The following is a 72,089-nucleotide window of genomic DNA, read 5'->3' on the forward strand; positions in this document are numbered from 1 at the left end:
GAACTAGCAGAGGGAGGATGTAGTATATGATTGATCGATAAATATTAAACTGGAGCCTTCCTCATGTTTCTTTATCAGGGGCTGACTCTCCTCTGGGAACAGGCAACTTTGGGAGGGCTGAACCTGGAGGGACGAGGCAGGGAGGGGAGTGTGGTGTATGAGGCAACTCAGCTGGATGAGCCACGGATGGGGTGTCTGATGCCCCAGCTGGACCATCCTTCATACCCTGTGGACCAGAGCTACCCGCCCCCCCCACCAAGTCTACAGTGAAAGGGAACAGAATGGGCTAGTAGGAACAACTGTATATATACACACTTTTCAAAGTACAATATTTCTATCATTCTGTGAGCAAAGGAAATAAAACCTGAAGATGGAAAGCCAAATATAGTCCTCAAATACGACCAATCTCTAGATGACATCACACAGCCAGGACCTCAGCACCTTTCTTGAGCTTTGCCCTCTTCCCAGTACCCCTCCCCAAGCCTATGCACATCTGCCTCTTCACTCAAGGTCAACACTGTCATGATGTCCATGCCCCAAGCTGGGTGACTCAGCTCCTAACTTGTCCCTCCCACCGATCCCTCTCCCATCAAACATGACTTATCTTGTATTCTTTCCTCTCTGGGCAGTTTCCCTAGCAGCAGTGTCACTGATGAGTTAATTGATGGCTAAACTATTCTCCTTGACCTCTGCCAAATGTGAGGTTTAGATTTTCCTAACAAGAGTTCAAAACCCAGCTAAAATGCCTACCCCCTTAAGAATAAAGACACCCTGCCCTCCATGACTTGGGGTAAAACAGCAGGGAAGGGATTCTTTTGCTGTTGTCAAGTGATGGATTCACTCAGCCACTGATATTTATGGAGCACATTCATTGTTGAAGGAGCTGGGCACTGGAGTGTACAATGACGAGAAAGATTCATTCCCTGCTTGTTTTATCTTTCTGCATGTACCGTTGACCTTGACCGTGTTTATTCTTTTGTTTGAACAGGAAACTGGAGATAAAATCATGTGCATTTTTTTTACTCTCAATCTCCTTTCAGAATCATAGGTGCACACAGAGTCCATTTTCACTGTATGATTCTTTCATCTTTCTGGTGCCAAGGATCATCTGCAGAAATAGCGCAATGAACCTCAATATTTGATTTGTCAGTTGCCCTATAATACCAGACTTACTGGGCACAGCAGAGGAGCACAACTGATGCCTACCTAGCCTTGCACATGCAACAGAAGGAATTAAAGATCCTTGTATACTTTCTGTTTGTCATGGGCTGGCTTATTGTTTGCCCAGCTATAATCACTTTCCACATGGGTTTGGCTCCTTTCTTAGGGTTTTTTTTGTTTTTGTTTTTTGGTTATAGCAAAAGAACACCAAGCTGAGGAATATGACTATATGAACAGTTTTCTAGAAATTCTATATTTTGATTTCTACTGTATTGTATTCCTACGTATATAAGGAAGTAGGAATTTTTAAATCATATTAAGTGAATCAGAATTTAAAGAATATGCAAATCATGGAGGAAACGGTTGTAAAATACTTTATCAAAAATAAATATGACTCCCTGTTTTTCTCCATTGGTCCAGTAATTTAACTTTAGAATGAAATCTTTTCAAAAATGTATGAATCATTTTTTAGGCTTTTATCTATTATTTCATTTGATATTCATAATAATCCTGCATGGAAGGCAAGGCTGGGGTCATTTCGTCCCATTTCATGGTCAGTGGAGGGAGGTTTGAAGCTGCTGGGTGGCCTGAGAAGCCAGGTGGGTAGCAAGCAGTACAGTGAGAACCCAGGTAGCCTGACCACCCATGTGGTGTTCTTTCCAACACTGGATCAGGTTCCCACTGCTGCAAGCCCACAATCCCATACCTAAAACCCTCAGGGTCCAATGTAGTTCCAAATTCAGAATTTTTTAGTTTTTTAAAAGGCAATAAATATACCACATATTTCGTAACACCCTTGGCACCCTCGTATCAATTTACATCAATTTGCTAGAGCCACCCACCTCAGAGAGCATGTGGTCGTTTCAGATTGGCTTCTTTCACTTAGAAATAGGCATCTGAGTTTCCTCCATGTCCTTTCTTGGCATGACAGCTTATTTCTTTTTAGAGCTAAATAATATTCCTTTGTCTGGATGTATCACAGTTTATTTATCCATTTACCTACTGAAGGACATCTTGGTTGCTTCCAAATTTGGTCAATTATGAATAAAGCTGCTATAAAAGTGCAGGTTTTTGTGTGAACATAGATTTTCAACTCATTTGGGTAAATACCAAAGAGTTTGATTGCCACAGTGTATGGTAAGCTTATGTTTAGTTTTGTAAGAAACTGTGAAACTGTTCTCCAAAGCAGCTGTACCATTTTGCATGCCCACTAGCAATGAATGAGAGTTCCTGTTGCTCCACATCTTCGCCGGCATTTGGTGTTGTCGATGTTCTTGATTTTGCTTATTCTAATAGATGTGTAGTGACATACTTAGCATCTCATTGCATTAATTTGTGTTTTCGTAATGACATGTAATATTGAACAAGTTTTTATATGCTTATTTTCAATCTGTATATCTTCCCTGGTGAGTTGTCTGTTCAATTCTTTTGTCTATTTTTAAATTGGGTTCTTTGTTTTCTTATTGCCGAGTTTTAAGTGCTCTTTGTATATTTTGGGAAAAGTCCTTTATCAGATATGTGTTTTGTGAATATTTTCTCCCATTCCATGACTTGTCCTCTCATTCTCTCGACGTTGTCTTTCACAGAGCAGAAGTTTTTAATTTTAATGAAATCTAGCCTTTCAGTTATTTATCTCATGGATCATGTCTTTGGTGTTGCATCTAAAAAGTCATCCTCAAACTGTAGGTCATGTAGGTTTTCTCCTATGTTTATCTTCTAGAATTTTTACGTTTTACATTTTACCTTTAGGTCTGTCACCCATTTTGAGTTAATTTTGGTGAAGGGTGTAAGTTCTCTAAGTTTGTTTGTTTGTTTTTTGCATGTGAATTTCCAGGTGTTCTACCACCATTTATTGAAAAGAATATTTTTGCTTCATTGTGCTGCTTTTACTTCTTTGTCAAAGATCAGTTGACTGTAATTATATGAGTCTATTTCTGGGCTCAATTCTGTTCCATTAATCAATTTTTCTATTATTTCACCAATACTTCACTGTCTTAATTACTGTAGATTCATAATGTCTTGAAGTCAGGTTGTGTCAGTTCTCCAACTTTGTTCTTCTTCAGTATTATGTTGGGTCTTTTGCCTCTCTATTATAGAGTCAATTTGCTGGTATCCATAAAGTAACTTGCTGGAATTTTTATTGGGATTGTATGGAATCTGTAGATCAATTTGGGAAGAATTGATATCTTGACAATATTGAGTCTTCTTATTCATGAACATGGAATATCTCACCATTTATTTTTTTATTTGATTTCATTCATCAGTTTTATAGCTTTCCTCATATAGATCTTGTACATACTTTGTCAGATATACCTAAGTATTTCATGTGGGCATCGATTTAAAATTACATTTATATAGGATATCCTTAGAGCAAGCTTATCCTTGTAGCGTATCTGTGAACTAATCTTAGTAAAAACTTATTTAAGCTCTGTCAGATTCAATTTCTTCTTTGCAAGGCAAAAATCATCGTGCCATCTTTGCATCGTGCCATCTGTTATGTACAGAGTAGAAATGAATATAAAGACTCTCTAAGTGATCAATACATTGTACCATAATAGGTAGTAATATTTGGAGAAAATATATAGTTTCAAACATTCCTGTTTTTAACTTTTGATCTCCAACTTATATTTCACTAATCATTAATTATGATATTGTTATCTTAAACTTTATTAAAGCAACTTGAAACTTTTGAAAAAGCCCCTATTCACATTAAAAATAGCTCGGCTGATCGGTCAACTACAATCTTGCACTCCATGAACAGTACTGGTGGTGTGAAAAAAAGCCAGTTTTCTTATTTCACCTAGAGTTGTAGGAGGACACTTTTTTTTTTTCTTCAGGATCCTCAATGTTTCTTGCTTGACCACTAATCAATTTTGCTGAACTTATTAAAAATATTTTTTTCTTTAAAACACTGAACCTGGCAATTAGAAATAGCAGACTTTGTGTGCATAATATATTATTATCATCTGAAAAATATTTGTCTGCTACCTACCACATACATAATACAATATCTGAGTGGATAGAAATTAAGTAGATGACAGAAAATGTGTTTGCAGCTTTCCTGTCTCCCCAAAGAACTTAAGGTTGTTTACAATAAAAACGTTGTCTTATTAAGGTCAAAGACCGGGGAGTTCCCTGGTGATCCAAGTGGGAAAGAATCTGCCTTCCAGAGCAGGCGAGGATGTGATCCCTGGTCGGGAACTAAGATCCCAAATGCCAAGGGGCAACTCAGCCCGCACGCCACAACTATTGAGCCCGGTTGCCTCACCTAGAGAGCCCTCAGCCGCAAACTACAGCGCCCACGCTCTCTGGAGCCCATGCACCACAACTAGAGAAGGCAAAACCCACGGGCCACAACTAGAAAGGAGCCCGCGTGCCACAAGAAGAGCCTGTGCACCGCAACAAAAGAAAGATCCCACCACATGACACAACGAAGATCCTGGGCGCTGCAACTAAGACCCGACGCAACCAAAAAAAAAAAAAAAAAAAGATCGAAGACCATTAGCATAAGACAAAATTAAATGAACAACTCCATGGAAGTGGTAAAGGGAGCAGTTTGTCAACACATTTCAATTCAGAATGGCTGTTGCCTCTGAGCGCACACTCTGACCCAAAGGTCCCCGCAGCTGAGCAGAGAGCTAAGTGCAGTGATCGTCAACTCCCTGCTGTTGTCAGCAGACAGCCTGTGAGAAGGCAGGAGACACTTCATGCCCTGGGGAGTCAGACCCCAGCCTACTGCGTACACCGGACCCAGACGGGAGATAGAAATGGCCAAGGAGAGGGAGACCACAGAGACGGAGCCCAGGAAATGAACCGGGTTGGGAGAATTCATTAAGCAGCCCTTCTAGAATGACTTGTTTATTTAGGTGAGGGCCTGGGGACAGGAAACGTACTTCCTGGGATTCTAGGCAGGCCAGCTTGGCCTCAGTGGAGATTAGTGACGAAGTGAAATGAAGGGTTGAAAAGACAATTTGAGTGCAATTGTCAGTGACTTCTGAGTCCAGTCTAAACAGCTTGGACTATAGCTTCTGGGCCATTCTGTGTTGGCTTTTTTTCCTTTTAACCAGAAAAATGTTAAATGAAGAAAATATCTTAAAAAAAGATTAGTCTAGGAGTAGTTCCAGGATGGTGTTAGGAAAGGCACTGGGCCAGACAGCCTGGCTATGGTCGGACAGAGAGAAAGAGGTGAGCCGTGAGAGACATTTCAGAGGAAAGAAGCCATGGGGGGACAGTTACGGGGCAGAAGAAGCCAGAAAGGTGAGGGGCACGCAGCAGGCTGTACTTCTGCCAAACAAGTTTTTTGAGGAAGGGAAAGAGTTTTGTTTTAAAGAGGTTGACTTTGAAAGGATGGTGGTTACCCCTCCAGCAGACGGAGGCAGAACGCAGATGTTCAGGGCCATGAACAGCGATGGATGGTATAGTTTAGGAATTATCCACGTGGACATGATAGTTGGTCAATGACAGTTAAGCATTCTGAAGAAGTAACTCTGGAGTGAATAAAAGGGCAAACGCAAGGCTTTGGGGCACAAGTAGCCATCAAGACCACCAGGAGAAGATGCCCATAAGGGAAGGGGGAAGCCTCATTCCCACATCCCCCAGTAAAAGAAAGGCAATGGTCATAAAGTAGTCAATGAGTTATCACACCTCAAAATACTTAATCAGATCCGAATAAACTTTGGGCATTTTTCTTGTACAAAGTTGAAAGAAGGAGTGTCAGTGGACAGTCAGATGCTGGTTCCGGAGCAAGCCTGTGCTCTCTGCTAGTCTGTCAGAATTTAACATTTTCAAAACAGATAGGTCAAGAGGGAGTAATTCCTGTTCACCTCTCCTGAACCACCTGCCCTGCCAAGTGTGAGGCCAGAAAGTGTGGATGTAGAAATCCTCATCCTTGGGGCAGGCTGCTGGATGCGCCTTTGGTCCAGAGAGGAGTCTTCAGAGAGACATGGGAAGGCTGCCTGCCAAGCCTCTTACAGGTCCCGCCAGCAAATTCCATCATGTTGCACAGAGAGTGAATTTATTTATCATCTAGGGGGGGAAATCAAGTCTGTTTTCTGTGGGGAGGTATTTTTGTGTTTTCGGCTGACTTGGGGAATTCATTTCACAGGTTGCATCAGTAGTTCTTTCTGTGGAGCCCCCTGCTCCCCGCCTGCACCCCGTTACAGGCTTGATCCCAGCATGCATGCAACATTTCACCTGCTGATAGAGCCCTGTAGAAAACAAGTGGTTCAGCCTTGTCTTTTACAAATATTAAAAAGTAGACCCTAGGCATCATTGTTTATTTGTTAGGTTTGTCTACTAAGCACCCAACACACTTGCTGGGAGCCAGATGTGGTGTTGGGCCAGTCAGAAAACTCAAGAGTGCTTGCTGGTCTCTGAAGATGGAGTGATTGAATTCCTCCTGTAGTGTGAGTGTGAGGGGACTTTGGGAGAATCGCTAAGAGGAGAGCAGGCAAGTGGTCTGGGGTGGTGGGTGGGTGTTGCTAGGGAGATGCTCCTGCAGGGGGCTCGACAGCAGCTCAGAGCTCAGGGACGTGGGCTGTGAAGTCAGTAGGAAATGGAGAAGGTCAAAGGTGAGCGAAGGAAGAGCCTTGCTTCCTAAAGGAGGGCAGTTGAACTTGACCCTGAAAGCTACAGGGAATTACAAAAGGGGGCTAAGTGGAAGAGCAGAAGGTTGGGGGCGGGTTGGATGGGGTGGGGCTAGGGCACAGCAGAGGCACTTAGGGCCGCCCTGTAATCCCAGGGTTGCAGGGGATAAAGAGTCCCTGACATTTCAGATTGCCTCTTCCAGGAGGAACAAAGCTTCGCTTTCTCAGTGGAATGACGCATTTTAGAGCCTCCTGGTTCAGAGCATGTGATTCTCTGCTACATGAACTGTATACACTTACACTTTAGTTCCGTGGCAAATAGTACTTAGGGTGAAATAATTTGTTTCAAATTTGTAGTGTGCTAAAACTGAGGATGATTTGCTGACAGGAGTTATTTACCTCCTTAACTGTGCCCAATGTTGGCAAAATGTTTGATGTAGAATGCTCTAATTATATTTAATGTCCACATTGCCAGTATTATGTCAGGGAGTATTAGCAAGCAATGATGCCTTTTACTTCACATGAAAGAAAATCACAGCCTGTCCTTTTAATACACAGCCTCCATCATTTTAAATGGAGAAGAGTGCTTTCAACTCAACTGGATTTAAAGGATACTTTCCACATTGACACGTGCAAAGGCCATAGTATAAATCAATTGACATAGTGATGACTTCATGTTTTGATTGCCCTCGGCAAGTAAATATGAAAGGGATCTTTGCCAGGAAATTTGAGTACCTGTATTTATCTAGACTTGTACATAACAGCAAGAACAAGAAACAAGGTAAGCTATGAGAAGTAACAGAGATGAATGCTTCCTGAGAGTGAGCTAGAAAGGGACCCCAGAATGATTTGGCAACACAACTACAGAGCAAGAGGTGAAAAAGTAAACAAGCAAGAGATGAAAAAGTAATCAAGCAAGAGATGAAAAAGTAAACAAAGGCAGTGAAGGTGAGGCAATCGAAATTTGGCTGTGCACAGAAGGCTCCCTCTGCCTTCATTGAAGGGCTTCACAAATGGCTTTCAAAAATATGAATCCTTTTCTTTATGTTGTGACCTTCTTCCTCTCTTAGTCCTGAAGAAATTCTCAGTTCTCTACACACTGGCTCATTGGAGTTAGTGGCAGGAAAAAATGTGAATGTGGTTTTACAGACACATATGGAAACTGGCACCAGGCACACCTAACTCCAAAAACAGTCAAACTCAAGCCACACTGAAAATGTCACCATCATCGACTCCTACTGACCAGGGGGGAGACCTCCTGTGTGACGAACCATCCGCCAGCAGTGCAATAGCTTTTGTATCTTCAGCTTGAATCTGAATTTCTAAGAGGATTTTGGGAACTTGATGCATGATCTTTTCAAATTTCTAAAAGCTCTGAATAACTAGAAGTTGACATTGAACTTGCCTTTTCTTCTTTCCAACTGATGGTCAACGTTTCCATGACCATACCACTCGTTTGACCTCATGCCATCGGGGTCCCCGGTCTCTCTCAAGTCTTGGGCCCAGGTCTGCTCTGCAAACTTCCTTTTCTACTGTACGCCCGATCGATCTGCTGTTGTCACTGCCTTCCTGCCAAGAGAACAGATTGTAATCCAGGGCTGCTGTGCTGTGTGCGGGGCAGGAAGGCAGCTGATGGGAGTAAAATAAGGAGTGATGGACTTAACGCTAATTTTGTACAAATGGGGAGAGGCTCAGGGAGAGGCAAAAAGTGATTGCCTCTGTTTCCTAAGTGAAGATCCCAACAGATGAATCAACTTCCTGTACTGTCAACACACATCCTACGAGTATCAGAAAAGGGCAATATGCATGCGTGTCCCACACCTGTATATTTAACTTATAAATAATGCGGAATGTTTTTCTTTTTGAGAGAGAGGATCAAACACACACATTAATAGCCGACTGAAGGACTGTCTTTCCCATTCCTCATCTCAAGTTTTCTCTTACATTTGGACAGGCGTACGACTGAAACTGCAAGAGTATACGCTGGTCCTAAAGAACTCTTTGTGATGGAAAGACGGGAAACTTGCAAAGTATATTGGAAAATGGGCCTCACAGTGGTATATGGTAGACCATGCAGGGGTACTTATTAAGTGCAAAGAAATAATATTGTAAGGGGACAGTTTAAGCACTTCAGTTATAAGGATTTCTGTTGTTTTATAATCAACACGCCTTTTAAATTTACTAAATAAAACCCAATACGTAAAGCAGTTGATTCTGGTTCTGAAGGTGCATTTGCCGTCAGTGCATGAGGTCCTAGCAGGCTGAGGCTCCCAGTTTCTAAAGGAAGGCCCTGGGGACAGGGAGCCCCACTGAGGAGAATCCCCACCACGTAAACAGCGGAGTCTGGGTTGTGTCGGGAAGCACGTAGAAGAGTACATCTCAGGAAGGAGACAAGTTTGTAAATAGGAAATGAGCCGTAGAGTAATGAAGACCCCCAGTTCCAGGAAGACCTGGAGCAGGCTGGTTGGCAGAGTGTGAAACAGGTAAGGACGAGTGGGTACTGGGTGCTGAGACCCACATTCATGTGTTGCATGGGCGAGAAGGGCGGGGCCCTTGGGCACAGGTGCTCCACTAACATAAAGTGACACCCAGATCCTATGTAGGAATACCTCATCATTTCTGGTTTTGCCATAGTTATACACCCAAGACTAGAAAGTCATCTTATACAAAAAACCACAATATTTACTGCTCGCGACTCCAGTAGACTTATGGGTATGTCTGTGAGATCGTTTACAGAATTGCCTGTTTAAACTCTGGCGCTGGAATACACAGAGAGAAGGCAAGCCCAGAAAAAGATGTTCTTATTCATTTGATCCTTTTTTAAGAGGCCAAGCAGTTACACAATCATTTTGACAAGCCTTTAACTCTTTAACAGGGGATCATGAAAATGCTCAAGACATTAAATTTCAATCCAACAGTGGCTGAATCAAATGCAGTCTGCTTAATAAATAATTTGGGAGGAAAATCAGCCTCAATCAGAACACCTCAACCATGTTTCAGGAGAGAGGTTACTTACTGGGGTCAGTTTTTAGTCATTGAAAACTCTGTTTTATTTTGGAAGTAGGTGCCTCTGGAAATCTGATTTGCTTTTCATAAAAATATCCTCGATGCTATTTTTATTATTTATCTCTGACCCATTATTTTTTATGACCCTCTGTGTTGAGTGGCCTGGGTTTTGCCGGCTGTGGAACATTTCAAAAAGTAATCCCTGGGGGTGGCGAAGGATGGCCATCTGTAGATGATGTGCAAAATCTGCAATCTGGCAGAAATTGACTAATTAATTAGGCCCACACTGACGTTTATATTCTAAAACTAAAAATGTTTATTTTAGTAATATTTGCTGACCACTGAAGAGATTTGAAGACCTAAAAAATTCCTAAAATTTATTTTCAGGTCAAAAGAATGAACACAAATATGCTGCTCGAATTTCCAAGTTTACTAAACATGGTTCCCAAATCCAGTGGCACTGGATGAGAAGGGTCACTAGGCTGCTGGATTGACGTTGGACATGCTGACATCAGCACATGCTAATCTCCCAATATGTGCCTACAATGAAGGGTGGCCTCCGGGATTAAGGGTGGGCACAGAGCAACAGAAGGGCCTCCGTGTGGGCATCCAGAAAAGCAGGCCCCTGGGGAGATGAAGCATACCTCTCGTTATACATTGCTGTCCCCTTTCTGTCCCCGTGACCCTAGGAAGGGATCAGACAACCCCAGGAGACACCCTGACAGTGGAACGGGCAGACTGGCTTATCCTTTCACAGACCTTTGGATGTGTTAATGCAACGGCCCCATCAGATGAACAAAAACAACTGAAATGACTGAAGAGGGGTCAGGGCTTCCACGCTGGACAGACTAAAGCAGTCGGTGCTTTGCTCCGGAGAGAGGACAAGGGACGGGGGAATAGCAAGATTGTAAAGCAACCCAGGCTGTAAGAGGTGGATCGTGGGTTTTCTTTTTCATCACATCCCAGCATTCTGGAAGTAGGCTGACATCTCTTAAGTTGGAAACAGTTTCATTCATTTTTCCGATGGTAAATGTATGGGGCCAGTTGTTGCGTGGATTCCAGAAGAACTCAAGGAATGTGGATGTTTGAGATTTCCTGCTGTTTAAGGGACCTCTTTGTCAGGCTGTCATCCAGGACCCCACAGAATGCCTTGGGGTTGAAGAGAGCAGAGGAAGAGGTAACACTACTGATCATAATACGTATTACTGGGGATATGCTTTTCCACTTGACCCTTACAAGAAGCCTAAGCTATACAAGATTATTATTTTTCTTTGGATAAGGGACTAGGCTAAGAGAGATTAAATCATGGAGCATTCTGTTCAGAGCTCAGGAACTGGGGCCAGCGTTCTGACCCAGAGTGGTGACTATGGGCCCAACCTCTCCGCTGTCTGGTCCCTACAGAAAGCTGGGTCCCAGGTCCTTGTTTCCTGTGTGTTGCTTTGCAGACTCTCCCAAGTTTCAATCAATTCTTTAAACGTTTAATGATGATAAAGGTGGCACATTCCAAAAAGGACAAAATTAACTTTGCCAAGTAACACCTAACTTAATAGGAATAATATAAAGACATATTGGTCACTTGCCCTGAGAGGAGACAGCCAGAAGGTGAGGGCCCTGATGCGATTTCTGTTTCAGACCATCTAGGACCCCTTCTCTTCCCTCCTGTCACCTTAAAAAATAGCTAAATATACTTGTAAATAGAGTTAAAAGAGATTCAGGGCTGGGGAGGTGGTTAGTGTGAGGACTGGAGAGGAAGGGACTGGGTTTGGAAATGGGGAGCGAACCCTTAGGAAAGGGGGTGACCCAGGTACCCAAGGACAGGACCTACCCCTCTGATACCTTCCATGGGGTGGGGGAGTGCGTCTCTCAGCCCCCACTGGGGGCCTTCCGGCTTGCAAACATTCATTTACTTTCATTTGTCCTTTTGTCCCTGGCACCTTGACCCTCTCCTCCTCCTTCTGGCGCCCCGGGGAAGCAGAGGCCAGTCTGATAAATCTCCGGAGCGTGGGCGGAGGAGATGCCCGCGCGGAGGGTGGCTTGGGCTGAGTCTGGCCCCTGGGGCCCTGCACCAGGTGAAGGTGGCCCAGGCCATCACAGTCGCTGCGCCACGCGCTTCCCCTTGGAAATTTCTCCTCTGGGACAGATGGGTCCTCCTCGCCCTGGGACCTGGGCGCACTGGAGATGCTCTGCGGTTCGAAGCTCTCTCCCGCTTTAAAAGGCAAGATGGGTTTCCGCACCTGGCCCTCAGCTGTCTCTGCAGCTGGAGCCCCCAGCCCTTGGCTGCACGCCCTGCCCTCGTCCAGCACCCTCCGTGCAGGGCTGTTCCCCTAACGCCGCTGCACTGGGACTGCCCGGATCTCACCTGACAGCCCTCCTACGAGCGCCCCGCAGTGCTCAGGGCTCCCTCCTCCTTCACCCTCCTGCCCCTCACTTAGGCACTCCGCTGCACACCCGCAGCTGCACACCCCAAGTTCTCAGTAGCTTCTTGGCCATTCAGAGGAAATCGACCTTGGCCGCATGGCCAAGGACCCCATCTTCCCCGGCATGCTTCCTTGTGCTGGGCTCCGTCATTTGATTCCCCTTCTGCAGGGTGCATCAGCCCTCACCACCACCCAGCCTTTGATAAAACAACGTGAACATTCCTGTCTCCTTTGTCAGCATAGGGACCAAAAACCAAACCAAAACAAAATAACTGAAAGCAAATGAATGACTGAAAGTGGGACAATTATAATATCAGGATGGAATTTGCAGCACATTCCTGTAGCAGCTGTCAACATTTTAACGTGGATTTAGAAGAAAATATTACAGTGTGAGGACGTTTGAATATAGAATGAGTCATTATTTTGATAAAATATTTTCCATTTAATATTCCCTATCAATCTGCCCTATCAACTCTTCCTCCAAACACACCTATTTCCTGATTTTTTAGTATTTCATTTTTTAAACCAATGTTTTTACTCATAAAGTAAAATTCATTTGAAGAATACTTCAGTTGGTTAAACATAGGTTTGTTTTCTGTATTTCATTTTTTAAATTGAAGTACACTTGATTTACAATGTTGTGTTAATTTCAGGTGTACAGCAAAGTGACTCAATTATATATATATGTATATATATATGCATATATATGTATTCTTTTTCAAATTCTTTTCCCTTATAGGGTATCACAAAATATTGAGTATATTTCCCTGTGCTATACAGTAGGTCCTTGTTGGTTATGTATCTTATATATAGTGGTGTGTTTGTTAACCCTGAACTCCTAATTTATCCCTCCCCTCCCCCCGCCCCCCGCCTTTCCTCACTGGTAAACATAAGTTTGTTCCCCATTTCATTTCATTGATTTATTTATTTGGCTGTGTCGGGTCCTAGATGTGGCTTGTGGGATCCTCGTTGCAGCATGCGGGAACTTTCGTTACGGCGCGCGGGCTTCTCTCTAATTGTGGCACATGGGCTTAGTTGCCCCGCGGCATGTGGGATCCTAGTTCCCTGACCAGGAATGGAACACACGTCCCTTGCATTGGAAGGCAGATTCTTAACCACTGGACCGCCAGGGAAGTCCCTCCTATTTCATTTTTTTAAGTTCTTCTTCAAAATCGTCTACCATTGCATTCTTGGTGTCAAAAACAACGGTTCTTTCATTTAGAAAAGGAGAGAAAAGTAGAGACCACGGGTGTCACACGTGAGGCAGATGGGGTGTGCTTAGATGGCCCAGCTCATTCCTGGGCCGGTGTAGGGGGTGTAAGGGAGGGAAGTTCAAATTGCCTCCTCCTGCCTAGGCCGGGTAGGAATGGGAGTCCCCTCAGGGTAATAACTGCACCTGCATGCGTGGAGCGGTGTGTGGAGGCAGGGAGATGATAAACACCCTGTCCAAAGGCGTCTTATGGATGGAACGTGCAGCCCATGCAGCCCATGAAGACGTCCTGTGAACCTTTTATATACAATGTCCATTTTTAGTGATTCACCGCATGAACTCTCTCATAATTTTGCACATTATTTATTTATTCAAAGATTTATTAAATTCCTACTTTGTTCCAGCATAGGTTGTGCGCTGAGCATTTAAAGGTGAACAAGACTCATTTCTACCTTCATAAAGCTTCTTGTCTAGTACAGGGACATAGACATGAAAATAGTTTTAAAGATATTTTTAATTTTTTTCTTTCTCACAGCCACCCTCCTGTATTTAGTTGTGGATGTGATTAGTACTGGTTCCGTAGGGACACAGAGACGTGATGGTGAAGTTAGATATATGACTTTGGAGCTGGGCCAGAAATATATGTCTGAAGGCCCTTACACATAAGAAAAAGTTGAAATCATGGGAGGAGTTGAGATGACCCAGTGAGAATATGTGTAATGACAAGAGAACAGAGCAAGGGTGTAATTTCAGAGATGTTAAGTGCCTAAATGATGAATTTTGGGAGGATACCAGTTTATATTCAGAGATGACTCATCTGGTAGGATGGGCTGCACTATACAAAATATGCCCCTTGGTGCCATTAAATGTCGGTTTCAAAAGGTGGAATTATCAAGTTCCATCATTCCTCCCATCTATAACTCAAGCAAGTTGTAAGCATCTGTCATATCTTCAACGTTATGCCAGACACAGTGGTTATATCTCCACCATAAAATCAAGCCCTGCCCTCTGGAGATTTATAATTTATTTGCCAAAATAAATCTAACCTGAAACAACTGAAAAATGGGATGCTGTAATGAGGATCGCCATGAGCAGTTGGACGATACTCTGAGCAGAATGAACTGAAAACCGTGAAATCAGGAATGGCTTTATGGAGAAATTGGGATGAACGGGGTCAGGTCAAGTCGGTAGAACTTGGACAGGGAGAGGGGATTCCAGGTAGAACATGCTGGATCAAATCCCTTTTTAAATTTTGTTGAGGTAACATTGATTTATAACATTATATAAGTTCCATGTGTATGGCGTTATATTTCTACTTCTGTATACAACACAGCGTGCTCACCACCAGTTTCCACCATCACCATACAGTTAATCCCCTTTACCTGTTTCATGCTCCCCTCCACTTCTGCCCCTCCGGTAACCACTACTCTATTCTCTGTATCTGCGTGTCTATGTTGGTTTGTTCATTTATTTTGTTTCTGTATGTTTATTAGTTTTTTTTTTTTTTTTTTTTTTTTTTTTTTTTGCGATACGTGGGCCTCTCACTGTTGTGGCCTCTCCCGTTGCGGAGCACAGGCTCTGGATGTGCAGGCTCAGCGGTCATGGCTCACGGGCCCAGCTGCTCCGTGGCATGTGGAATCCTCCCAGACCGGGGCACGAACCCGTGTCCCCTGCATCGGCAGGTGGACTCTTAACCACTGCGCCATCAGGGAAGCCCCTGTTTATTAGTTTTTATATTCCACATACAAGTGTACGGTATTTGTCTTTTCTCCATCGGACTTAAATAACTTAGCATAATACCCTCATGGTCCATCCATGTTGTCACAAGTGGCAAGATTTCATCTTTTCTGAGTAGTATTCCACTGTGTGTATGTACCACATCTTCTTTATCCATTCATCTGTTGATGGGCACTTAGGTTGTTTGCCTATCTTGGCTGTTGTAAATAGAGCTGCAATGAACATGGGGGTGCATGTATCTTTTCAGATTAGTATTTTTGTATTCTTTGAATAAATACCCAAAAGTGGGGTATCTGGATCATATGGTAGTTCTATTCTTAAATTTTTGAGGAGTCTCCATAGTGTGGATTAAACTCTTGAGCCAAAGCACAAGGATGGTGGTGAAGGGTAAAGACACCTGCCTTGCAGTCTCACACATGTGAAACATACCTGAAAGCCAGTGTCTTTGAAGCTAAGCTTTAGGGCATAGGCCTCATCCACACAGGCCCCTTCTAAGGCTTGCTACCTAATTTTGGAGTCATAATTCTGTCATGTTTTTCTTAAGGACGATCCCCATGATTTTGTAAGCTCCAGGCCTGACCAACCTGGATAGATCCCTGGTCACACCTTTGGGGGAGCCCTTCCCAAGTTTCCCAATTCAGATTGTCCTTTATGTGTTTGCATGCCAGCCTCTCCTAGCAGGAAAGCTTTTCACTCCATCATCTGAGTATCGCTGTAGGGGCCTGGTAGAAAGTTCACTTAATAGGTATTTCAGTCCAGATGACCCTAGAGCCAGGTCCAAGTTGTGAAGTGTTGAAAGTGATGATGGCTATATTAGTACCTCCTCAGCTTGGGGATCAGAGCTGATGGAGTAGGCAGTGGGGAACCATTTCAAATTGCTGGGTGTGGAGTGGAAGTCGTGTGGGAAGAAAATGAACCCCACAGCAGGATGCAGATGGCAGGGCGATGAGAGAGTCAAGGCCAGGGGAGGAGAGGCTCAACCTGAGTGCTGGCAGTGATTGTCCAGTGGCATCTGTCGCTGTTTATAACTTTTGGACTCTGGTAGTACAGGTCTTTTTGTTCAACACAATTATCAGTGACCATGAGAATCACCTTCATCCATCCCTTCTCTGCATGCACTTTTCCACTGTTGGTACCGTAACCGCCCACTTTAGTGCCCACTGGGTCACCTGTGGGAGAGGCTGTCTTATTCAAGATCCTAAAAGACCATTGATAGAATGCCGAAACCAGAAATAACTGTCCTTTAGTCAGGCTTCCATTTTGATCTTTAATGGGGGAACATGAAAGGCTTAAAGCTTCAACCCTAGAAACATTTTTCCCATAGCTCTATGACAAAATATATATCAAGAATTAACTAGTAGAAACATAGTGTTGATTTGGCTTGAAAATGAGTTTAAACTTGTGACTGCTTGAATCTTTGAATCAGGACAATTAATATGTCCTAGTCATTTAGCAATTTCTTTATATCCAAACAAAATATCGCCTTAGAGTGTCTTAGCCAAGCCAAAGTGAAACGATGAACGTAAAAAGAGGGGAGGGGGATGCTGTTGAAATGCCATTCACTTTGAGGATGCTGATGTGCTCAGGCTCCACTCTAGCCCCCTGCACGAGGGAGGTCTCTGCAGAAAGAGACAGCGGGTTTAAGGATTCAAGAGAACAGTTCAGGAAGCAGTGATGATGCAGAGATCTAAGCTGACCAGCTGACTGCTGAAAACTCCTGCCTTTACAATGAGCCCCTGATCTGGTGTGATGACTGTAGTTCTAGACCAGGATCCAGGACAGGGAGACTCATCCCAGCTCCGTCACGAGAGCCATTTCACCTTTCAGTAGCCGGTTGACTCATCATTGCCGTAAGAGCAGTAGTGACTCCCCTCTCTGTGTCCTCTCAGCCTGCTGCTGCCGTACAAGTGGATTTAACTTGGTGCTGCAATCTACAGATGTGGAGGATCCGCGTTACTAACCACTACACCCATTGCTCTGGGGCTACCAGACGGGACATGCGTTTCAGCTGTACCTTGATCACTAATAGACAGTTTGACCAGGGACAAGTCCCTGCGCTTCCCTGAAGCACATCAAGCTACCACCAGGTACACAGACCATAACCCGCACCTAAGTGGCAGGGGGAGCTGCAGCACACAGGTCACTCCTCGCGGCCGGGATTCTGGCAGAGGCTCCGAGGCCCTGCTGGCCACGCTGTGTGGGGTTTCCTTTGTGGCCAGAGGGGCTTTCACTCCAGAACCCTGCGGGCAGTGCGGCTGCTGCCTGTAGGTGCCCCCAGATTTTTGGCCCCCGCCTGTCTGTGTCTACCTCCCATGGCAGGGTTTCCAACCCACAGGGTGCAATTCCCCAGTTTCCTTACACCTTTACCAGCAGACAGTCTACAGGCTCCTGTGACATAACGCAGTCCATTATGAGAAGATGGAGCCTGGCTTATGCAGCTCTCAGCCCCTGACAAGTCGCAGAGAAGACAATCTAAGCTTTCTTTTCTCCTGCTCTCGTTCACGACTCCCAGGATGATACCATCCTGCCTGGGGAATCGCGTGAGTAACTTGCTTTTAAAAATGTTCCTTAGCCTAGTTTTACAGAGCTATTAATCCTGGATTCTGAGTACATCTGCTCAGAAAGAAAGCCCCAGGGATCTCACTCTCACACAAGGAACGACTGAAATCTGCTCCTGGAAAAGCATAAATTCCAAGACCTCCCTCTGCCTTTGTCTTTAATACGTGCTCACAAGAACTAAGGCGAGTAGCCCGGCAGACGGCCCAGGGGAGCTGCAGGCCACACCACCAGCGAGGCAACCTGGTTACCAAAAGGACGCATGGGCTGCAGGCCAGGAACAAACGCCTGCGCTTCGGAGGGTCCACACTTGAGGGTTCAGTGCTGATGCTCCCAAGTTAGGACCTGTTTAGTAAGGAAAGTAATATCCGTGGAAGAGCGAGAGAGACATCAGGGTTAGGCCAGTGCTATCCTCATCTGACACAAGTCTAAAAAGAAAATCACCATCAATTTCTGAAGATCGTTAAAGATTAAGTGGAAAAATCTCCTAGTTAAGAAGACCGTAGGGGAGGGCTTACCTGGTGGCGCAGTGGTTGAGAGTCCGCCTGCCGATGCAGGGAACACGGGTTCGTGCCCCGGTCTGGGAAGATCCCACATGCCACGGAGCAGCTGGGCCCGTGAGCCATGGCCGCTGAGCCCGCGCGTCTGGAGCCTGTGCTCAGCAACGGGAGAGGCCACAACAGTGAGAGGCCCGCGTACCGAAAAAAAAAAAAAAAAGCCCATAGGGGAAAAGTAAAATCTGGTGTGAACTGTGCACACTGATGCTCAATGGACACTTACTGAATGGGTGAACTAATTAACAGAGGGGTGCAACACTGCTCTGTGGACTGAGATCCAAAAGAGAAAGCGTTTTACCAAAAGCAACTTCTAAGGAAGAACATAGCTGTTATCTGCCTTTTCAGTGAGAAGAGGAAAATGAGGTGAAGTAAGCCGTCAGCAAGAAGCAGGACAGAAGATTTGCCATTAAAAATATATTTTAAAAGTTTTAAAATAAAAGGGGGAGAGATAGTTAGGAGTTCGGGATTAACATATATACACTACTGTGTATAAAATAGGTAAATGACAAGGACAGGAAACTATGTTCAATATCTTGTAACAACCTATAATAGTAAGGAATCTGAAAAAGAATATATATATATAATATATATATTTATAAATATATAAAACCAAATCGGGGAATTCCCTGGAGGTCCAGTGGTTAGGATTGCTGTGCTTCCACTGCAGTGGGCATGGGTTCTATTCCCTGGTCAGGGAACAAAGATCCCATATGCCACACAGCAAGGCCAAAGGAAAACAAAAACTAAAACTAAAACAAAAAAACTGAATCACTTTGCTTTATACCTGAAACTAACAACATTGTAAATTAACTATACTTCAATTTTTTAAATGGTTAAAAAAAGTTTTGAAAAGGAACAGTTATCTCTGACCTCTGCTCTTCTGTGTAGGTTAGAAATCCTACCCAGGTAGTCATTAGTTTTGTAAGATTTTAAACCCACCCAAACATATAAACAAAAAGCCCTGGCAGCTGGTAGAAGGTAGGGTGACCGGTGGGAGCACAGATATACCCTCTTTCTCTGATTTTCTGTCCACGGCATCTTCTCTTTCACAGATTTTCATTCACTGCAGAAGCTAGATTAGAGCTCTAAATCTGAGACAGGCTTTGCAGGCTGCCAAGGGAATTCCAGTTTTGCGGTCTTTTTTTTTTTTTTTTTTTGCCAAAATTTAAATTGGACCGTTAATGTTCCCATGGAGCCTGTTGTCACTAATTTTTATCATTAATAATCATATCCTCACTGAAACTAATTCACCAACTCTTAAATGCTACTGGTTTAAATATAACTTTGATGATTAATGTCATTAAAATATTATATTTCCATGTGAATATTTTCAACTTTTCCCATGAATGATGAGGCAGCTTCACATGTAGTGGTGGATCCCAGGCTCTTCTTTCCCAGCCACAGGCCCGCTCTGAGCCACCAGTTAAAGAGATGACTGCTATTTGCAGACTTTGGACAGTGGTGTGGGTTCTGCAAACACATGAGTGGAATCTGTCTTCTTGTGAGGTCGGGGAGTGGCCAAAATGGCCAAGTTCTGACACACATGGGGCAGAATGCCTTAACTCTGGGACCCACTGCGTCAAACATCAAACATTCAAAAGTCTCTACTGACTTTGTACCTTGTTTCCCCATAATTTCTCTGTTATAGTTTTTATCCTGAGTTTTCTGTTACAAGGACCTGATTTCACAAAATCTACCTTATTCACTTTTCATTAGCAAATAGGCAGAACACAATCAGGAACTTTACTGTGTATTTACAATTGTTCATGAAGATTATATTTTTGAGAAATGTAATGTTAATAAAATCTGAAACTTTAAAGCTACCTAAGCACGGACATTTTAAAATTTTCCAGCTAAGCACGGACATTTTAAAATTATATGCTTTTGAGTATGTATGAAAGAGTAGCGGGATGTCTGCCCCACTGCAGGGCTTCAAGAGCTATTTCTTCAACTGGATGGATGCAAAAGACAAAAATACTAACTCTATAAGCATCTCACTTCAAGCTTTGCCCAATAATGGAATCCGACCTGAATTTACTGACACCCTCACCTACCTAGTCTGCTGTATTCTCAGAATAATTAGATTATGTAGTATCACATAAAGTAGAGAAAACAGAATACACAGAAAACCATAACAAATGAGCAAACTGCTCTGCTTGGCTCGAAACAAAAAGCATTTGGTGTGTAAATGTTACGTTTGTCTTTCAAGGTCAAAGATTAAGAATATCTTCCAAATATACATATTTGCATTTTAAAACTGACTGCAATGCTTTAGTCGTTTGCTAAATTTTCAGACTGTAATACTCCTGAACTTATGATCATATTAAAATTTGCTTACCATAAAAAAGAATAATTACTATGAATGATTGTAAAATATTGAGTAAATAAAACATCTTCAAACAATGGTAATACTTAAAAGAAAGAGAGAATATACACTGCTCCCCCGTTGGATGTGACTGTCACCCCCAAGTCATCACTCTGACCATTGTAAATTACAGGGAAAGGATTTACCCTGTCTTTATAGGAGGGACTGTAGTTTACCCTGGATAACGAGGAAAAGCTCTCTATTATGAAAAATGCAAGCTCTTATAAATGTAGGAAAAATGATAGATTTAGAAAATAACTATTTTGCAACCCCCAAGGAAATAATAAATCTAACAAGGATCAAAAATGGGTTCAAAACAATTAGATGAAAGCTGCTGAAGAACAAGATATTCTCTAGGTACACCATAAAATAATCACTCCACAAATTACTTATTAATTGCAAATAGCAAAACCAAACCCATACAATGGGGGATCCCATGATCACTACTTAACCAAGTCATGAGACAGAGAGCATCGTGACAGTGTGAAGTGGACAGTATCACCTAGGAGGTGTCCTTGCCTGAACAGTTCACTCGATCAAGCCTTCAGACCAAGGTCACCGCTCACCTATTTGCACCTATTTCCTATTTCCTGCCTGGTATCCAGGTACAATTATTAATAAGGGCCCTTTTTACTCTCATAGGTATTCCAGTTAGGATGATAAATTATATGGTTACCCTGTTTAAATCTAACTTCTAGTAAACAGGAAATACAAGTTAAAGAAGAAGCAGTTAAATGACACTATGAGGAAATAATCAGTAAAATCCAGAAAGTGGAACATTCTACAAAAGAATTGGCCTGGCTTCTTCACAGCTTCAACGTTGTGAAAGTGAGGGGAGTGTAGGGAACCAGGGCACGAGGCTTTATTGATTAAAGGCACTCAGGACTCCTAACAACTAAAATGCAGTGCATGAACCTTGATTGGATCTTGGTTTGGAATAACAAAAAATAAAAGTTGCTATAGAAGACATTAAGGAATAATTGGGGAGATTTGATTTTAGATATTAGAGAAGAAGAATAATTATTATTTTTTGGAAATTTATGTGAAAGGGAGATGCTATTGACTACTATGTTGGAAACTCACTAGTTGATTCTCACACATAACCATATGGTTGTATATATACCACTCAGGACTGCTGGACATACTACTACTTGGCTCTACCATTCTGGGGAAAACTCCATTGGCCCAGATGGGTAAGCAAATGGCTAACGAGACTGACAAAATCTCTTCTCCAATTTTTGGATGAGTTGAGAGGTGTTTAAATGCAATCTAGTTGTAGAAGCTTCCTGGTCAAGAGTTCTCTTTTGACTGTGTTGAATTCACCAACTTTTTATGAACAAAGGCTTCAGATGAACATTGAGAATATAAAAGCTAAGGAACACCAAAACCCAAAAAAACGAAATCCATAGTGTAGCTGCAGGGCTGATCCAAAGGACAATGTGAATGAGTGTAGGGCGTGGAGGACTACAAGACAGTATCCTTTTTGACCTCATTTGTGTACCCAGGTCATTATAAGTAAGGACATTTCCCACACAGGAGAGGAATGAATGTCAGAGACGCAGTCTGCTGAACTCAGCTGACTGCATTGGTCCATTTTCACCCCTGGAAGCCCCTCGCCCCCTGCGATGTTCCATGAAGACCCCTGAGTGGCCAGCACAGCCCATACTGGGCACTGCCGTATGGCAGCCGATGAGGATCATGAGCAGTAAAATCACTCCTGGAAATGCATTTCTTTAGACAGCTTAATGGCCAAGTGAATGTGCAAAGGACAGAAGTGTTAGAGAATTTCCAGAGGGAAGAACAAAAGAAAGGTGGAGAGGAGCAAACAGAGAGATGAGGGCGTCGGCAGCCACCCTCCAGAGGTGGTGCCTTGCGTCAGGCTCTTCAGAACCACCTCCAGGAAAGTCAGTTCAGGCACCTCGAGATGACAGGAACAATAGCTAGCAGAGTGGGGTACGTGAGATGCAGAAAAATTAACTCCCTTTTTGACATCGAAATGACAGTTCTGTTTTGACAGAGCTCTAAAATAAGCTCATGTCACATAAGGTTTTCTTTTACAATAGAGTATCTATATAATTTTAATTTTTTCTATTATAGGATTGTGTGCAGCTCAAAACAATAGGCAAATTCATGTTTATTCATTAATAATTTTGTAGACCATTTTCATTAGCACTGTAAGTTCCTTATTCCAGAAAGTTTCACTTACTCCCAATTATTTATGCAATTCAATGATAAAATCATTACTTCACTTTAGACCTGCCCTTTAAAGTACAATGACGTCTGGCAGAAATCAGTTCTCAGAGGATCTTACTGTTTCAGTATTAGGTTGCCTTTTGGCTAAATGAGAAATTCATTCTTGTGAGTGTTTGTGTGTGTGAGCAAATGTGAATGTGTGTGAGTGTGACTCTAAGTGTGGGTGCATGTGCGTGTGTGAAGGTGAGGGTGAGTTGTGGGTGTGAGTGTGCAGAGTGGAATTGCATTATCATAAACGAGACACTGGGTTGTGGAGGCAGCTCAGGTTTGGGATCCTGACTCTGGCACTTACTGGGTTTGAGTCATTGGGCAGGTTTTAATTTTTGTGAGGCTCTGTTTTTGGATCTGTAAGACAAAAATTATACCTATTTTACACACGACTTTTTGAAGGTAAAATGGGGTGATATGAGTAAGATGTCAATTCCAGTACCTGGCCCATAATAAACACTTAATAAATTCAAATTACTGTTATTTTGTGCATATTTCTTTTTCATTAGATGTATTTTGATGTAGAAATCTTTCAAACAGGTCTTTATTCTCTTTTAACATTGGAGAGCTATAAACAGAGGTTAAAATGCAAAATGCCAGCCTTTGGCCCACGTATCTAAATGCCTATCCTTAGCTCTGTTTGCAAGTTGGTGGAGCCATTGGCTAGCTCAGAAGTAGCTGCCCATTTTCCTTAAAATCACGAGTAATGGGGTGTGTATCCCTGATGGGGTGGGTAGACAGGGACACCCAAGGAGGAGATCCAGCAGCAGGCCTGATGAGAGCAGCTTTCACGTGGTACTAATGATTTGTAGTTGCTCAAACGGCTGTGAGTCTCAGTCTTCTCATTGGTAAAGCTCATCAGGTAGGATGGTGGGGATCCACTCAGCTGATGGAGAGCAGTGCCTGGTGCTGGATGAACTCCAGGGCACCATGGCGGATCTTACCCCCATGCTATAGTGTGCTGTAGCTGAGAGGAATAGCAAGGGGAAAAAACTGTCCTCTTGTCAAAAGACCTTGCATTACATTTTTGTTTCTGATGACAGGATTTTTGAGTCTGTAAAATGGAATTTTATCATCTTCATAGTGAATGATTCCTTTTCTTATAAGACCTGTGCCTTCTTACAATTAAGATACAGAGAAAAAGAGAATGAGAATGGGTAGAGATAAGTATTGTGATAGTTCTTAGTCATTAAATTATTGTAAAAAGATGACACTGATTTTTTGAACTATCAGCCATGTGGGCCCAGCCCTAAAATAGATTATTCCTGTTGGTGCCCCTACTTTTTATATAGATTTTATTTTTTAGGGTTGTTAATAGGTTTTCAGAAAAGTTGAGTGGAAAGAACAGAACATTCCTTATATCCGCTCTTCTTCTCTTCCACTCCTTCCCTGCAAAGGTTTCCCTTATTACTAACATCTTGCTTTAGTGGGGCATATGTGTTACAATTAATGAGCCAATATTGATACATTATTACTAATTGAAGTCTATAGTTTACGTTAGGGGGGTCACTCTTGATGTTGTACATTCTATGGGTTTTGCCAAATGCAAATGGTAGGTAATGCCATGTACCTACCATTACGATATAAAAGAGCATAGTTTTACTGCTCTAAAAATCCTCTGTGGCCCACCTACTCACCCCTCCTCCTCCCTGGCAACCATGATCTTTGCATTGTCTCCACAGTTTTGCCTTTTCCAGAATGTCTTGTAGTTGGAATCATACAGTATGTAGCCTTTATAGGTTGGCTTCTTTCACTCAGTAATACGCACTTAAAGTTTCTCCCTGTCGTTTTATAGTTTGATAGCTCATTTCTTTTTAGCGCTGAATAATATTCCATTGTCTGCATGTACTAGTTTACATCTTGGTTGGTTTGCGGTTTTGACAATTATTAATAAAGCTGCTATAAATATCCATATGCAGGTTTTTGTGTGAACCTAAGTTTTCAGCTCATTTGGGTAAATACCAAAGAGTATGATTGCTAGATCTTATAGTAAGATCATGTTTAATTTTGTAAGAAACTGTCAAACTGTCTACCAGAATAGCTGCACCATTTTGCATTCCCAATGTGATGAATGAGAGTTCCTGTTGCTCCACATCCTTGCCAGCATTTGGTATTGTCCGTGTTCTGGATTTTGGTTATTCTAATAGATGTGTAGTGACACAGTTATCATCTCATTGTTTTAATTTGCTTTTCCCTAATGACATATGATATTGAACATGTTTCACATGTTTATTTTCAATCTGTATATATTTTTTATTGAAGTATATTTGATTTACCATATTATATTAGTTTCAGGTGTATAACATAGTGATTCAAAAATTTTATAGATTATACTCCATTAACAGTTATTATAAAATATTGGCTGCATTTACTATGCTGTATAATATATCCTTGTAGCTTATTTATTTGATACATAGTAGTTTGTACCTCTTAATTCTCATACTAATCTTTCCCCTCCCCTTTTCCCTCTCCCCACTGATAACCACTAGTTTGTTCTCTATATCTGTGAGTTCTGTTTCCTTTTTGTTATATTCGGTAATTTGTTTTATTTTTTAGATTCCACATTAAGTGATAACATAAAGTATTTGTCTTTCTCTCTCTGACTTATTTCACTAGTCATAATAACCTCCAAGTCCATCCATGTTGTTACAAAGACCAAATTTTCATTCATTTTATGGCTGAGTAGTAGTCCATTGTATATCTATACCACATCTTCTTTATCCATTCATCTGTTAGAGGACACTTAGATTGCTTCCATATCTTGACTATTGTAAATAATGTTGCTATGAACATGAGGTACATGTGTCCTTTCAAACTGGTGTTCTCATTTTCTTTGAATATACACCCAGGAGTGGAATTGCTGGATCATATGGTAGTTCTATTTATAGTTTTTTTTAATAGTTTTTTGAGGAACCTCCATGCTGTTTTCCACAGTGGCTGTACCAATTTACATTCCCACCAACAGTGTATGAGGGTTCCCTTTTCTCTACATCCTCACCAACATTTATTATTTTTGATCTTTTTGACAATAGCCATTCTGACTGGTGTGAGCTGATATCTCATTGTAGTTTCGACTTGCAGTTCTCTGATGATTAGCAACGTTGAGCATCTTTTCCTGGACCTGTTGACCATCTGTATGTCTTCTTTGGAAAAATGTCTATTCAAGTTTTCTGCCCATTTTTCAATCAGCTTGTATGTTTTTTAGATATTGACTTGTATGAGCAATTTATATATTTTGGATATTAACCCCTTATCAGTCATGTCATTTCCAAATATTGTCTCCCATTCAGTAGGTTGTATTTTCATTTTGTTGATGGTTCCCTTTTCTGTGCAAAAGTTTTTGAGTTTAATTAGGTCCCATTTATTGATTGTTGCTTTTATTTCCTTTACTTTAGGATCAAAAAAGTATTGGTTCCATTTATGTCAAAGAGTGTTCTGCCTATGTTTCCCCCTAGGAGTTTTATAGTATATGGTCTTATATTTAGGTCTTTAGTCCATTTTGATTTTATTTTGGTATATGGTGTGAGAAAATGTTCTAATTTCATTCTTTTACATGTAGCTGTTCAGTTTTCCCAGCACCACTTATTGAAGAAACTGTCTTTTTTCCATTGTATATTCTTGCCTCCTTTGCTGTAGATTAATTGATCATTAGTGTGTGGGTTTATTTCTGGACTCTCTATCCTGTTCCATTGATCTATGTGTTTTTGTGCCAGTACCATACTGTTTTGATGACTGTAGCTTTGTAGTATAGTCTGAGGTCAGGGAGCCTGTTTCTTTCAGCTCCGTTTTTCTTTCTCAAGATTGTTTTGGCTATTCAGGGTCTTTGGTATTTCCATATAAATTTTAGAATTATTTGTTTTAGTTCTCTGAAGAATACCTTTGGTATTTTGATAAAGATTGTATTAAATCTGTCTTGGGTACTATGGTTTTTTTAACAATATTAATTTCTCTAATCCATGAACACAGTTTATCTTTCCATCTGTTTGTGTCATCTTCAATTTCTTTCATTAGTGTCTTATAGTTTCCTGAGTACAGTCTTTTATCTCCTTAGGTAGGTTTATTCCTAGCTATGTTATTCTTTTCAGTGTGATTGTAAATGGGATTGTTTCCTTAATTTGTCTTTCTGATAGTTCATTGTTAGGGTATAGAAGTGCAACAGATTTATGTATATGAATTTTGTATGCTGCAATGTTACCGAATTCATGGATGAGCTCTAGCAGTCTTTTGCTGGCATCTTTAGGATTTTCTATATGTAGTATCATGTCACCTGCAAACAGTGACAGTTTTATTTCTTTCTTTCCAATTTGAACTCCTTTTATTTCTTTTTCTTGCCTTGTTGCTCTGGCTAGGACTTAGAATATTATGATGAATAAAAGTGATGAGAGTGGACATTGTTATCTTGCTCCTGATCTTAGAGGAGAAGCTTTCAGCTTTTCACCATTGAATATGATATTTGTGGGCTTATCATACATGGTCTTTATTTTGCTGAGGTATCCCTCTATACCCACTTTCTGGAGAGTTTTTATCACAAATGGATGTTGAATTTTGTCAAAAGCTTTTTTAGCATCTTTGGAGATGGTCATATGTTTTACATTCTGCAGTTTGTTACTGTGGTGTATCACATTGGTTGATTTGCAGTTACTCAACTATCCTGGCATCCCTGGGATAAATCTCACTTGATCATGGTGTGTAATCCTTTTAATATATTGTTAGATTTGGTTTGCTGATATTTTGTTGAGGATTTTTTCATCTATGTTCATCAGTGATATTGGCCTGTAATTTTCTTTATTTGTGATATCTTCGTCTGGTTTTGCCTCATAGAATGAGTTCAGAAGCGTTCCTTCCTCTGCAACTTTTTGGAGTAGTTTGAAAAGGACAGGTGTTAACTCTTCTCTAAATGTTCAGTAGAATTCACCTGTGAAGCCATCTGGTCCTGGACTTTTGCTTGTTGGGAGTTCTTTTTTATTACTTATTCAATTTTATTACTGATAATATGTCTATTCATATTTTTTTGTTTCTCACTGGTTCAGTCTTGGGAGATTGTACATTTCTAGGGATTTGTCCATTTCTTCTAGGTTGTCCGTTTTACTGGTATAACGTTGTTCATAGTAATCTCTTATGATCCTTTGCATTTCTGTGGCATCTGTTGCACTTCTCTTTTTTTCATTTCTGACTTTATGGGTTTTGGCCCTCTCTCTTTTTTTCTTGATGAGTCTGGCTAAAGGTTTATCAAGTTTGTTTATCTTTCCAAAGAACCAGCTCTTAGTTTCATTGATATTTTCTATTTTTTTTTAGTCTTTATTTTATTTCTGCTCTGATCTTTATGATTTCTTTCCTTCAACTACCTTTGGGTTTTGTTTGTTCTTATTTTTATAGTTCCTTTAGGTATAAGTTTAGGTTGTTTATTTGAGGTTTGTCTTGTTTCCTGATGTAAGCTTGTATTGCTATAAATTTCCCTCTTAGAACTGCTTTTGCTGTGTCCCATAGATTTTAAATTATTATGTTTTTGTTTTCATTTGTCTCAAGGTATTTTCTGATTTCCTGGAGGGTGGGGCTGTGTTAGTTAGTTAGTTGCTAGTTAGTTGCTTGGCCTGAGGAATTTCAGTATGGTGCCTATAGGCTGTTGGGCCAGGGCGGGGCTGGGTCCTGAAGCTCATAAGCTGGAAGGAGGATTCCACAATGGTGCCCACCAGCACCAGTGTCCACGTGGTAGAAGGAGCTCCCCAAATGGCTGCCACTAGTGTCTGTATCCCCCGGGTGAGCTGCAGTTGTCTCTTGCTTCTCTGGGAAACTCTCCAAAGTCAGTAGATAGGTCTGACCAAAGAGTCTTTCCAATTACTGATTCTGCCCTGGGTTCCAGAGCATGTGAGATTTTGTGTGTGCCCTTTATAAGTGGAGTCCCTATTTCCTCCAGCCCTCTGGGACTCCCAAAAGTAAGCCTCACTGACCTTCAAATACAAATGTTCTGGAGGCTTGTCTTCCCAGGGCAGTACTTCCAGGCTGGGGAGCCTGATGTGGGGTTCAGACCTCTCACTCCTTGGGGAGAACCTCTGCAATTGTAATTATTCTCCCATTTGTGGGTCACCCATCTGGGATTATGGGTCTTGACTATACTGTGACTCCACCCCTCCTACCTGTCTTGTTGTGATTCCTTCTTTGTACCTTCTGTTGTGGAAGATATTTTCTGGGAGACTCTGTTTTTTTCATGGATAGTTTTCTGTAAATAGTTGTAATTTTGGTGTGCCCATGAGAGGAGGGGAGCTCAGAGTCTTCCTACTCTGCCATTTTGGGAGCGCCCACATCTCAGTCTGTACACCTTGTCTGGTGAGTTGTCTGTTCAGTCCTTCTGCCTATTTTTAAACTGTGTTGTCTGTTTTCTTATTGTTGAATTTTAAGTGTTCTCTGTATATTTTGGAAAAAGTCCTTTATCAGAAAGGTATGTTAATATTTTTTCTCAGTCTGTGACTTGTCTTCTCCTTGTCTTTACATTGTCTTTCACAGTGCAGAAGTTTTTAATTTTAATGAAGTTTAGCCTATTAGTTATTTCTTTCATGGATCATGTCTTTGGTATTGTATCTAAAAAATCATCCTCAAGCCAAGGGCCACCTAGATTTTCTCCAATGTTATCTTCTAGAAGTTTTCTAGTTTTGCATTTTTTATTTTTTCGCGGTACGCGGGCCTCTCACTGTTGTGGCCTCTCCCATTGCGGAGCACAGGCTCCAGACGCGCAGGCTCAGTGGCCATGGCTCACGGGCCCAGCCTCTCCGCGGCATGTGGGATCTTCCCAGACCAGGGCACGAACCCATGTCCCCTGCATCGGCAGGTGGACTCTCAACCACTGCGCCACCAGGGAAGCCCTCCAGTTTTGCATTTTAACTTTAGGTCTGTGATCCGTTTTGAGTTAATTTTTGTGAAGGGTATAAGGTCAACATCCAAATTCATATTTTTGCATGTGGAAATCCACTTATTCCAGCCCCATTTTTGAAAAGACTGTCCTTTTCCCATTGAACTGCCTTTATTCCTTTGTCAAAGATCAATCAACTCTATTTGTGTCGGTCTATTTCTGGGCTCTCTATTCTGCTCCATTGATCTATATTTGTCTGTTCTTTTGCCAATACAACACCATCTTGATTATTGGATCTTTATAGTGGGTCTTGAAGTTGGCTAGTCACTGTTCTTTGTTCTTCTTCATCAATATTGTATTGGTGCTTAGGCTCATCACTCTTACACAGCTCTTGTCTCCCTGGATTCTTAGTTAGTTCCACCTCTGTCTGTCTGGCTTAGCCTTAATCCAAGCCCTAATTAATAAGGGATACCCCACTTCCTGTCCAAAGACAATCCCTTCCCCTAAGTGCCTGAGTATTTCTCTTCCAGATCTGGAAGGATGTTGTTTTGACACCCGTGTCTTTTTCCAATCATATCAAGCCCCCGACTCTATGGATGCCTTTGCATATAGGAGGGTCTCCATTGTCTAAAAGGAAACACATTTTCATTGATTTTACTTCTCTGTCTGTGCCTGTGAACAAGCAAGGTCCCTGAGCTTAAGGAACCAACATTCTAGGTAGGGATTGGAGTCAGTAAACACAAAACTAACAACATGCATCTGGCAGTAGTAAGGATCAGGAAGCAAACTTACCAAGGAAGGGCTGTGCTGCTGTACAGAGAGTAGTCAGGGGAAGCAGCATGTGAAGAGACACTCAAGTCAACGAGGAAATAAGCCCAGTGGACATCTGGGGGCAAGTGCGCCAAGCAGAAGGAGCAGCAAGTACAAGAGCTCAGGGATGGGAACGTGCTGTGTGTACCCAGAGGTGAGCATGTGGCTGGAGGGCAGAGTGGCTGGAGTGGAGCGAGCAAGAGAAGTGTGGTGGGGGGGCAGCAGGGAGCCAGGCGGTGCAGGACCCTGTCGACCAGAACCAAGGCTTGGACTGTATTCTGGGTGTTGGAGAAAAGCCATTGCAGGGTTAGTGCAGAGGGGTGACATGATAAAACCTGTATTTTTAAAATATTGTTAAAGATATTGTTTAGCTAATAGCACACAGGAAGGCAAGGAAAAAGCAGGGAGACCTCTAAGGAGGTTATTATAAAGATTCCGGTGAGAGAGGATGCATTTTTAATCCCTTTTGCAGGCAGAGCCAATCAGATCTGTTGCTAGAGCAGAAGGGTGAATGAGGGGAGAAGAGTCAAGGCTGACTGGAAGGTTCTGGCCTGAGCCACCGGAAGGATGGAGTTTCCATCCACTGCAATGGAGCCGAGGAGGAGGTTGGCCTGGGATCGTCACGAGGTCATTTTGGATGGTGTTAATCTCATAGGAATGTTTCATCAAAGTGGAAAAAACGTGAGAGGTTGGATACTTGAGCCTGCAGTTCAAGGAGAAGTCTGGGCTGGAGATGTAAACTTGGGTGTGGTCAGCATGGAGACAGCATTTAAGGCCGAATGCCAGTGGGGTCCCTGAGATGGAGAATCAAGTAGAGAAGAGCAGTGGGCCCAGGACTGAACCCTGTGGAATTTGGGGCAATGAAAGGAATCCAACAGTGGAGACTGGGGGGAAAGGTGCCAGTTTCCGAGAAGAGCCAGGGAGAGTGGCATCCTGGAAGCAAACAGACATCTCAGGGAGAGTGTATGCCACTACCAGGGGCTCCTGAGTGGAGTAGGATGCGCACTGATGACTTGCTATTGGAAGGGGCTACAAGGGTGACCTGGACAAGGGTGTTTCACTGGGGTGGGGGCAGTGCCAATGCACATTTGCTCCTCTCTGCAGCCTTTTAGGAGATGCCCTCTCTCCTCTTGATCCAGCAAGAGGCAGAACACAGGGGCAACTTTAGTGACATCTTTCTGTCTGACTGAGGAATTCATATTAGAGGTTGGAACCCTGCTCTGAATGGTTGGTGATTCCTCAAAGTGGTCACATTTGTCTTCAGTGGATTAGGACAAGTGGGGAGGGGACAGCGTTCCAGGCCTGAGAAACACAGCATGCCAGGTCTGGGCACATGGAGGAAGGCGGCTCTTCTGTGGCACTGACGGAGGTGTTGGAGGGCAGGAGACGAGCCCACCTTCAGCAGACAGGCAGGGCTAGATGGTGAGGGCTATGGTGTCAGGCCATGGCGCTCATATTCCACCTGTAACAGCAGGAAATCATTGAGGGTTTGTACCCCATGATGGGAGGGTTAGACCTGTGCCCCACAGAGCTGGCTGCAGACCCCAGCACAGGTGGGAGAATGAGAGTTAGATGAGCTCCAAAGTACAAAGTCTCTGAAAACATATATTTCACTGGAGTGTGGTTGAAGAGATTCTGCTCACCATGTCCCTGCAAGGGAGAGAAGAAAGGATACCTTTCCTAAACTTTGAGTGTGGACTGGGAAGAAAACACTATCATGTCACAGTCAGAGACCCTCAGTATGGCAGCGAGAACTGGAGCAAAGCTGGGAGGGATGCAGGCCTGCAGAGCTGTAGAACTGCTCCTCCTCAGGTAGACGTTAGAGGTGTGGGAACTCATGACATCACAGCCCCAGTGGGTGCATTTAATGTAAACAGCCTCCCTCAGCTCTCACAAGGTAAGTATCATATGACCATTTAACAGATGGGGAGACCGGGGTTGTGACAACTGCACAAGGTGTTTAGCACCACATAACTTGTAAAAAGCGAAGCAGAGTCTCTTTGAAGCTTACAAGGAGGTTGAATTCTCCCACTAAGTTTTAAGTCTTGGATTTTAAGTGGATGGTAATCCATCCTCCTTCTTTTGGCATTAGGGCTTATTATAATAGAAGACCTGTGAGACTTTTGGAGGTTAAAGGGCAATGTTTGCTTCAGGTCTTCCCACAGGTACCAATCCACCAGGAATTCCCCCTGGTACTGAAAAGTCCCAGCCCCAACTCTACCAGACCTTGTTTGAACTTGTCCAATTGGGACTAAAGCAATTATATCCCAATCGTCACCTTTACTTGTGTTCATCCCATCTTGTCTGTACAGTTTCCACATAAATCCTGTTTACAGTCATCACCACTCAAACCCAGTCTACCTTGTCTATCCCAGTATCCATCATTTTCCCACCCTCTGACCAGCTAACTTGGTCTGTGTGAGAAAAAAACAAAAAAGAAAATTACTAGGGACATTGGAACTTCACTAGAAGGTTGCTATTTGGACGGTGAATTTCAAGTGCCCATTTAAATAAGAGATTTAGCATCACTTGCTATTTTTTACATTTAACTCCTATTAAAAATAGAAACAATACCTTTCGTTTCATCTTTTGTTCTATATTATTCCTTATTGGAAGATGAAACTTTGAATTATTTAATTTTATTCAATTTATATCCATTCTTAATTTCCTTACCTTTGTAGAAAGGGCTAAAAATTGAAAAGAAAAGAAAGGATTTAATTGTCAGATAGAAAGACCAGTGGAGTAAGCACACAAGCAGGAAGTTAATGTAGAAAAGTAGAACGGAGAGGGCAAACACCGACAAGGTGGACATGGGAGTGGGTTGTTTGATAAACAGTCCCGAGGGCCAATAAAGTTAGTTTTACACCACACTGAAGTACACGCATTACTAGTCAGATGAACTACAGACACACCTTTGAACTTGCATTGCCTTCTCTCACTTTCTCCTGACACCAGTTCATTCATTTCATATCATCAACCTGGGTTGCTCCTGGCTTTCAAGTTAACTAGCAGTTGGAACTTGACAAGTCACTTAACTCTTCTGTCCTAATTCCCTCTTCTCTAAAATGAATGGGGTGTAATTAGATGGACTTTCTTCTACCACTCCGGCTTCTCAAACAGTGTTTCTTCAGACTCTTTAAACTGACCTATCAACAGCCAGTTAAAGGTTTGTAGAGCACCGATTCTATGACACTTTCGTACTGAGTGTGAGATGTCTCTAAACCAATAGTCTTGCCGTGCTCTGATGCTTTTCTTCTGTGCTTCTGGGAAAGAAATCTTCCTTCTTGAAAAGAATCTTCTTCTCTTCTATGATCAATGTCCATCACTCCTCTAGAAACCAGGCTTAAAACAGAATTATCAAACTACTAAAAAGCCTCAGTCTGAAAAGGTGACCTCTTTTGTATTGTACACATAGCTGTGTCTTAACATTATTCGTTCATTCTGTACAAATGGTATGAATGTGTAAAACTGTGCCACATTACATGCTATGGTAGAGGATAAAAATCTAAACTATCTGTTTCTGACCTTTAAAAAGAATATACCCTAGTAGGACTGATAGGACACACATTAAAAAAATCATAGTAAAGTTATGACTGTGATGGTAACTTACATTATATTCTGTAACAGCCCCCTGGGTCTGTGCAGCTGGACGGTTATGACAAGATGCTCTCCTGTAGAATTTTCTTATCTCCAGTTAAGCAGATACTCACCAAGCCCTTGCTAACTGAATACATTATTTCAGATTGCCAGGTAGCCATAAAATGGTTACTGCCTTCAAGGACTACATAATTTTGTAGAGTATGTAAGTCATTTACTCATCAATTTATAAGGCAAGAAAGTGTGTGTGAAACATCAGAGAGTATTACAAAGTGGGTGTTAAAAACCTGCAGTAACATGAAAATAACAGACTAAAATCTATATTTATATAGATCGTTTTGTTCTTTTCTTTGTATTCAGCAGCATTTTAAAACTGTGCATAATTTACTTTGGACATTTGACTACATGATTTACTGTTCCACACAACGGGTATCAATTAGGTCATGAGGCATCTGTAGATGTCACTGGGCACACAGTAAGATGTGGTTCTTGATGTTCTTCTGAATAGGCGTCTTAGTTTCAGAATTAGTTTATGATGGATACTACGTTATATGTGGACCCAGGGGAAATATGATGGATTGAGTTAGCAGAGTTCCAAGTTCCACAGGAAATGACAGAGGAGGGTTGGGTAATTGAGTCCAGTGTTCATCTCTGAAAGGTCAAATGAAACACAGCGAAACCATATTGATCTTTAACTTTGAGTGTAACGCTTGTACACATCAGAGCTACCACTGGGCTCAATCTATTTTTTGGGCAGTTTGTAATACACTTAATCAGATTTCCCACACCTTGTCCCCACTCTGGACCCTCTGACTAGGTTATAGAGTGATTTTCAGTTAGGGTGACCAAATAAATTTCTGTGACTTGAGATGAGATAAGGTGGTGTGTCTATGGCAATGCCTGTGAGGCAGACTTAAATTAGTAATATGATTTCTCTGAAGCAATAAATTAAATTCATGGGGAGGATGACAGTAAAATCTCAGAGGACAATTAACTTGTCAGTGATTCACATGACTTAGTCCTTTTACTGAGCTATATGCTAACTTCGTGATTAAATTTTGAATTATTAAGAAACTTTTGATTTAAGGACTTCAAGGTGAACATACTTTAATTAGAACTTTCAGATTACACTTAGTTTAGACAGCAGATCAACTACCTTTATTCCCATATTCTTGCATATTTCTCCCTTCTGTGGACTTTTTTGCTCTTAATTTGGGACAATGTGTTATTTTCTATGGCTGATGTAACAAATAACCAACAATGTAGTGGACTAAGACGACGTGAGCTTATTATCTTACAGTTCTGTGAATTAACAAGTTCAACGCCGGTCCCACTGGGCTAAATCAAGGTGTTAGGAGGCCTCTTCCTCCATCTTCAAAGCCCGCAACATCTGGTCGAGTTTTTCTCATGGAATATCACCCTGACCTCCTCTTCCATAGTCAAGTCTCCCACTGTCTCTCCTTCTATCTTTGCCTTCCACTCTTAAGGTCCCCTGTGATTACATTGCGCCCACCTGATAAATCCAGGATGACGTCCCCATCTCAAGATCTGTAACTTAATTACATCTTCAGAGGCCCTTTTGCAACATAAGGTAACATTCACAGTTTCCGGAAATTAGGACATGGTCTTCATTTGGGAGGGGTCCTTATTCTGCTGGCCATAAGCTCTCACCTTAATGTGATGGTTAGCGTGTGTGTACTTCACCTTCTCTACTACATAAACTCCTGAAAGGATAATAATGTTATTGTCTTTGCATCTCTGTGAATTCTTTTTGGTTCCTTCTGCACTGATACCCAGTCTTGGGGCTGAATGCACCAAATAAGGAATAGCAAAGCATCACCCAGAGTTGAACCTGCCCATGGTGAGACACCAAACAAATACAGAAAGTTAAACAACAAGCAAATGCTAAGTAGAGCACAGTCAGTGTCAGACATTATATTAAATACAGCAGAAGAGTTGAGAGTCAGAGACCTCCAGCAAATTCAGACCAACAGACGACACCAATGCAGGAAGGTGAAGCTCGGTACTGTGCCTTGTGTGCGTAATCTCAGTAGTTATTTATTATGAGGATTTGGTGATTGTGAAGAGTGCAGAGATGGTCCGAATAAATTCTCATAGATGATGCTGTCCTCTGGCATGGACTTTGTGAAACACCAGGGATCTGCCTTCCTGGGCTTGTCAATTTACTCTCCATCCTCCCGAGAACCCAGTGTCGGATGGCATTTGTTGGGCATCTGCAGAACTGTGCTATTTTACTTTACCATTTTCCACTTATAACTTTCACAGGCTTTCTTTTTTCTTTCTGTAACACAGGCTCTAATGTATTATCTGGAAAATGCAGCATTTCAAAGTAATCACATTAGGGGGTTATTAACTGTTCTCTTATGATATACCCCTTTTGGTTTGGTATGAAGATAATTGTTACAAACTCATTTTTGTCACTTTACTAGATTCAGCATCTCTATTATTTTCCATATTGGGATTCATTAAGCATGAAACTTCAATTACGTTTTGAAAGAAAATGACTGGCCTTTCTGAATATTAAAGACTATTTGATTGCATTTTCACCCTGAATGTTGAGGCAAAAGAAATTTACTAGACATTATTATTTTCATTATTTGTCATTGTTTTGGCTTTTTGTACAAGGCTTTTTTTTCTTCTCCTTTGAGATTATAGTGAACATGGTCACACCACAAGTAAAGTGAGAAGTAGGACAGAGAACTCTCTGAAGGCTGGTTTGGTCATCTGAGAGCAGTAAAACTGGAATGCTCGGAATAAGGTTGTTTTTCTGTTTTTGTTTTTGTATTATTTGTCAAATTTCAGTTTCCTTAGACAAACCCAAGGCACTTTGCAGTTGAATTCAAACTTGTACCACTTAGAGATACAAATGTGAATAATCTGAGAAGGGAAAAATTGAATATAAGGAGAGGACGTAAAAGGCAATAAAACATTCAGACTTGAGGCAAGACAGGCATCTGTCCTGAGAAAGGGAACTTATTCCAAGTAGCCTGGACTCTCTTATACAAGATAAATTTAAAATTCCAAATCCTTTCTGTGTAACAGCTGCTTTGAGGTATTTGAATAGCAACATCTGTGTTATCTTTGCTTTGGCGTTGGTTGATTGATTGTCTTTCCCCATGCAAAAACTGAGATTTTCCTGGCTTTTGAGTGCCGAGTAATTTTGGATTGTATCCTGCATCATGCTCTGGGGCCAATGGGAGGGTAGAAAGAGAAAAGGGCAGTGGTAGTCTGCCCCAGTCTCGGATCACAGCTCCATGGTGGGTAGAGGTGGTGAACAGCTGTAGAGGACTTTCCCCTGAGCTGACGGCACGGTTGAGGGAGGATCATTTAGAAGAATGGAGACCTAGGAAGTCTTGTAGACTGAAAAGAATGAGCCAGAGGAAGAGAGGTATTGACATGAGAGGGAGAGGATTATAGAAGGAGCAGTTTCAGAAGAGGTGGTAGAGAGGTTCTGGAATAATTTGAAGTTCCACACATTCACCATGATATGTTTCTCTTATTTCCTTATTTCCTTTGCTCGTGTTTTACCTTCTCTGTAAAATAGACTCTTCCTCTTTGTTCTGCCAGATCCCACTCACCTCCAGGAAGTTGTCCCTGAACACCTCCTCCCCCAGCCCTGAAGAGGGTAGGTGTCCTTCCCAGGTGTGCCCTTTAATAGAATGCTTCTCTGTCTTTGAACTCACCAGAGCAGTTTATAGTTGTCTGTCTGTGTTCCTGTATGCCCCACTTACCTGTGAGCCCCCTGTGGGCAAGAATCATGTCTTATTCAGTTGTATGTCAACATCACTCTCTCTCTCTCTCCATATGTGTATATATATATATATATATACACACACACACACATATATATATATATATATATATATATATATATATATATATACATATGTGGAGCACACATTTAAATTTTTCCAAAGTATAAAAAGGCTAAAAATTAGGAAAATTTGAGAACAGCCACACGAAGTCTCTCTGCTTCTGTCTTCTCCTGGTGAATTACAGTGACGTCCAAATAGATCCAACAAGTTCAGAAGTTGGTACAGTCATTGGCCATTTTTGCTCATTTCTGTGAAGTCAAGCTACTGCAGTAAAATATACAAGGCAAATGAATGTTTATAAATATAATAGAATTGCTTTCACTCTAACTCCTTACAAAACAGGAATTTTTTTACGTACATATAATAATTATTAGCAGTAATTGACCTTAACAATGGCATTACTCACTTTAACTTTTGTGAACTCTCTCAAGTTCACATATATATATGTTTGTTGACTGAATACAAGAGCAGATCTTGTAGGTGTGAGACTATATGAAGTAGCAGGTGAGATGGCTGTGGTGAATTGAGAATGTGGTGAGTTCTGAATGCTGGGGTTGATGTTTCCTCAAGTGCTTATAAGGTCTTCCAAGGCAGTATATTGGAGGATCAAGATGAAGGTCACATGAGTTCTTAAAAATCATTTATTCAGAGTTAGAGCATTTGATGATTCATTAATGGGTAAGTGAAATGATGCTGAGGGCCAGAAAGATGTCAGCAAAAAGGGTGGAGTGGAAAAGTGCAAGGAGGGCCCTGACCTCATCCTGGAGGTCGGTGGGAACATGGCAGGACATTGTGGGGAGCGTCACAGATGATGAAGAGAATGGAAGAGGTGTGGTTAGAAGGAAAGATCAGAATGCTATACGAGAGGTTATGTGGAGTGAGCATGCTGTGGAACGGCCCTGTTAAGCTTTTCATCCTTTAAGAGACCAGCAGGGCATGATGTATGCTCTGTGACTGTGTGTGGACTGGTGCAGGGCATAGGCAGCAGTGAATTGGAAGGTGGCAAATGGTCCTTTCTCAGCAAATCAGAGAAGGAAGGGGAAGTGGGAGAAGCAGCTTGCTGTGGCCACTTGGGAAGGTAGGAGGTGAAAGACACCTGCAAGACAGGAACCCATACTGCATCATGACAGTTGAAAGTGAATTCAGATCTGCTAGGGGCCCAGGGATGTGCCCAGTGGCTTTAGAGGCAGCCCAAAAGTCCATCAACAGGAGGATGGAGGAATAAAAATTGTTTTATTTGCAAAGTGGAACGTTAGATAGAAGTGAAAATGGCTATGTCATCTACACTCTATAAAGTGGATGAATCTTAGAAACAGAATGCTAAGTGAAAACTGGCATATTGTGAATATGGTGACATTGTTGAAACCCCAAACCAAGCAAAGCTAAACAATGGATCATTCAAGAAGTACATACATATGTGATAAAAATGGTTTTTATTTTAAAAAGTATTTATTTATTTATTTTGGCTGTGCCAGGTCTTAGTTGTGGCATGTGGGATCTAGTTACCCGACTAGGGATCGAACCCAGGCCCCCTGCATTGGGAGTGTGGAGTCTTACCTACTGGACCACCAGGGGAGTCCCAAAATGCTTTCTTTAAAAGGAGGTAATGATTAACCCAAATTTCAGAAAATGAGGCCCTCTGGGGAGAAGTTGGGGATGGAGCAGGGAGAAGCAGGCTAGCGTGGCAATGAGAAACCTTGTTCCCATTCTGTGTTTGATGACTGACTCACAGTGGTCCATTTATTCTCATGCTTCATAACTTACCACTGTGCTTTATACAGATATTCTTTTGTGTGCATTAAATATTAAATAACAATAAATGCAAATGCCTCAGGGGAAGAGACCCTTGCCATCTTATCCATCTTCTGAGTGGTTTTGCACGTCTGGCACTTTCCCTAGACTAGGGATGATAACAGGAGAGCACCTACCTGTGTTGAACAGAAAGTTCACCAGATTTACGTTCTTGCTTAGAATGACTCAGAATCATAGTTTATCCTTCCTAGAGGTACACTGCCGTTGATTGCAAAGATGAGGCTCTGGCTCTATTCTCATGGGTTAAATCAGGGGTTCCCAACCCCTGTCAGGGACCGGGCCTCACATATGATTAATTTTGTTATATGCATCCTTAGGTGGAGGGAAAAATCTTACTGGAGAAGCAGCCAGGAGACGTAAGTCCTGCTGCTGAATTGAACAAACCTTAGGTAGTTGTTCACCCTCTCTGAACCTCAGTTTCCCTGTCTCTAAATGGAATGATACCTGCCCTGCTAACCCCCCTCCACTCTGCTGACTTGCCTGTGAGTTTCTCAGGGATCAGGGACATGGCCTCCTAAACGTTTTCAGAGCTGAATACAAGTCCCTCGTGGGATGGAAAGGAAGGAGGGAGGGAAGGAGAGGGAAGGGGAAGGAGGGAGGAGAGCAGTTCAACCACAGACCATGAAGCATAGTGCATGGAAAGGCTTTGAGAACTTGAGAGAGTTCACAAAAGTTAATTTAAAGTAAGTAATGCCATTGTTAAGGTCAATTACTGCTAATAATTATTATATGTATATAAAAAAATTCCCTCTTTTGTAAGGAGAGTGAAAGCAAGTCTTCTATATTTATAAACATTCATTTGCCTTGTATATTTTACTGCAGCAGTTTGAATTCATAGAAATGAGCAAAAATGACCAGTGACTGTACCAACTTCTGAACTTGTTGGATCTATTTGAACATCACTATAATCCACCAGGAGAAGAGGCAAGCAGAGAGACTTCGTATGGATGTTCTCAAATTTTCTTACTTTTTAGCCATTTTATACTTTAGAAAAATTTAAATGTGTGTTATACATATGCATAATTAGTAAGAAAAAGCTACTTGGTTTATAAAATTAACAGGAATTGTTCTAAAAATGAGTTTATTTTAATTAGTGTCGATTTCACAGCTACAAAACTTTGATGAGAAACAGTTTGAGTATTTTCCTCTCATCAAGTAGAATGTTTTGAAAATAGTTAATAAATAAAAGCACCTCAATACTCTTGGCAAATCTCTCTGATTTCTTCTCAAATATACCAATGTGGTAAAATTATTTGAAGACATTGGCAATGTGAAAGCTGATTAAATTTATTATTCAAGTGAATTTTATAAGAATATGAAACCATCCCTTTCTGGAAGTTAAACTAATATTGGCCATTCTTTTCTTGCTGAAAATTAAGTATAAGTCTTAAAATCTAATACTAGTTGAAAGTTGAATATGAATTAATTTTGTATTTTTGCTAACTATGAGCTTTACAGGCATACTTTAATAACTAACCTTAAAAGATAAACCAAAATGCTTAAAATTGCTTCAACAAAATGATTTGTTTTCAATCAGTTTCATTCTTTCTATTAATCAGTAGCAGAGTAATAAAATACGGGCAGTCAACATTAGGACTTTTTTCTAATATCCCCAACGTAAGATTTTATTTTCCCCTTAAAGGTGCAAACAGTATGTTACTTTTTCCTCAAGGAATTAGGTTTTACGTCTTCAGAGTAGTGGGTACGTTTCATGAACAGGGGAGGTGGTGAGTCACAGGAAGCAGGCTTGTTTGCAGGTGATGATCTTATAAAAGTTCATAAACAGCAAATAATCTTCCTGTTGCCAAAATAATGGATGATTTAAAAGTCAGGTGTTAAATGGTTGCTAAGGAAGTGGTGACGATGGATGGTGTTGTGCCGCCAAAGTGGTTGTTATGACCACTCTACATGTTAGGAAAACGTCAGCTGTTCTGCAGAGGTTGGAGTTCTACCTGGCATCCTCTCCACGGCAGTGATTACCATTCTTGTTGTAGCAACAAGCCAATTCTGAAATGGTTTTGAATGGTTTGCTTTGGTTTTCCCCATTGACGGTGTAGTTGATAATATTACTGAGATAGCTAAACTAGAAAAAACTTTCCACTTGGCCTGCTGGAAGTATCCACATTTGTATTCAGTAGAATGTGGATTGTTTCCAAAGACCACCAATAAGCAACATCAGCTTCCACGTCATTCAGCCTAACACCATTTCACAGGCTGCTTGTGGTTTGTCTTAATTTTTCTTTTCTAAATAATGATATGGAAAGGGGCCAAAAGTAAAGTTCCTAACCCCTGACTGTCCTCAAAATCATGGCCATTCTGTGTCATACCCAAAGAGGGTTCTTTCGTGCTTATTTTTTTTGTAGAAAAATTAAAGCAACAAAAAACTAAAAAAAGAAAATTAAAGAAAGTAATAAAACAGAGCTGTATTTCAGCCATCCAGAATTGTGAGTTATAATTTTGTCACATTAGTTCTTTTTTTTTAATATTTTTTTTATTAGTTTCTGCTTTATAACAAAGTGAATCAGTCATACATATACATCTGTTCCCACATCCCTTCCCTCATGAATCTCCCTCCCTCCCACCCTCCCCATCCCACCCCTCCAGGCGGTCACAAAACACCGAGCTGATCTCCCTGTGCTCTGCGGCTGCTTCCCACTATCTATCTACCTTACGTTTGGTAGTGTATATATGTCCATGCCTCTCTTTCGCTTTGTCACAGCTTACCCTTCCCCCTCCCCATATCCTCAAGTCCATTCTCAAGTAGGTCTGTGTCTTTATTCCCGTTTTACCCCTAGGTTCTTCATGACATTTTTTTTTTAAATTCCATATATATGTGTTAGCATACGGTATTTGTCTTTCTCTTTCTGACTTACTTCACTCTGTATGACAGACTCTAGGTCTATCCACCTCATTACAAATAGCTCAGTTTCATTTCTTTTTATGGCTGAGTAATATTCCATTGTATATATGTGCCACATCTTCTTTATCCATTCATCCGATGATGGACACTTACTTAGGTTGTTTCCAGCTCCGGGCTATTGTGAATAGAGCTGCAATGAACATTTTGGTACATGTCTCTTTTTGAATTATGGTTTTCTCAGGGTATATGCCTAGCAGTGGGATTGCTGGGTCATATGGTAGTTCTATTTTTAGTTTTTTAAGGAACCTCCATACTGTTCTCCATAGTGGCTGTACCAATTCACATTCCCACCAGCAGTGCAAGAGTGTTCCCTTTTCTCCACACCCTCTCCAGCATTTATTGTTTCTAGATTTCTTGATGATGGCCATTCTGACTGGTGTGAGATGATATCTCATTGTAGTTTTGATTTGCATTTCTCTAATGATTAATGATGTTGAGCATTCTTTCATGTGTTTGTTGGCAGTCTGTATATCTTCTTTGGAGAAATGCCTATTTAAGTCTTCTGCCCATTTTTGGATTGCCTTGTTTGTTTTTTTGCTATTGAGCTGCATGAGCTGTTTATAAATTTTGGAGATTAATCCTTTGTCAGTTGCTTCATTTGCAAATATTTTCTCCCATTCTGAGGGTTGTCTTTTGGTCTTGTTTATGGTTTCCTTTGCTGTGCAAAAGCTTTGAAGTTTCATTAGGTCCCATTTGTTTATCTTTGTTTTTATTTCCATTTCTCTAGGAGGTGGGTCCAAAAGGATCTTGCTGTGATTTATGTCATAGAGTGTTCTGCCTATGTTTTCCTCTAAGAGTTTGATAGTTTCTGGCCTTACATTTAGGTCTTTAATCCATTTTGAGCTTATTTTTGTGTATGGTGTTAGGGAATGATCTAATCTCATACTTTTACATGTCCCTGTCCAGTTTTCCCAGCACCACTTATTGAAGAGGCTGTCCTTTCTCCACTGTACATTCCTGCCTCCTTTATCAAAGATAAGTTGGCCATATGTGCGTGGGTTTATCTCTGGGCTTTCTATCCTGATCCACTGATCTATCTTTCTGTTTTTATGCCAGTACCACACTGTCTTAATTACTGTAGCTTTGTAGTATAGTCTGAAGTCAGGGAGCCTGATTCCTCCAGCTCCATTTTTCGTTCTCAAGATTGCTTTGGCTATTCGGGGTCTTTTGTTTTTCCAAACAAATTTTGAAATTTTTTGTTCTAGTTCTGTGAAAAATGTCACTTTAGTTCTAAGTAATGATCTTTTCCTTTCAAATAAAGAAAAAAAAGAAACACTCTTTTTCTTTCAAGTAAAGGAAAGATTATCAGTAACATTGCAATTTATTTCTGTTTTTAAAATTTATTTATTTTATTTTTGGCTGTGTTGGGTCTTCGTTGCTGCACGCGGGCTTGTCTCTCTTTGCAGTGAGAGGGGGCTACTCTTCATTGCGGTGCGTGGGCTTCTTATTGCGGTGGCTTCTCTTGTTGGGGAGCACGGGCTCTAGGTGCTCAGGCTTCAGTAGTTGTGGCACGCAGGCTCAGTAGTTGTGGCTCACGGGCTTAGTTGCTCCACGGCATGTGGGATCTTCCTGGATCACAGCTCGAACCCGTGTCCCCTGCATTGGCAGGTGGCTTCTCAACCACTGTGCCACCAGGGAAGCCCGGAATTTCTTTCTGATCCTGAGGCCCAGCTCTCTCCTGACTCTCCAGAGCAATGACTATTAGGAATTTGGTCTATTATTTTCCAGGCCATTCTATTAAACTGTTACATACATATTCAAGAACATATATTATGTAGTCGTTCTATGTGTTTTAAAAATACACCTAAAAATGCATATTTATTTCTATGTGTCCCTGTAATTTGCTTTCTCCCCTCAGCATTCTCTTAAAAGAGATATTTCTAATTTCTATTGTTGCAAATCTATTCCTAAGTATCTTGCTATTTAATAGTTATTTTTAGAGTGAAATTGAGATGAAAAGAAAGCACAAAATTAAAGATAATTGCGTCCATGTCACATCCATCTACCTTCATACTTGAAGTTCTTTCACTTTACATTGACTTTTTACTTTACTTTTTTCTTTCTATCTGGCTTTCAGAGGGAGAGAGTGTTTAAATTTAAAAGGTCTCCATTTATTGGGGGTTCTTGAAGAGATTGGTTACATGTAAGTGAATTTCTCAGACAATTGAAATGCCAGATCTTTTTTTGATGGTAGTCTTTCTGAAATAATGTCTTAAACAATCTCAGCCTTAAAAATAAAAACAAAAAACAAATGTAAAACCCCCAAAACATGTTGAACTTGCTTGCTGAATCATATGATTTAAGATTTTCCAGGGTTGAGGGCTGTTTTTCCCTGTTGCGCTAATGGCCCCATGTGATTTTTTTCTTATATCTAGATTTTATGGTGTTTCTGTCCGTTTACTTATTGTCACACTGACAAACTCACTTTTTGCTCTCATCCTTGGTTAAGATTCTGGAAACCCTCTCCTTCCTTCTCTTTCCTGCTTCTTAATAGGCCATTACTTGGAAATTTTGACCATAAACTATTAAACCGAAACTAGCCTTCTATCAGTGGGGAACTCATTTCATGCCTAAATTTGAGTCAGGGGCCTCTTTTCTTTCTTATTTTTGGTTTTTGGCTGTGTCCTGGTCAAAATTACAAAGTTGAAGATCTGAACTTTTCTCTGTAGGAAGAAAAAATAAATATTTGAAAATTAGAAGTGTTTTCTGTTTTTTAAGCTAATACTTCTACTTGAGAATATGAAAAAAGTAATGAAGCAATAGGGAACAAGTTGTCATTGCAAAATATAAGAACAGCTTTTCAAATATTGTCTCTCCTAGCAACGCGAGGCAAACTTTATGCTGAACATTATTTCGATGTGGAAACTTCTAAGAGGACTTGTAATGTCAACATGCATTTCTCAAATAAGTAAAAAAGAAATATTTTCAAGAAAAAAAAATGATTATTTCTTCTGCCAAGGATGGAAGAGACCAGTTATGCATGTGCATATTTTAAAAATAATAATTTGCATTATTTGAGTAGAAATAAGTAAAAGCTCATTAACTTGAACCTGAAGTAATAAAAAACGAAAATTCAGAGGGATGCGTGCTTTCACAGATCATTTTGCCTATTAAAAAGTGATTTGGCCCAGGGAACTGATAAAAATGAGTTTGTTGAAAGAATCACTTTTCTAGGGATGACGAACTCGCTTTACTGATTTCTGTGAAAATGATGGTTGGTTCACAGGCAAGTCCGGGAATGTGTGTGCTTTGCAGGGCTGGGGGCTGTGCGTCCAAGTCACAGTGCATGCTTCCGAATGTCCCAGCACTGCTGCCTCTGAAATAGTCTGTCCTTCACACTTTTCACTCTGGCCAGGCCTTTGCTCCTTGCACCCCTCTCCTCCCACCCCACCCCCCGTTTGTTTTCCCAACTAGACTCATTTGGAGAGTAAAGTACTAATTAATACTGCAATAAGAAGTGGTCATAATCACTAGATCATAGAGTTAGAAAGGGACCCTAGAGGTCACCCAGCCTCCCATGTTTATAGATGAGGTGATGAGACCCGGTGAAGGAAAGCGGCCCTGCGAGGTCCAGCTGCTCACCATGCAAAGCGGGTCCCCATCAGGCAAGGACCAGCGTTTCAGAAGGACTGAATGGAAACTGGCAGAGGAGGGTCCCGGATGCCGCAGTGAGAACTTCGGATGTGATGCGATGTGATGTTAAAATAGTTACTAGGAAGCCGCAGGGTTTTGAAAGAGGACTTAAAGGTTAAAGCGTTGGGTTTCTTCCTTCTCTTTCTTATGGCTTTACTATAGGAGAAAGATGGATATGAAAATGTTGAGGAACATTAAAGGAGCATTTAGTCTAATTATGCTGCATAATAACCAAAGTGCATCCTATTTGAACATGAAAAATAATCCCTATAAAATAGTTGGTAGTTTCCTTGTCAGACTTTTTCAAATCACACAATGCTTTATTCTTTGTCTTGCCAATGGGACTAAAAGCAGTTTGTATTTGTTTAAATAAGATATTATCAGAGTTAAACATCATTTCAGTTTCCCAGAAATATGAATATTTAAGGTGGATCTTTTAAAGAAGTATTTTCAAACACAACAGAGTATATATGGTGGCGTGAATGTTAAACTTCTGGTGGGAGAGCAAGGCGACTTCTGAAAATAAACCCAGCAGCCCTCCCCTGACGTCAGTCAGAACCCACCAGCTGCGTTCCCAGCGGGTGCTCCAGCCCCAGTCCCTCGGCCAGTCAGATGGACGCAGTCCACAGTTCAGTTCCACAACAATTGACCAAGTGTGGCTGTCGTTAGGTCCCTCGTGCTGTTCTAGTGCAGGCAAGGTTACACAGTCCACGGACTTCCCAGGACTGCCACCAGCTTACAACCTAGGGCCTAATGAGGTAGGAGAGAGAAGCAGGGCTTAAAAAATTTTCCTTTTGCTTTGTTTGCTTCTTTTCTTTCTTCCTTCCTTCCTTCCTTCCTTCCTTCCTTCCTTCCTTTCTTTTTGTTTAACTGGAGATTTGATAGAGGTGAGATCAGGATCTTGAAATTATATTTTTTGCCATTGTCACAAATGTATTATTTGTTTTATTTACAGAATTCTTGAGGAACATAAGCTTTGAGGGAATAAGTTTTATTTCCTGTTTATTTCATGGGAGTGAGCAGAAATCTCTTTCAGGTCACTTCACCCGTATCAGAATCTGGGGGTTGGATCTGTGAAATCGGGGTTATGCTGATAAGCCTGGAAGCATTAAAAGTGCGGGTTATACTGGAACCACTCACAAACCTGTGGGGCTAATAGGAAAATGGAGCTGTGCGAACACTAACGGCTGTGAGAGGCTTTGCAGTGTGGTTTAGCAGTCGGTGTCCTGTGTGATTAGGTGCAGCCCTGCCAGAACTGGTTCCTGGGCCCCCGGGGCTCTGCAGACACAACAGAATGAAGCTGGTTCAGCTCCCATGGATTTTTATACTCTCTTATTCCATAGCGGCCCCCTAGAGGCTCTCGGACTCTCCTCACCATTAAATAAATACAGAGGCTGCAAATATCTGGGGCCCTGTCATTCAGCCACAGATTGTACTGGGCACGACAGGTAAAAACGTTAGCACAACAGGAGCCCTGCCCTGGAAAACTCAATCTATCCATCCAATTCTACCCACTGCAGTGAGTCACGTTAGAAGCATGGTCTTTGGGAAAAGAATGAGGGTGTGTCTGGCAGGGACCGGGGACTGCAGGCCAGAGGGACCGACAGCAGGATGAAAGGGGAGGAAATTCTAGGCAGAGGCATGGACTGGGCCCGTTAGCAGCAGCGGTGGGGGCGCCCACCCGGAAAGGACCAGCCAGGGGTCCCCGCGCTCTGCTCCTGAGCTTTGCATTGTCTCCTGTGGGTGACGTCATGACATCACGTGGTTAGAGGATGCAGTGACACACCTGTGTGTTAGAGCCCTCACTGTGCGGGGACACGGATGATGGTGCGGAGTCCAGCTTGAAGGCTAATAGATAGTTTTAGAGCAGAGGTGATGAAACCCAAGCCCGAGATAACACCCCTCGTGCCCACTCTCGGGAGCGTGGGCTGTGTGTTGTATGAACAGGAGGGGAAGTAGGAGTCCAAAGTGACGCAATTGTTTCTAGGGTGGAAATTCAGAGCACATCTTCAAGCTTGCGAAACTTACCTAACTTCTTGAAATAAAAGACTGCCTATTATATATGACTATCTGCACAGAGAACATTCTGGAACGATAAAGGGGGGAATTTTTTTTTAAATAAGCAACTATTTTTAAAAAAATTATTTATTTTATTTTTATTTTTGGCTGTGTTGGGTCTTTGTTTCTGTGTGAGGGCTTTCTCTAGTTGTGGCGAGCGGGGGCCACGCTTCATCGCGGTGCGTGGGCCTCTCACTATCGCGGCCTCTCGTTGCGGAGCACAGGCTCCAGATGCGCAGGCTCAGTAGTTGTGGCTTACGGGCCTAGTAGCTCCGCAGCATGTGGGATCTTCCCAGACCAGGGCTCGAACCCGCGTCCCCTGCATTGGCAGGCAGATTCTCAACCACTGCGCCACCAGGGAAGCCTTAAAATATTGTTTTATCTAGGCAGTGGATATGGAGATTGGGGGTTGGCAGGGAGACTGGCATTTCCCATTTAACACCTTTCTGCATGTTTGCTTTCTACATTTCAGAGCATATTATTTGACAGTTCTTAAGTCCCTGAGCACTGCCTGTGGACCCTCACTGGACTCTGTTCTAGTCCTGAGAAGAAAGGACCTACCTTTTTTTTTTTTTTAATGCTTCTGCATTAGGTTGCCTTTGTTTGTTTGTTTTCATTTGGTAATATTTCTCTTGCAATGTTCACTCCTCTATGTGTTACTCAGGAATAGAAATGGAGACTAGGATCTTACCAGGACTCTTCTTTTAAAACATTGACATATAATTTACATATAATATATTAGTTTCAGGTGCACAACATAACATAATGGTTCAATAGCCAGGACTCCTTTTTGAGTAAAGAAATTGTTTTCTCTAGATGTTAATATATCTGTCAATATTTTCTGGAATTATATTATGAGAAAAAATCAAAATCACATAGTAGATTAAGGATGATGTCTTTATCTACAAGGAATTATGTCTGTAGAGTTCCTTCCAATTCTCAAGATAACATGTTGCATAAACAATTTATTATGCTTGCTTTATACACACAAACTCATGAAGACTGAAGTGTTAAGTCAGTGAGCAAGATAGTTCTTAGCACAGAGCACTGAAGCCCCTTTCTCTTCTCTGGCCCATGTTATAAAATGCTTTATACTCTTTGTCTAGGTATCAGACACTGTACTGTTTCTTTGCTCACAGATGAACTTGCTAATGTTCTACATTTCTATCTGAATGTGACTATGTGCTTTCCAAGATTTTCACAGGGTATAAAAAAAAACTATTAGCAATTAAACTTTTGCTTAATTTTAGTTACATGCTTGGCAGCGTATAGGATATATTCAGCCAGAAGTCTGCATATATATCTTCTTTTCTTTGGCAGAGAGAGAGGAAGTGAGTCTCGAGAGATGCATCACTATTTAGATTAACCAATACAGATTACCACAGGAGCTAGATCTCGACTTTTTCCCTTTTCTGAAATAGGTTACAATTTCAGTAGACAGTCTCATCTACTCTAAAATGTATTTGTTTTTTTAAGCAGATTATAGCTACCAGATGATAAACTTGTGGCATTGGCAGGGCAGCCACCAACTACCTGTGGTTATTTAAATTTAACTTAACTAAAATTAGATAACATTAAACATTTAATTCCTCAGCCAGCCTAGCCACACTTCAAGCACTGAACAGCCACAGACGGCCATTGTCTGGGACAGCACAGGTATAGAATATTCCAGCATCTCTGAAAGTTCTATTGGACAGCACTAATCTAGAGTAAACATATGTCATAAACAGAGTCAAAAATGGAAAAGTTTCTGTAATAATTTATGTAATGAAGGAAAAGACGTAGTTTCATGTATATTCTTTTTTTTAATTTTTAAAATTTTATTTTTGGCTGCGTTGGGTCTTTTGTTGCTGTGTGCGGGCTTTCTCTAGTTGCGGCAAGTAGGGGCTACTCTTCGTTGCGGTGCACGGGCTTCTCATTGTGGTGGCTTCTCCTGTTGTGGAGCATGGGCTCTAGGCGTGCAGGCTTCAGTAGTTGCAGCACATGGGCTCAATAGTTGTGGCTCGTGGGCTCTAGAGTGCAGGCTCAGTAATTGTGGCGCATGGGCTTAATTGCTCCACGGCACGTGGGATCTTCCAGGACCAGGGCTCAAACCCGTGTCCCCTGCATTGGCAGGCAGATTCTGAACCACTGCACCACCAGGAAGTCCTTCATATATATTCCTTACAGAATGGAATATAAAGTGCACATCAGTACTTCACAGTTTACTGTGTTCTGTTTTCACTTAGTGTGTAACATGTTTGAGTTTGTAGAGCTCCATGCTTGGTGCGTTTTATTTGCCTTTTTAGACAAAGGAAGGAAAGTATGAGAATAATAAGGTTAATGACAGTCACAGTGTTTCTCTGGTTTAATACAGCAAGATCTGATTCAAGTTCAGACACAGCGCTGCCTTGGGTGGAGTTAGGACATTAACTGACCTTAACTGACATTGAAGGAAAAATGATTTAAGAGGCCAATCTTGATTTCCTACTTTTTCTTCCTAGTATTCTTTGGATTTCTAAACCTAGGTTATCATAATTTTTATATGTATCAATATATGTATATATATATTTGACCCTTGAATGACACAAATTTGAACTGGGTGGTTCCGCTTACGTGTGGATTTTTTTCAGTAGTAAATACTACAGTACTATGTGATCTGCAGTTGGTTCAATCCACGGATGCAGAACTGTGGATACGGAGGAACCACAAATTGAGAGGGCCGATGATAAGCTATACTCAGATTTTCAACTATGTAGAGGGTCAGTACCCCTATCACCAGAGTTGTTCAAGGGTCAACTCTTTCTCTCTCTATATGATATGTTGAGCTTCCAAAGTGCTTAGAAACGTTACAGAATAGGATTCTTTCTATAGGTGTTCTAATGCTATTAATTATGTTGGATAATTTTCTGTTTCCCTGTAGATATGGAAAAGTTTAAGAGCAAAGTGAAGGACATTTAAAGTAAATTACTACCTTACACTATACACAAAAATCAACTCAAAAGAGATCAAAGGCCTATATGTAAAAGCTAAAACTGTAAAACTCTTAGAAGAAAACATAAATGTAAATCGTTATGATCTTAGATAGGCAATGGTTTCTTACATATGACACTTAAAGCACAAGCAACAAAAGAACAAAATAAATTGTACTTCATCAAAATGAAAAACTTTTGTGCTTCAAAGAGCACTATCAAGAAAGTGAACAGACCAACCCACAGGGTGGGTGAACATGTTTGCAAATCTTGTACCTGGTAAGGATCTAGTGTTCAGAGTATATAAAGAACTTTTGCAACTCAACAAATAACCCAATTTTAAAATGGGTAAAGGATTTGAATAGATATGTCTCTAAAGAAGATATACAAATGGTCAGATAGCACATGAAAATATGCTCAACATCATTAGTCACAGGGAAATGCAAATCAAAATCACAATGAGATACCCCTTCACAACCACTACGATGACTAAAATAAAAAACAAAAACATCAACTGTAGACAAGGACAGGGGGAATTAGAACCCTGTACATTGCTGGCAGGAATCTTAAAATGGTGCAGCCATTGTGGCAAAGAGTTTGGCAGCTCCTCGAAAAGTGAAACAGAGACATATTATGCAACCAGCAATTCTACTATTAAATATATACCCAAGATGATTGAAAGTGTATAGTCACACAAAAACTTGTATTTGAACGTTCACAGGAGCAATATAATAATAGCCCCAAAGTGGAAACAACCCAAATGTCCATCAACTGATGGATAGAAAAAGAAAATAAGGCGTATCTCTACCATGGAATATTATTCAGCTGTAAAAAGAAGGAAGTACCAATAGACAATCGCAGAGGACCACATATTGTATGATTCCATGTATATGAAATATCCAGAGTAAGCAAATCCACAGAGATGGAAAGAGGGCTAGTGGTTGCCAGGAGCTGGGGAACAGAAGGAATGGGGGTGACTTCTAATGGGGATGGAGTTTCCTTTGGGGGTTATGAAATGTTCTTTAATTAGATGGTGGTGATGGTTGTGGAGGCTTGTTAATACTCTACAAACCATTGAATTGTGCATTTATTCTTTTGCCACTCCACGTGGCTTGTGGGATCTTACTTCCCCGACCAGGGATCAAACCCGGGCCCCCAGCAGTGAAAGCGTGGTGTCCTAACCACTGGACCACCAGGGAATTCCCGAACTGTGCACTTTTAAAGGATAAATTTTATGGTATATGTATTATACCTCAACAAAATATTTTAAAATAAGTGTGTAATTCTTGGTTTCTCTTTTTAACACTTAGTCTAATAATATGTAAGTTTTTTCAGTGCCATCTGACCCAGTCTTTCAGGGAACATGAGTGGGGGGAAAAATTCGATGAGAGCAAGTGTCAGAGTGAATGATAATAGCAAAATCAAGTCCATGTTTTTATGTAGAAACATAAGAAAGCAGCTCTTTTCACTTTAGCTAAAAGTATAAATTATAAGTGGAGTGTGTTATTTGTAAGCCAGAAAATTTAATTATAAAACAATGAAGAGTTTGAAAGACTCAAGTAGTTAGCATCTTTTTTAGTCAAAATTGCATGTTATATAATCTTTCAACGGCTATATAAAAAGAGCTCTGAACCGCATAGGATTTTCACACGTCTCTAAAGTTTTAAATAAATGGAATGATTCTGAGTGCACTGGCAAACTATTAAACACATTTATTTCCACTTATTTGTCACTGTCTTTGCATTTATATTTAAATCTCTGAAGTGCCTGCTTTTCTCAGGAAGGGGGAGCAGAATCATTGCAGAGCTGCAGGTCTGGTGGCTCTATTTTCTGGGTTATATAAAATCCCAGCCTGGACAAACTGCCTGCAGGAAGTGTTTGCCATATGACAAATAAACAATAAAAGTAAGGGCATAAAAAATTTTTAAAATTCAGCTAGTTTGCAGCACAAAACGACTGCATGGAGAATTGACCTTAATCTGCAAAAGACTTCAGACTATCTGCTAAGGTTTCCAGTTCATTCTCTAAACTTTATACAGAGTTTTTCAACTGGGCACTGAACCGTGGTCTCCATGCCAAATTGTGAGGACAAGACGAATTGAACTTTACAATTCTTGCTAAGGCCTTATAAGCAATGTGTAACTAAATAATATAATCATATGTAAGTGTGAATCTTTCCAAATTAAAAAAAGCTAGCTCTTTGTAGGCTAAAGGTTTTATTTCAAGTAAGTATTGGTGACTGTCCTACCACACATGGGATGTGCAAAAGCAGCCAGAAATACACCCCTTTCTCCTGGGTCCTGTCATCATAACCTGTCAAGGACTGCTACTCACTGCTTTCATGAGGACACATCTCTTTACATTTCTCTCAGTATTATTGTGGAGACACTTGCCCAGAGGACAGTGGAAGTGGAGTGAGTTGAGTGGGGGAAAGGCAGCAGTATTTATGGTGACATAAGAAAAAAGAGTGTAGCAAAATTTTTGTGGAGGTATACTGATTTGATTTGTAATCATTATGTATTTGTGTTCTAATTCACTTAATTTGTAAAGATCCGCTGTATGAGTGTAAGATATAATTACAGAATAAGTCTACAAAATTAGAAATTACCCCCCTTTTCTCTTCCCCACTCTCACCATCATTTTTTCTTTAATGTTTCTGAAATCTAAAGATCTGGTGACCACTGACAGAGTAAGTTGTAATGAACCTTTAAAAAGGCATTATTTAAAAAGACCATTCAGTGGATTTCCATTAAAATAACTAGAGAGAGGATCATTTACTAGGCATACAGTTACTTCTTATTGGAGAAGGTAGTTCTAGCCACACAATAGGATGTACTTTAAACTATTTATTTTATAATTTACATCTCAGTTTCCCTTGAAAGGGATATTTCTTTAACTACTATAAATTATAGCAGATATAATAAATACTCATTTAAAAGATTATAATATATTTTAATTATTTGCGTCAAAACAGTAAGCGTTGGGCTTCCCCGGTGGCGCAGTGGTTGAGAGTCCGCCTGCCGATGCAGGAGACGTGGGTTCGTGCCCTGGTCTGGGAAGATCCCACATGTCGTGGAGCGGCTGGGCCCGTGAGCCATGGCCGCTGAGCCTGCGCGTCCGGAGCCTGTGCTCCGCGACGGGAGAGGCCACAGCAGTGAGAGGCCCGCGTACCGCAAAAAAAAAACACAAACAAACAGTAAGCGTTTTGTATTTCTAATAACTGAGACTGCTTTTTCTAATCTGCTGTTTTTAAGCATCTGTTGGTGACCTGATGTCTTAACCTCATGTAGATCATCTTAAATTTAAAGAAAAAGCCATGCTCATATATTAAGCAAAACTGAGGGGCAATTTAAAAGGTCTTTGCAAAATTGTGATGGATCCAGCAGAGAGATTGCAGATGACCAGGTGATAGAACTTTCAAGGAAAACTGAGACGTAAATTATAAAATAATTATATCTTGTGTGACTAAGAGAGAAAAGCAAAGCTCGTTCTCTCTTTCCTTGAGAGAAAAGCAAAGCTCCGCGTCCTAGGCGCCACCGAGTGATGATCTGGATCCTCAAACGGGCAGGTCCTGGCTTTACCGATCCTGTGTCTGGACAGGAGCTCGAATACTACGGGAATCAGCCTTATGTGCTCAGGTCCATAGAGTAAGTGGCAGAAGGACAATTGTTGGGGACGTGCTCCAGGCACCTCAGCGCCCACGTTTCTGCTGCTGCACTGGGCTTGTTCAGAACCGCTGAGTGAGCAGTCTCATTGTGAGTCGTGTGACCAGGTGAGGTGATCACTGGGCTCTCTGCCGTGACCCCAGGGAGCTGCGCCTGGCATGGGACAGAGGTCGCCGTCCCGCCTCTTCCAGATGCCGTGTGCTTTCCTCTTTCCTGTCTCTTCTCCCACAAACCTCCCTCACCCCAATTCTTTCCCTTTACTGTCTTTTGAAATATTAAACCCTATCGTTCCTTGGTTTAAATCACTGTTTATCAGCCATTCTTCCAAATTACTAGGTGAAGAACAGCTTTGAAGCTTATGTGATAATGAAGACTAGACACTCTGCTTTTTTTTTTTTTTTTTGCGGTTCGCGAGCCTCTCACTGTTGTGGCCTCTCCCGTTGCTGAGCACAGGCTCCAGACGCGCAGGCTCAGTGGCCATGGCTCACGGGTCCAGCCGCTGCGCGGCATGTGGGATCCTCCCGGACCGGAGCACGAACCCGTGCCCCCTGCATCGGCAGGCGGACTCTCAACCACTGCGCCACCAGGGAAGCCCGACACCCTGCTTTTTGTGCTATATTTTAAGGAAAAGAGTGATTCTAACAGCAATGTCTTTGAGTGATGGTAGAGTGACATTTATAGAGAGAAGTCTGATGAGAAAGACTTGTTTAAACACATAGAGCTTTTTCTTCAGATGCCCGGCTGTGTGATCATTTCCAAGGCCTTACTTCCCCAGGGCAACTGTTTATTTTGCAAGTCTTATAAGTAAGTTTAATTAAGCACTTTAAAGTTGATAACTTGTAATTATTATTTTACAACATGGTGAGAGTCAGGACCCTGTTATCATGAAATAGTAATTGCTACTAAGTGATTTCATTAAGAGTGCTGTTTTTCATGAGAATGCAGGCTGCTTTTAGGAAAGCACAGAAAGATTCAGGACTCTGGCTCCCCTGCCAATCACAGGTCCATAACACGTCAATGCCATTTGGATTACTGAGAATGGAGGACACAAGTACCTCTTCAGAGAAGTTCAATAGAAAAAGAAAAGTATTTTTAGGAATTTATTTCTGCTTTGCCCTGTCCTCAATGGAATCACATCCAGAGTGGAGGGTGGAGGGGTCAGGGGATGGCTGTGTCTTTTTGCTTGCTGTTTAATATCTAAGATAGACGCAGAACATTTCGAAGACATAGATTTGGACTTTTTCTTCTAACACTCCTAACTTACGGATTAACATTAAAACTGACAAAAACCACACAAGTATTTTCAGTGAGATGTTTTTTTGTGTGTGTGTGTATGGGTCTTTATTTTTTTAATTTTTAGCTTTATTGTAATACAGTTGACAAGCAAAATTTTAAAATATTTAAAGTGTACATCATGGTACACATATTAGAAAATGATTTGTAAGAAAAAATAAGGAGAATTTTTTTTTAACTAAGTGGCTATTGACACATACTCTTTTATTGAAACACATAGTACGGCTCCCACATCCCTCACTGACTTAGAAATAGAAATACCAACACTGATTGTCAGATGCCCACTGTTCTCAAAGACCAAAGACACTGACACTCATGGCTTTCTGCCATAGTGCAGCTTGGATGTATAATTTACGTCGCTTTCAAAACCTTTTTTTCTCTCCTGAAACTGGTTCTCATTAATAATGGCTCTAAGGAAACAAGCCTTCTAATATGGCTGTGGATTTCAATTGCCTATAATACTTGTCACAAACTGCCCAGTAGTTTTATTTGGACATGATTAGTCTTCATGGAACTTCAAATATTGTTTACATATTCAAAGAACTAAGCAGGTCTGTCTATATAAACTCTTTTACTACTTGGGGTTTTTGTTCAATTTTAAACATGAACATTCATTACTGAAACAAAAATTGACTTTTTGTAATATTTCTAGATAAAATTCAAGATACAGGCCATCTGAGAGAAGCTTGTTTGTTGTGCCCCAGAAATCCTAATTCTAGATTGATTAAATGATTTGATGTAAGATAGGAGTTCAGATGGGAGTGACATATTTCTATTTTTGACCCCAAAAGGGTGACTAGCTATGTGCTTTCCATGTTTTATCTAATTAATTCTTAAAACAACACAATGAAGAAGGTCTCATTGTTATTGCCATTCTGCAGATGAAGAAACTGAAGCTTTAGGAGGTTAAGTGACTTGTGCAAGTCCACATTGTAAGTGGTGTGGAGTTGCAGCTCTCTGAATCCAAAATCCATGTGCTTAGCCACCAAAAATAATAATAAAGAGACACACACAACATATGTATATAAAGTATGTTTTGGTTGTCCATACCTCTAAGAACTGTTATGTTAAAATTAAATTTTTTTTCCAAAAACTACTTCTAAATCAGTGTTTGTCTCCAATAGCACACTGATTAGTATCAGTAGTATTAGTATCGGAGTGTTAGGTCTTCATTCCTCCATACCAGGAAAATGATTTGTTCTAGTTTGTTCTCTGGGGAGATGTCTCCAATCTGTTTTTCAAAAACATTGGAGGTTCAGTTGCACAGTCACGTATCAAGCGCTATGTTCCTGGCACTGCGTTACAAGTGAGCAAGCTCTGGTGCCTTTGGCAGCCTGGCATGTACCTTAATTATGTATCTCACTAGTTGGACGTGTTTGAACTTTACTAAATTATGAAAATGAAGCAAATGATTGTAGAAGAATTATTGTCTGTGTTTTCTTATATCTAGTTAATTGTAACTATGCTTACTTATCTCAACATGGAAAAAACTGTGTAACCATTAACGTTTCTGCATTTCAAAGTACCGCAGCATTGTAAACGCTGAGGAATTCTTTACCACTGTGAATTAGATGAGATTCTGTCACTGAAAGGAAGTTATCCAAAACTTTAATAAGCTTATAATAAATTATTGAGATTCATTTAGTTTAAATTTAAGCAAATTTGCATGTGGTGGGGAAAAAAACTAAACACTAAGATTAAAATTATGACTATCCTTTAAGAAATAAAACCTGTGAGTTCTGACACTGTTACTTAAAATGAAAACAAAGTTGTACACTTGGACTAGGTAAAAGAAAGCTGTTCATGTGAGCCTTCTGTATGTGAAATAAAATTCCCCTTTTAGAATTTGTCTGATGAGACACCATCAGGTGCCCCTCCCATCAGGAGTTTGGCCCTCTCACCGTGTTAGTGGCTAAACTACCTGAATAGAGTCCAAAGGTGGACACTGCCCATCTACCTACCCTAGACTGTGGTGAAATGCGTTCCTTCAACTTAACCTACCAACTCCCAGGGAATTGATGCCTAAAGTACATTATTTGACTTGTTAAAGATGCAATATAAGATAGCACTGACTTACTGAATACAGTTCCGACAATTCTGATTTGTTTTGCTTACCTAAAATTCAGGTAATCTAGTTTCATGTATTGCTCACAAAAACATTTCATTGATAATCAATTTAAAGGCTATGAAAATTTCTCTCAAATGCTAACAATATAATGTAATAATGCTGAACTATTTTAGTAAAATATGAGTTACATGTTTAAAGTAGTTTAGTTATACATGGATACATACATTTAATGTGCATATGTATTATATAGGAAATGAACAGGCATTTCCTAATGTGATATAATTTTGGTATTGACTTTCCCACAAGAATGAAAGAAAAGGGCTTTCCTGGTGGCTCAGTGGTTGAGAATCTGCCGGCCAATGCAGGGGACATGTGTTTGAGCCCTGGTCTGGAAAGATCCCACATGCCGCGGAGCAACTGGGCCCGTGAGCCACAACTACTGAGCCTGCGCGTCTGGAGCCTGTGCTCCGCTACAAGAGAGGCCGCAACAGTGAGAGGCCCGCGCAGCACGATGAAGAGTGGCCCCTGCTTGCCGCAGCTAGAGAAAGCCCTTGCACAGAAACGAAGACCCAACACAGCCAAAAAAAAAAAAAAGTGGAAGAAAAGCATCAGAGGATACATGACTCTAGGTAATGTACTTCATATTTTAAGTAGCATCTCTTCAAAGGCCATTTCCTTACAGATATTGACATTAGAAATGATATGCTCACAGGCCCTTCAGTGTTCTAACCTGAAGGGATAAGTATTTGAGAATTTTAAGTGCTCCTGCTGGGTTGATGTGTTAATTATGACTCTTTTGGGTACAAACGACAGAGCCAGTTACACTGGTTATCTGTTTCTGTGTAACAAAAGGGCCCAAGTCCTGGTAGTTTAAGGGGCACACACTTTCTGTCTCTGCGCTCCAGCGGGGGAGGAGTTGGGGTGCAGCTCAGCGGGGCCCTCTGGCTCCGGGCCTCTTGCACCCCTCATCCCACCGTGCACTGCCAGGCTGGCCTCTCCCCAGGGCAGCGCCCAGTGCGGAAGCTCGTGCAGAGTCGCAAGGAGACGGGAGGACAGGCTGAACTCAGCCCCCAGCGGGCATCCATCCCTCTGCTGCGTTCCAGCCATCAGAAGCGAGTCACGGGTCCAGCCCACCCTCGAGGGGAGGGGCGACACAAGTGTGACCCCCCAGGAGGCGGGCACCACTGGAGCCACCGTGGGAATGTGTTAAGCAGCTGGAGGGCCCCTCATGGTATCTGGGCCTGAAAGCAGCACCACCTTCCCGGGCGGAGATCCCGGGAAGAGTGGCCTCCTGTGAGGAGCACCCAGTGCCCTGTGGACAGAGACGGCGCCCACCAGGCACCCCTGTGGGCGGCGGCCCCCCCCGGGGTGGGGGCGCCCCAGGCCATGTGACACCTGGAGGGGGGTCAGCTCAGAGCCCCAGTTTGGTTTCCAGCAGCAGCTGGACAGAGCAGGATGTCTGTGTGCTCCAGAGAGTTTGTGTACGGGGAGACATTTGCGAAATAAAGCGAACATCTGCACTTGAAACAGGAACCGAAAGACGGCGTCTGACACGGAACCGAAGGAAGCCGGAAGCCCTCACCTACGCCGGGCAGGTCCGACCGGAAACGGAAGGCGAGGTGCGCCCCCGTCCCTCTGCCCTGTCTGCCTGTCGGCCGAGCCCCAGGCGCTGGCGGTCACGGCTGGGCCGAGGGCTGAGTCAGCCACCTGGGCCCCTGTGTGCGGTGAGGGAACCGCCGGCGGCCACCTCGGGCCCAGGGGCGGACACGGAGCCTCGCGAGGCCGCCCGCAGCCCCTCCGAGCTCCTTGCACCCTGTCCTCCAGCCGGCCTCCTCCTCCCTCGACTGTGGCTCCTTAGAGTACAGGAAAGTTCCTCGGTACTCCAGTCCTTTCTTGCTTTCCACTTGACAGTGTTTGGCCAAACACTTTGATTTGGGGAATTGAATTCAGATAATTCCCGCTAATCGTTCCAGTGCGCTCACCGCTCCTCCGTGTCTCTGTGACCTGCGGCTCTCATCCTCCACCTCCTGACGTCAGCATCTTTGTCTCCAGTGAACAAGAGCCGGTTCCGTCCCCTTCCTCCTCTGCACGGTCCCCACGCAGCCCCCCGCCCACCCTGGGCCTTCGCCGTGGCAAGTCTTCTCTCCCTTCAGATGGCAGCTGGAGAAACCTGTCAGTGAGGACCAGGAGGCGGCACGCCAGCAGCCCCACGTCTCAGGTTCTGTCCCTAAACACGGTCCATGAGTTATCCCAGGAAACTTCAGGAAATGTGAGTGGCTAATAAACGCCAAGGAAAGAGTAAGTCAGGGTTTGAGTTGGAAGCGTGAGACATTTCGGACTCAGTAGGTGGCATTTCTCTCTGCCCACTTAGTAACAGAAAAGGTAAATGCTAAAAAGCAGAAATCTGAAGAGCAGATGTTTTTCATACACCGGTAAAAGTGTAAAGAAACTAAATCTGATAGGTGGCCAGAATTAGTTTGTAAGTGTACCAGTAGGGAAGTGGGTGAAAAGGTGCATCCAACTGGAAGGATTTGAGGTCTGACCTATATTTTAGGAGCTCTTAGTTGCCTATTTTGGATTTGTTGTTTCTTAATAACTTAATTATTTAATAATTTCTTTACTGGAAGAAACAGTCCATGGATGATGATGATGGTGATACGGTCGATAAAGATTATGGTGATGATGCTGATGAGGGTGGTGGTGATGGTGGAGATGATTACAACGGTGACGATGGTGATGAAGATAGTGATGATGTTGCTGATTATGAGGGTGGTTGTGATAGCGGTAATGGTGGAGATGGTAGTGATGGTGTTTGGTGATGGTGGTGGTGATGGTGATGGCTGTGTCTAAACTGAGCCCTTGGCATGTGCCAGATTCAGTTCTTATGTGCAGTAACTCTAATGTGCATTAACTCAGTTCTCATAACAGCTTTACAAGATTGGTACTAGTATTATCCTCACTTTACCTATGAGGAAACTGAGGAAGAGAGGGGCTAAGTAACTTGTCCAAAGCACACAGTGGTAATGGCGTATATTAGAAGTCCTAACCTGAAGTCCGTGAATTGAGCTACACTCTGCTGCCTTTCCTGCGGGCCCCGCAGGATAATGTAATTCTGTTTCCTAATCATAGTGCCTCTTCACAGGTGGATCAAGTCACACACACACACACACCCTTCCCAGAAGTGGAAGTGGGCACTCAGATTTCAACACTGGGCTTCTGCAACCTCTGTGCAGACTTCCGTGGTGGTCCAGTGGTTAAGACTGCACTTCCACTGGGAACTAAGATCCTGCCTGCTGCACTGCCCAAAAAAAGTCATCTCCACTTGAACCTCTGTGCACTGTGGCACTTCTGTATGTCTGTTTTCTGCTGTGAGGTTTGCCTCTTTCCAGATAACTGCCCCTCATCTTTGCCTTTGTAGAACTGTTGGTAGTTGTTACTGTGGACAGTTTGCCCCTACAACCCACATATTTAACTACTTCCTTTGGCACGGGCAAGAAAACATAAATATTTCTGTCATGTCCCTGACTTTGAAATAACAGCAGTGGTATTAGCGGAACCAGAGACTGAAATACACTGGAAGGAAAATATTTGAAAGGGGAAAAGATACAATCCTTACAGTTCCAGCTGGGAGAGCGTATGCGTTCATGCTACAAAGTTAGAAACCACATAATGAAGTAAGAGTACAGAACCCACACTACACTCTCCTTTTTCTCTAAAGCCTTAGGTAGCTTAGCACTTAATATCTTCTCATGGTTTGTGTAACCATTTTCAGGGCAAGAGCCATCGCGACACTTCTATGTTCCAAGTACCGAACCACTATAAACAGTAAAAGTGGAAGTGACAAGTGAATGCCAGTGGGCCTTTTTGGAGCCAAAAGATCCATATTTAAGAACGAGGCCCTAGAGTATTTTCCCTGGGTGTCTGGCATTTCTTTTGCTCATTTTCCATTGGGTTTTTGATGTCTTCCCTAACAGATTTCTGGTTCTTTAATATGCTGGATACTTGTCCTTTCCTATTTATATTTATAGTCATAACTATCTTCTTGCTGTTTATGTCTATTTTGTTTTAATTATTTATTGTTCCTTTTGATGAACAGTAGTTTTTAATTTTAAAGTTCTCACTTTTGTAACCATTCTTGTTATGATTTGTTCTTATAGAACCTAGAGGTACTCTCCCAAATTTTCTTCTAAGCGTTTTGAAGTTGTCTTTTTATATTAAGGGCTTTTTCCCATCTGAGCTGTTTTTTGTATGTGGTACAAGGTAGGAAGCTGATTTTATTCAATATGAAAAACCAGTTGTCCAAGCACTGTTTATTTTAAAATGTATTGTACATTTGTCATATTTTAATTTTCATTGATGTATGAGTCTGTTTCTAGGTTCTGTCTCTTATTCCTTGGTCTGTTCGTCATTTCTGCACAATTATCTTATTGTCTGATTCATCATAGATTAAAATAAATCTTGATGTCTGGTATGGCAGGTGCCCCAACTTTTCCTTCCTCAAAATGATCTTGGCTGTTTTTGACCATTTGTTCTTCCACAGTAATTTTAGAACATCTTATCAGAAAAGCCCATTTGAGAATCAGGTTGGAATTGCATGGAACTTTCAGATTAGTTTGGGAAGAACTGATGTCTTTATAATAATGAGTTTTCCCATTGCATGACTATGCTATCACTCCATATATTTAGGTCTTTCAAAAATGTTTTTGAATAATGTGATCATAGTTTTCAGCTTAGAGATAATTAACACCTTTTATTAGATTTAGTACAGTTACTCTGTAGCTGTAGTTGCTATCAAAACAGCCTATTATTTAAATTACATTTTCTAAATAGTTGTTACTAGCTATAGGGAAGCATTTGGTCTTTTATTCAACACACTTGAATTCATCCTAACAATTTGTCTTTATGTTTCCTTAGGCTCTATATAGTTAGCAATATGATCTGTAGATATGACACTTTTATGTCTCTCTTTCTAGTAATTCAAATGACTTCTTTTGCTTCTGTCCGTGACTGTATTGAGTATTGACAGTGCTAGTGGACGTCTGTGTGGTGTTTCTGAGATTAAATGAAATACCAGGAAAGGACATAGGAAAAAAATTGTAAACCAGTCCCTCCTGTGAATATATAAGCAATAATTCTTTTAAAAAATAGCATATTGAACCTGACTGAATTTTTAAAAAATTATGACCAAGTTGCATGGACAGTTTAACATTGTTAAGCTGACAAATGTTGATGGAATCTGTCACACCCATCGAGTGAAGGAGAAAAGCCCTGTGATCATCTTAATGGCTGCAAGAAAGTATTCAGTAAATTTTATTTACTGCTTATTAAAAAAAAAACCTTAGAAAATCTAATTTTTCACAACCACTTCAAGCAGTCATGATCATGCCTTGGTTCTTATGCATAGTTATTTTCAACATATTAACTATTCTAAATGTTGTCCTGAAATCAAGCTAAATGGTCAGAAAGTTGGCTTTCTGACCCCCATGTAACTTTGTTTCCTTTATGGATTGCACTGTTGAGTTGTATGATTGCTTTGCTTTGGGAGGATGCTTGTCATCCTGTGTGCTTTAGAGATGTTACTGAGTGTAAGTTTGAGTTTTGAACACAACTGTCCAGGCCTACCCATTTTCTTCTAGCAAATGGTCTTTTTTCAATCATGTGCACGCTGTGAGCTTGGTGTACATTTTCCTCATGACCGTATTTGCCTGGGAGCTCAAACATATGCTGGTCCTATAGCCACTTTCTTAGAAAGTAGAGCAAATAGTTTGACGTTGTGGGCCCTGGATTTTACTTAATGTTCTTAAATTTACTTCCTAAGGTCTCAGTTTCTTCTCTATTAATTTATCCTGACCTCTTTTACCGGGTATTTTTAAAAAGGCGTGTTTATAAAGCAACATTTAGAGAATAAATCTGAGGCAAGTCACCTAATTAGTACGTTCACCCTGTTCTTGTCCTTCTCTCAACCAGATGTTTAGTGTCTGGGTCACTCCTTTTGTGCTTATGACTTTCTGCCTTGACTTCCAATGTTTCCTGGCCTCCTAAACAAATTGCAAAATACTTGAGTGCAAGGATCAGTTCTAATATGTCTTTCCCACCCCTTGGAGCCAAGAGGCATGCACCAAGCACTGAATTAGCAGCATATGAGTGCATACCCCTGATCTTATGTTAGACTGTGTAGAAGAGATTGCAGAGAGGTTTACGTGTAATAAGACAATAACTTCAAAGTTGTAAAAGTGTTTATTAGGAATTAGAGAAAGGTAAGCTCAATGTTGGTTGTAATCAATAAGCCAAGCCTGAGTTTTAACATTATTTGACTAAATTTTATGTGATGCATTAAACACATTTATGGTGAAGTAGTGGTTTACTGGGAATGAGCTAAGGTTTCTAATCATATTTGGGTCAGGAGTTTATTTTTAAGTCAAGAAAATTGTAAAAATATTATTTTGATTAGTTTTAAAAGGATATGTGTTAACTCTTCAAAACTGTTAATTTTCTACTAATGGAAGGAAGCACTTTAAGGGATTACAAATTAAAAGCTCAAAGACCTGAATTTTGTACCATGAAAACCAATACAACTAAAGTACAACTAAAAGTGAAGAAAAAATCATGGAGAAACATCTGTAATAAATGTGATGGTCAAGGGTCAATATATACAGCACATTATACAAGTAGCTAAAAGTAAAGAATGTGTGTAAATGTGTAAAGAAAATTCAAAGACACTTTACGTAAAGAGACCGTGACATGAACTTTCCCACAACTCTAAGCGCCTGATGTCAAGAGATTATTTTCATTGAACTCACTGGGAAAAATGATTAAATTAGCTTGTATCTAAATAAAAGGGAATTAAAATACCAATGAGCTACAATTTTAATCCTGTAAAACTAGCAAAAGCTATTCTAAAAATGAAATTGAATGTGGGAGAGTCTGCAAGGAAATAGGTATTCTGAAAAATTACCAATAAAATTGTAAATCAGAATAATACTTTTAAGTAAAAACATTTGTACACTTTAGGCCAGGAATCTCACTACTAGAAACTTATCAAAAATAAATAACTGGAACTATTAAAAAGGCAATACTGGTCCACAATCCATTATCCAAACCCTGGGCCAGATGTGTTTCACAATTCAGGCTAATTTTTTTTTTTTTAAAGATGATATGATGTATCTACTGTCATGACACCACAAGGGTCTGAGGTGACACCTTACATTGAAACACACTGATATCTCTCCTGTGGAACATGTAAGCAAGATAATGACTCGCAATGAATTTTGAGTTTAAACTTAAGGGAAAATAATAAATTTTGCTTTCAAACTTGTTAAAAAATTTAGATCTTAGTGCTTTTTTATTTCATAAATATGTGTAAGACCTTGTCTCAAAAAGATATTAATACCAGTATTATTTCTGTCACGAATAATATAAACAAACTACGAAACAATTTAAAATGAATATTATGGAAAGTCTTAAGCAAATGTTGGTGGCGTAACAGTGAAATACTAGGAAGACTAAAGTTAAAATTAAGATAACTATGTACCAATATGCAAAACTGGTTTAAAAATGTTTAAAAATTGGCTCCGTCTTTACTATGAGATCTTTAATTATTGTAGACATGAAAATGCAAGCTTGCCTGCGTCATCTGTTCCAATGTGTTTGCTCCATAAGGATTGGATGAATTTGGAATTCTTTTTTCTGTAGGCATCACTACTTATAAACATGGATTATGTCAGAAATTTGTAAAGGATCTAGGGTCTTACATTATTTCTGCTATTTTCCTAGAGGGACTGTAAAACCACTTTTTAAAAATATGCGTTTCAAATAGATTAGCCTGAACCCTCCATTTTACCCTAAAGGCAATATTGGGAGGCGATAAATCACCATCCAAAAGTCACAATCAACTCTGGTTGTATATTCCCCGTCCATTCCATTTTCCTGTGCGTGGATAAACACAGGTGATACCGCCTATTCAATTTGTCCATGTCCTAGATGGAATGTTCATTAAAATAAAAATAAAGTTGGCCTGATCACATGGAACATCTATTTTCTCATCTATAAAATGAGGATAATATCACTTACTAAAGTTCTTGTTGAAGATTAAATAGGGAGCCAGAACATCTCCCTTAGAATCCTGGCTTTTCACTTGCTTAGCTCTGTGATTGATGCCGATTTAGTAAGTGGCCTATGTTGTGCTGTTTATTGTATTGAAACAATACAGTAAACTGGAGGGTCTGCAGTACGACAATGTCTACACTACCTGCAGGAGCACATTGATCCGGTTTATGAAGTAAGAAATCGAGACTCATGAACACCGACTGAAATAACTCAGATCTCTCCTAGAGCTCCTTCCTTGATGCTGCAGGCAGAGGGTAGAAGTAAGGACAGCCTTGTATGAAAATTAAAGACGAGCAGGAGAGGTGCTTTCAAAGTAGTCCTCAAAGTAGAACTTGAGAAATGTGGTCTAGTTAGTAGGATCGTGCCAATGCTAACTTCTTAATTTTGATAAAGGGCCGTGGTAACGTGAGGTGTTAACAGCAGAGGCTACAGGTGACAGCATAGGGTAACACGGGGCGCTATTTCTGCAGCTCTTCTATATGTCTAGAATTACTGCAGAATGAAAAAAGTTTTAAAAAGTGACATATCCGGGAACATTTATGAAATGGGTCCTCTAGAATATCATGGACTTTAGTCCCAGTGCCTAGGTAGTAATTAGCACATCATAGGTCCACAGTTACTATTAAAAGAATGAATGACTCACTCATTCCAGTAATAATGAATGACAGCTAAGATACAGGCTCGTCATTAGGCTCTGAAACAACTTATTGGCAACTTTTTTTTCCTCTATAAAAAGATAACGGAACATCAGGGCAGGCATTAATTGAACACCTCCTTGCAAGTGTTGGTTACAGGGTAAATTATCTAGTTCATTCTATTTTTTTTTTCTTTTTTTTCTGTACGTGGGCCTCTCACTGTTGCGGCCTTTCCCGTTGTGGAGCACAGGCTCCGGAAGCGCAGGCTCAGCGGCCATGGCTCACGGACCTAGCTGCTCTGCAGCATGTGGGATCTTCCCGGACCGGGGCATGAACCCATGTCCCCTGCATCGGCAGGTGGACTCTCAACCACTGCGCCACCAGGGAAGCCCCTCTAGTTCATTCTTGATTAACCCAAGCAGGCAGTGGCTGAGTTTCAGTTTTCTGTCTGTGAACTAGGAAGGTAAGCCTGTACTTCCATGGTGGGTCATGGTATGTGTGTCAGGAGGTGGGACAGCACAGAGAAGAGGGACAGACAGTGCTGCAAACAGGATATCTAGGAGCCAGCCATCCGCACGAGGGTTCCTGTCCAGGGCACTGTCTTGCTGACCTGATTGCAGGCCAGTGGCCAGAGATCTAAGTCTAGTGTGCTGGGATCATCATTGTTAGATACACATCAATCTCATTTTCTCATAAGTGTGTCTAAACATCATAGTCCGCGGCCAGAGGCAAGGTGCAGTGGTCTTGTTGCTGTGCGAGGGCCCCTTGATGTGCCCCTATGGATGTGGTTCTGGAAGGTGTGTTCTGGAGTCCGATGGGCTGGGCTTGGCTCCGGATGCCTCTCTCATGGGCCAATTGTTTAAGTTTGCACTTCGTTCTTCACCAGTGACAGCGGGTAAATGCTAGTGCTCCATCTGAGCGATTGCTGTTGTAATGACTAAACAAGTTTGGAGACGGAAGGGGCTGGAACGGAGAGGCACTTGATATCATCTGTCATTTGGGGGGCTGCCTGCAATTCTGTGGGGGAGACCGAGGGGAGGCGCAGTAGCAGGTAGAAGTCAGCACAGAGTTTGAAGGCATGCAGGCTGGTCTAAAGTTAGGTTTTGTCATTTCTCTGAGCCTTTGTTTTATCTTCTCTAACACTGAAGGAAATGATATTTACAAGGTCAGTGTGGTAATTAAATAAGATAATGCATAAAGGGTCCTTAGGCATCTGTAGATGGTCCTTGCTGTGATGATTGTCCTGACCTGTGCGAAACACACGTGGCTTAGTCTAAATCCCTCTGCTCTTCCACACCTCGCTGCCAACATTTAATTGCAGTATGCATTTTATGGTCTCAATATGTCATCTTTGCAAATGAAATACCAGAAAAATGGAAGTAAAATCTCTAGAGAAAACCCTTTTGCCTATAGTTTGTGGTCTTGTAAATTTAGAAATCGTGCTCTGCAGGTTTTCTTTTAAAAGTAAATCATGAAAGATATAAATAAACCTTCCCGTGTACCCGTAATCAATCCCATTTCCTTCCTACCCTCTCCGTTAGAATCCACTCACCTAAATTTAGCAGCTTTTGTTCACATGCACATTTTAAAACTTCTACTGCATGTAAGTAGATTCCTATATAATACACAGTATTGCTGTGGTTACTTTTAATGTTATAAAATGACATCCTTTTTAAAAAAATTTATTGTCCGTGGGGTCAAGTTGCTAGGTAGTACGATACGCCTATACTCAGCTTTACTACTTACTGTCAAATCCCTCTTGACATTAACTGTGTCAGTATTAAACTTCCTTCAGCAGTTTTGGATGATCTAGATCTCTGTCAACATTTGGACTTGCAGCATTCTTTAGTTGTTACCCATCTAGGAAATGTAGAAGGCTGCATAAGCGTAGAATGGTTTTGTTTTAACCGCTGCCAGAATGATAATACTGCCAACGACAATACCGAAGCGGGGTCACAGCGCTCTTGCTCAGACGTGCCTGTGTGGCTCCGTCCCCCTTGGACTTGCTCACACAGTTGCTGCTCTCACTCTGGCCACCACTTCCTTCTGAGTGCACTTTCCACCTCCTGAGAGACATGCTGAGCTCGAAGCTGCAAACTCCCTGAGTCCTTGTATTCCTGGAGCAGTCTTTATTTTGCCCATACTCTAATAGATTGAGTAAAAAATTCTCTGTTAATGTTTATTTTTCATCAGCAGTTTGAAGATACTGTTTAAATATTTTCTGATCTGTGAAGAAGTCCCTGTAGCCCCATTTCATTCCTTCACAGGTCAAATAACTTTCTTCTCTGGCTATTTTAATTTTTTTCCGTTGTCTTTCGGTGTTGTGTAATTTCACTAATAAGAAATACGTGATGGTTAATTTTATGTGTCAACTTGACTGGACCATGGGATGCCCAGATATTTGGTCAAAGATGATTCTGAGTGTTTCTGTCAGGGTATTTTTGGGTGGGATTAGCCTTTAAATTGGTAGACTGAGTAAATCAGATTGCCCTTCGTAATATGGCTGGGGCTCATCATCCAGTTGGCTGAAGCCCTGACTTGAACGAAAGACTGACCCTCCCTGAGTAAGAGAGAATTCTGCCAGGTGGCCTTGGAGCTGGAACGCCAGCTCCTCCCGCTTCTACAGCAGCTTCCAGCCCTCACACTCAAGCTGGGACAGACCATAATTACGTGAGCCAATTCCATATAATAAATCTCTTTATATATATTATTGGTTCTGTTTCTCTGGAGATCCATTGCTAATATAGAATTAAGTTAAACATCCAGCACGTGGATATTGATCCTGCCCAGAACTGTCGTACTTCTCCAGTCTGAGGGTTCCTGACTTTCAACAATCTTGAGAATTCTCTACCGTTATCTCTGAAAGCATCTTCTCTGTCATCTTCTTTATTTTCTCCTTCCGGTGCTCTGACTAGGAATGTGCGGGAAGTTTTCCTTCTGTGTGCCTGGCCTCTTACGGCTCCTTTCGTGTTTCCTAGCTCTTTAGTCCAGCTGTGTTCTAGGTAATCCTCAGTTCCACCTTCTGGTTCACCAGCTCTCTCTCATTAACTTCATCCAATATGCTGTTTATTTCTTTTTTTTGTTTTCAGTGACTATATTTTTATTTCCAGAAGCTATGATTTGGTTCTTTTTCAAATCTGCCAGCCTCTTTCTTCATAACACATTTTTCTTTGTAGTTCTCAATCCTTTTCTGTCTAAGAATTTCAAGTAGACCTATAATTTTTTTCTTGTTCTAGTTTCTGAAATTTGGGGAATGCTTGTCTTTGGGTTTGCTGTATGTGCAAAACTTCTCCTGTGTGTATTTTCCCTCCCGTTTCGACATCTTTTTCTGTGGGAACCATGTGTGGCTTAGGTGGTAACCATGTCCCTCCAGATGGATTTTATTGTGTTTTTGGCAGGTGGCCAAGGAGTATCACTCCCCTGTGAACCATCCTTAGGCTTTTTTTACCCCAGTGGGTGGGTTCCCACACACATGCAGACACAGAGTAAGTTTAGATTCGGACACCATGCAGCTATCACGTTTTAATTCCTCAGAGACCTTTCTTTTCACCAAGAGACCAGGGAGATATGTGCTCTTTGTAGCCTCTCCCTTCCAGTGAATAGATCTTTCTTGTTTCCTTTTTGCATGACGATGTAGCCTCTGAAGAGTCCCACTTCTAAGCTGATGTCTCAGCTTCATTTCCCCAACTTGCATGGACCCCAAGCCTCAGGCCGTATCCATGAGCAAGAAGTGAAAATTGCCTCTGCACTTGGGTGTTGCATTTTGGATCCTACATAATAACCCATGACTGTAGGTGCTGTGATTGACAAAAAGGCATCGTTTCGTTCCCCTCCTGACCAGATTGTCATTTTACGGTGCATCTGTACAACAATTTTTCATACACGGAGCTTTCTTGACTTCACTGAAAGCTCTGTGCAGGAAGAAGAGATTGTGAAGTACAGAAAGTAATGAGAAAGTGGTATTCTATCTTTTGAGACAGGAGAACAGTTTAATTTTCTCCTGTCAAACAACTGGGTGTTTTAATAATCCCAGCCTTTTAAAGTCTCAGACTTTTAAGTTTCCTTACATCTTTGACATGATTTCTCTTTGCAATTCCACCCACACCTTATGAGCATAACAATGTGCTAACGCTCTATCCTTCTACTGTGCTTTTTATTCAGAGAATTCCAAGCACTTTATAGACGTTGCCATTTATCCTGACAACACCTTTGCAGGCTGTGGAAGCTAGTTTGTTAGTAGAAAAGTCTGTTTAGTGGAAAATGAGGACCAGGTAGCCCAAGTGTGACAACATTGAAAACAAAATATTAGATTATCCCATGAATAAGTTCACACAGGTGCAGCTAGAAACATAGGAAGAGTCTTCCCCCACTTTCCCAGCTCAAGGAAGCTGTTATTAACCTAAAACAATGTACAAGAAAATAAATCACCATCCTGGATATTCTTCAAAGAAGAGGTTTAATATGATAGCTTCTTGCTCGCTTATGTTTTATATCTCGGGTCTTTATGGGGCATGCCTGGTGAGGTTTTTCAGCAAGACGAGAGCAGGGCTTACTAGGATAATTGTAGCAGGAAAGAAACCAGCACATCTGTAGCGCTGACTGACAAGGTGAAGGGCACAGAGGGCGTGCTATTTCTGAAACAGTGCAGCCTTCGCTGGCAATAAGAACCTATGGAACTTGGAGCAGGTGGTAGTCAGTCATCCAGACAGGCAACTGGCATCCCAGAGAACTGTCATTGGGAACCAGGGACCTAAGAACGAAAATACCAACGGATTCCTATAAGACAGTTGTCAAAAGATGAAAGGCTGCCAGGATATCTTTTGGAGTTGGCTTAAAACTGTGAAAAACCTATGGAGAAAAGCAGGGGTTGGGGGCACGAAATAATAGAAGGGCTAAGGCTGTTGCTGTCAGAAAGCTGGTCTTGTTGCTTCAACTGAGTAAACTCTTATCTTCATGTTTCCTGAAAGCTACAGCAAAAAGAGAACAGGATGAGTTAATTCATTCAAAATGAGAGAGTACTCACTAT

The sequence above is a fragment of the Mesoplodon mirus genome (assembly GCF_964341445.2).
Source record: "Mesoplodon mirus genome assembly, chromosome: 10".
In the NCBI taxonomy this organism is placed as follows: Eukaryota; Metazoa; Chordata; class Mammalia; order Artiodactyla; family Ziphiidae; genus Mesoplodon; species Mesoplodon mirus.